This window comes from Oncorhynchus mykiss, chromosome 19 (assembly GCF_013265735.2).
Source record: "Oncorhynchus mykiss isolate Arlee chromosome 19, USDA_OmykA_1.1, whole genome shotgun sequence".
In the NCBI taxonomy this organism is placed as follows: Eukaryota; Metazoa; Chordata; class Actinopteri; order Salmoniformes; family Salmonidae; genus Oncorhynchus; species Oncorhynchus mykiss.
Window position 1 is genome coordinate 24,316,683 of NC_048583.1, and position 72,089 is coordinate 24,388,771.

At 42.4% G+C, this 72,089-nt stretch overlaps 2 protein-coding genes across 3 annotated transcripts; both read right to left on the minus strand.

Moving 5' to 3' along the window:
- Window positions 1–650: 650 nt before the first annotated feature.
- LOC110497541 (prostaglandin E2 receptor EP2 subtype) lies at window positions 651–28,884 on the minus strand. Its single transcript, XM_021573691.2, has 2 exons — window positions 27,541–28,884; window positions 651–3,121 (listed from the first exon to the last, which is right to left on the minus strand). Exons 1-2 carry the CDS (start codon window positions 28,354–28,356, stop codon window positions 2,828–2,830), a joined length of 1,110 nt encoding a protein of 369 aa, XP_021429366.1. The 5' UTR covers window positions 28,357–28,884; the 3' UTR covers window positions 651–2,827.
- Window positions 28,885–57,875: 28,991 nt separating this feature from the next.
- On the minus strand, window positions 57,876–69,178 carry LOC110497542 (RNA transcription, translation and transport factor protein). 2 transcript variants are annotated; one of them, XM_021573692.2, is made up of 8 exons: window positions 68,991–69,178; window positions 68,286–68,410; window positions 67,220–67,319; window positions 66,505–66,591; window positions 60,627–60,715; window positions 60,329–60,397; window positions 59,696–59,744; window positions 57,876–58,555 (listed from the first exon to the last, which is right to left on the minus strand). In XM_021573692.2, exons 1-8 carry the CDS (start codon window positions 69,049–69,051, stop codon window positions 58,401–58,403), a joined length of 735 nt encoding a protein of 244 aa, XP_021429367.1. In that variant the 5' UTR covers window positions 69,052–69,178; the 3' UTR covers window positions 57,876–58,400. The 2 variants fall into 2 exon arrangements, with proteins under 2 accessions (XP_021429367.1, XP_021429369.1); XM_021573694.2 differs by having other exon boundaries at window positions 66,505–66,582; window positions 68,991–69,177.
- Between the last annotated feature and the right edge of the window lie 2,911 nt (window positions 69,179–72,089).

A 72,089-nucleotide genomic window follows, 5' to 3' on the forward strand; every position in this document is an offset into this window, starting at 1 on the left:
TGACCATCGTTATGTCTGGAGGAAAAAGGGGGAGGCTTGCAAGCCGAAGAACACCATCCTAACCGTGAAGCACGGGGGTGGCAGCATCATGTTGTGGGGGTGCTTTGCTGCAGGAGCGACTGGTGCACTTCACAAAATATATAGCATCATGAGGAATTACAATTATGTGGATATATTGAAGCAACATCTGAAGACATCAGTCTTATAGTTTGGTCGCAAATGGGTCTTCCAAATGGACAATGACCCCAAGCACACTTTCAAAGTTGTGGCAAAATGGCTTAAGGACAACAAAGTCAAGGTATTGGAGTTGCCATCAAAAAGCCCTGACCTCAACCCTATCGAACATTTGTGGGTAGAACTGAAAAAGCGTGTGTGAGCAAGGAAGCCTACAAACCTGACTCAGTTACACCATCTCTGTCAGGAGGAATGGGCCAACAATTCCCCCAACTCTTTGTGGGAAGCTTGTGGAAGGCTACCCGAAACATTTGACCCAAGTTAAACAATTTAAAGACAATGCTACCAAATACTAATTGAGTACAGTTTATGTAAACTTCTGACCCACTTAGAATGTGATGAAAGAAATGAAAGCTGAAATAAATCATTCTCTACTATTATTCTGACATTTCACATTCTTAAAATAAAGTGGTGATCCTAACTGACCTAAGACAGGGAATGTTTACTAGGATTAAATGTCAGGTATTGTGAAAAACTGAGTTTATATGTATTTGGCTAAGGTGTATGTAAACTTCCGACTTCAACTTTAGAGGTAGGATTTCTTGCTGTTATCATGTTTTTTTCATTGCCATCTCTTTGACATTAGCTAGGTTTCCATCCATTTGGCGACAGATTTTCATGCAAATATTCTAAAATCCATATGAAAACAACATGCGCATTTTCCCACCAGAGAGTTGTTTCCATCAAATTGACTTGTTACAGATAAATGTGTTTTCCCATGTCCCGAATAAAAGGTCAAATGGGTTTCCGTCACATTTTCAACTCTACTGATGGTCTTGTCACAAAAAAAGTTGCGTTTTATAGCGAATGTGTCCACTCTGGTCTTGGCACGTGCACACTAGCTAATAGCTCGCACTCGCAGATGCAGTGCGGCTATAGCCTAAATTATGACATTATTATGGACAAAATAGCAAGATTATTTTTATTTGTCAAACGACAGCCAAGCATGAATCATCATGTCACCAGAATAAGACCCTCGATATGTATTGGAAATGAAAAAAGCGTTTCCACCGCCATTTCATGCATAATAAATGTTATCGACACAAAAAAATCCCACATTGTCTGGCATATTGTCTTGTTGACATTTCAAATGTTTACCAACAAATTTTCTTTTTCCATCAGGCCTGTCGTGACATTTTTTATACAACATTTACTTTCGTCACATAAAAAGGTTTACTGACACACACACACACGAACGACACATTTACAACTGCGCACTGAACATTCATGAGTACCTTGTCACCAGGTACACTAACACATCAATGAGATCTGAGGGCTGGGACACATAATAAATACTCAAGCTGTCCTTTCAACTGGCCTACCTGGTTAAATAAAGATGAAATAAAATAAAACACTGAGGTATCTCATAAGGGTACAGACGAAACCTCCTCTCATAGCACAATTCTCATAACATAACCACATTAATTAGTTTGATAAAACATGTTACAAAAAGAAATGTCACTCTCGAGCTATTACCCTTTGACCGTTTGAGGTGAGTACACAGTGGGGTGACAGGGGAAAGGTCAACGGGTCATAGCTGCAGGGAGAGGGGATAGTGTATGTGTGTGTCAGGCCTGGGCTCAAATACATGTATTTGATTATTTGTTATTTTCTGTGTACCGTATTTTAGTACTTTTTACTCAAATAAAGTATAAATATCGTACTAATATTTTAATGTGTCCCGAATCAACTACTTCTACTATAAATAGCCTACATTTTGAAAGTATTTCCAACTACATTATTTCAAATACCAAACAGACCTGGTTGAAATGCATGGTAGTATTTAAATATTTATTTACGAAATACATGCAAATACTCTCCAAGGTTATTTCCAAATACATTCCAATATTAAACTACTTGTGTTTTCGGAATAAAATGACCAAATGCTTACACCCAAATGTATTTGAAATACCCTAAATAGTATTTGAACATAGGTTTGGAGTGTGTGAATCTTGCTTGGATTACATGCATGACTCCGACTTTTCTGATAACAATTCCCAAAATCACAAGGATTCCATTTGATGGCTGAAGGAACATCTCAATAGAAAGAATTCATGTAAACTTCCCTGGGAGTCCCAGGGTGTGGTAACAGGGCACGGTGGCAACAATGCATGCATCTGGAGCATGATCAACTCACATAGAATAAACAGTCCTTATCTGATTTAGTTCCTTCAGTGATGTGAATCCTGGTTTGCTGTCCTTGTAGTGGCCTCTGATCTGAGAGTCCAGGCTGTAAAAACAAATAATGGGTAGTACTTTTAAGAACGTGACCCTGTACTGCAACTCCATTCTCCTCAGAGTTGGAGTCTAACTGCCCGTCAAATGTCTGTTGCTGGCCTCCGGAGGCTTCCAAAATGAGCCTCAGAGCTTGTTCCAAAACAAGCAAGCAGCAGCCTACGTTTGCAGGAATGTGTAGGTTGCCGCTCCACTTGTCCAAAAGTTGCCCCTAAGTAGCTACACACACACCCCACATCCCTGCAATATAACCAAACCACTAGGCAGGCAGCACATTTGGGCAGTGGCACTATTCGGAGTGGCTTCTCCCTTCAGAGACAACATACAAGGCCCCAATTAGGTCCAGTACATCAAAGGGTCAAACCATATGCGTGGACATCGGAGGGTGGGTGAACTCTGAGACAGCACTGGGATGGCACAGCTCCAGCTGGGCATGGGTCTGCTTCCCCAGGGAGGACTTGAAGAAAGACTCCCTGGACCGCAGGAGGGGCGTCTTGCACAGGGCTCCCCAGAAGAAGCGCAGCACTGATGGGCTGAGGAAGATGAACACCCAGGGGTCCACGATGGAGTTGGTTGAGAGAAAGAGGAGGGCGATGAGGTCCATCTTGTGGCTCTCCTTCCTCTGCCCCGTGGAGTTGATATAAACACGGATCTAAGAGAGGAAGAGAAGACACTGAATAACGAGTCCTGATCAAATGACTTACTGAGGAATCCCACTGCTGCCATCTACATCCAAAACAAAGGTAATGTGGTTTGGTAAGAAGAATGCCCCTCTCCCCACCTGTGTGATTACTACCTTTGCGGGTTTAGAGCTTGACCTCATATAAGCACTTGGGAGTACGGCTAGACAGTACACTGTCCTTCTCTCAGCACGTATCAAAGTTGCAGGCTAAGGTTACATTTAGACCTGGATTCGCAATCTCTCCTCTTTCACCCCAGCTGCCAAACTAACCCTGATTCAGATGACCATCCTACCCATGCTAGATTACGGAGATGTAATTCATAGATCAGTAGGTAAGGGTGCTCTCGAGCAGCTAGATGTTCTTTACCATTCAGCCATCAGATTTGCCACCAATACTCCTTATAGGACACATCACTGCACTCTATACTCCTCTGTAAAACTGGTAATCTCTGTATACCCACAAGACCCACTGGTTGATGCTTATTTATAAAACCCTCTTAGGCCTCACTACCCCCTATCTGAGATACCTACTGCAGCCCTCATCCTCCACACACAACACCCATTCTGCCAGTCACATTCTGGTAAAGGTCCCCAAAGCACACATCCCTGGGTTGCTCCTCTTTTCAGTTCGCTGCAGCTAGCGACTGGAATGAGCTACAAAAAACACTCAAACTGGACAGTTTTATCTCCATCTCTTCATTCAAAGACTCAATCATGGACACTCTTACTGACAGTTGTCTGCTTCGCGTGATGTATTGTCTTTACCTTCTTGCCTTTGTGCTGTTGTCTGTGCCCAAAAAGTTTTGTACCATGTTTTGTTGCTACCATGTTGTTGTCATGTGGTGTTGCGACCAAGCTGTGTTTTCATGTGTTGCTGCCATGCTGTTGTTGTTGTCTTTGGTCTCTCTTTATGTAGGGTTGTGGTGTCTCTCTTGTTATGATGTGTGTTTTGTCCTAGATTTTTAATCCCAGCCCCCGTCCCCGCAGGAGGCCTTTTACCTTTTGGTAGACCGTCATTGTAAATAAGAATTTGTTCTTATTTTAATTTTAAAAACTGTCTAAGTGCGGGATCCTTGCCTGAAGCTGTTGTAGTGGGTACAGTACATACTGCAGCATATATTCCCCACCCCAGCATGGGTACTAATGACAGTCTATTCTGCATCTCCCCGTCTGTTTCCCCACTCATTTAATCCTCTCTGTCTGAATCAAATGTGATCCCACAGATGCCACCAACCATCTCAACATGCTGTCACCACCAATCACTAGCAAGGCTTAACATCTGATTCTCCAAGCTCTCGCAAACATCTTTGTTCTTCCATTCTCCCAAAAGTCAAATAGACCAGAATGTAATCCTTGCCTGCTCCTAACCAACCAAGCCACATTCCTTGAATCCTTTTTGAAACCCTTGTTTTGGAGATTAGCGTCAATGTCAGATTATTGAAAACAGATCGTCTTTGGTGGAAACAAACGCTTCAGAAGCTAATAATTCATTAAGTCTGGAGTTATGCGAAAAAAGAACAAGTTTGTAATAAATAAATATTGAAATATATTTGATGTAGTGGGTCGGGCCACTTGACCCGAAATACAGTGCCTTCAGAAAGTATTCACACCCCTTGACCTTTTCCACAATTAAAATTGATTAAATTGTTTAACTGGTCTACACACAATAACCCATCATGTCAAAAAAGTGGAATTATGTTTTTACAAATGAATAAAAAAATGAAAGCCGAAATGTCTCGAGTCAAGAAGTATTCAACCCCTTTGTTATGGCAAGCCTAAATAATTTCAGGAGTCAAAATTTGCTTAACAAGTCACATAATACGTTTCATGGACTCACTCTGTGCAATAATAGTGTTTAACATAATTTTTGAATGACTACCTCATCTCTGTAATATATGTAAAGATCCCTCAGTTGAGCAGTGAATTTCAAACACAGATTCAACCAAAAAGACCAAGGAGGTTTTCCAATGCCTTGCAAAGTGCACCTATCAGTAAATGGGTAAAAGAAAAAAAGAAAAAAAGAAGACACTGAAAATCCCTTTGATCCACATGGAAAACTAAAGGCATAGAAACCGTAAATGACTTGGTAACAGGAAATACAAAGATTTCCATGAAAGAAATTAAAAAGTAATTTTGGACTGATGAATGTAGATAGTTTGAAATACATGCAATGTAAAAGTTACATCACAAAACTTCTATTTGAAATATTTTGGACATCACAGCAACCTAGAGCGAATCTTATTTGAATCAGAAAATTCTAATAATATGATAGGGAAGATAAATAAAATCTTGCAGCGAGCATATCCAACAGACAATCTCTTACAAAAAAATATTAACTATTGGAACCAAGGCTTAAAAAGAACTGATGTTGGCACAAGATGGAGGGAAAGTTTGAGCATAACTAACAAAATTACAGTTAACTAAAATGTACGCTTAATCCAGTATAACTAAATGTATAGATTTTTTTTATACAAGAGACAAAATGCACAAATTTTACAGCACAATGGTAAGTGTAAAACGAATAATGACTCAATAATCCATGTTTTTTGGGAACGCTATGAAGTCCGGAAGTTGTGGGCAGAGCTAGAAAGTCGGCTGTCAGAAGTATTACAATGTAAATGTGCTTTTAATCCGTAATCCGAAATATCTGCATTTTTCAAGACATGGCATATGGGGGCGTAGCCAGAAGTCCGATGGGTTGGATGATTCTCTTATCACTCTTGAAAAAACGTATATTAAAAACTTGGAAAATCATTCAATCCATCAGCCATCATTAATACAATGGGAAAAATTGAATAATTTATTTAAATAGTGCTGGTGCTACGGAGAGAAATAAAATGGTGCAGTTTCAGGCCATGTGGTAGAAAGTGATGGGGGTGTGTGCTAGTGGGTCTGGACAGGCAAACGGCAAGAAATGTGGCAAAGAAATTAACTTTATGTCCTGAATACAAAGCGTTATGTTTGGGTAAATCCAACTCAACACATCACTGATTACCATTCTTCATATTTTCTAACATGGTGGTGGCTGGATCATGTTATGGGGTATGCTTGTCATCGGAAAGGACTAGGGAGTTTGGGGAGGGGGACGAAAAATAAGGGAATTAGAGCTAAACAGGCAAAATCCTAGAGGAAAACCTGGTTCAGTCTGCTTTCCAACAGACACTGGAAGACAAATTCACCTTTCAGCATGACAATAACCTAAAACACAAGGTCAGATACAGTGCCTTGCGAAAGTATTCGGCCCCCTTGAACTTTGCGACCTTTTGCCACATTTCAGGCTTCAAACATAAAGATATAAAACTGTATTTTTTTGTGAAAAATCAACAACAAGTGGGACACAATCATGAAGTGGAACGACATTTATTGGATATTTCAAACTTTTTTAACAAATCAAAAACTGAAAAATTGGGCGTGCAAAATTATTCAGCCCCCTTAAGTTAATACTTTGTAGCGCCACCTTATGCTGCGATTACAGCTGTAAGTCGCTTGGGGTATGTCTCTATCAGTTTTGCACATCGAGAGACTGACATTTTTTCCCATTCCTCCTTGCAAAACAGCTCGAGCTCAGTGAGGTTGGATGGAGAGCATTTGTGAACAGCAGTTTTCAGTTCTTTCCACAGATTCTCGATTGGATTCAGGTTTGGACTTTGACTTGGCCATTCTAACACCTGGATATGTTTATTTTTGAACCATTCCATTGTAGATTTTGCTTTATATTTTGGATCATTGTCTTGTTGGAAGACAAATCTCCGTCCCAGTCTCAGGTCTTTTGCAGACTCCATCAGGTTTTCTTCCAGAATGGTCCTGTATTTGGCTCCATCCATCTCCCCATCAATTTTTACCATCTTCCCTGTCCCTGCTGAAGAAAAGCAGGCCCAAACCACGATGCTGCCACCACCATGTTTGATAGTGGGGATGGTGTGTTCAGCTGTGTTGCTTTTACGCCAAACATAACGTTTTGCATTGTTGCCAAAAAGTTCCATTTTGGTTTCATCTGACCAGAGCACCTTCTTCCACATGTTTGGTGTGTCTCCCAGGTGGCTTGTGGCAAACTTTAAAATACACTTTTTATGGATATCTTTAAGAAATGGCTTTCTTCTTGCCACTCTTCCATAAAGGCCAGATTTGTGCAATATACGACTGATTGTTGTCCTATGGACAGAGTCTCCCACCTCAGCTGTAGATCTCTGCAGTTCATCCAGAGTGATCATGGGCCTCTTGGCTGCATCTCTGATCAGTCTTCTCCTTGTATGAGCTGAAAGTTTAGAGGGACGGCCAGGTCTTGGTAGATTTGCAGTGGTCTGATACTCCTTCCATTTCAATATTATTGCTTGCACAGTGCTCCTTGGGATGTTTAAAGCTTGGGAAATCTTTTTGTATCCAAATCCGGCTTTAAACTTCTTCACAACAGTATCTCGGACCTGCCTGGTGTGTTCCTTGTTCTTCATGATGCTCTCTGCGCTTTTAGCGGACCTCTGAGACTATCACAGTGCAGGTGCATTTATACGGAGACTTGATTACACACAGGTGGATTGTATTTATCATCATTAGTCATTTAGGTCAACATTGGATCATTCAGAGATCCTCACTGAACTTCTGGAGAGAGTTTGCTGCACTGAAAGTAAAGGGGCTGAATATTTTTGCACGCCCAATTTTTCAGTTTTTGATTTGTTAAAAAAGTTTGAAATATCCAATAAATGTCGTTCCACTTCATGATTGTGTCCCACTTGTTGTTGATTCTTCACAAAAAAATACAGTTTTATATCTTTATGTTTGAAGCCTGAAATGTGGCAAAAGGTCGCAAAGTTCAAGAGGGCCGAATACTTTCGCAAGGCACTGTATACACTGGAGTTGCTTAGTAAGACAACATTGAATGTTTCTGAGTGGCCTAGTTACAGTTTTGACTTAAACTTCTTAAGGATCGGACCCTTTTTTTCAATTTTCGCCTAAAATGTCATACCCAAATGGAAACACTCTGAAGTTTGCCGGAAAGTGAAATTAATGTGGGAGAATATAACACATTAGATCTGGTAAAAGATATAATTGAAATGCAAGAGAAAGGCCATAATATAATATTGCAGTTCAGGCACAATTTTGATTTTGGCCACTAGATGGCAGCAGTGTGTGTGCAAAGTTTCAGATTGATCCAGAGAAGCATTGCAATACTGGACAATATTTTGTATCAAGTCTGCCCAAAGTCCATAAATATAGAGAACATACAAAAATGATATGGTAATACAAAGGTAAGTTTACACACTCCTAGGGTAGTCTAGTGGTTAGAGCGTTGAACTAGTAACCGGAAGGTTGCAAGTTCAAACCTCTGAGCTGACAAGGTACAAATCTGTCATTCTGCTCCTGAACAGGCAGTTACTGTTCCTAGGCTGTCATTGAAAATAAGAATTTGTTTTTAACTGAAGGTTAAAAACAAAGGTAAAGGTAATAAATAAATATACTAACTTTCACACATCTAGATGGCCAGACGGGGTGGCTGTGGAGCCAGAGACAGCAGGGGTTTAAACTGTAGAACCCAGTTCTTATATTTGATTTTAAAACTATGCTACATTTTATCTCTGGGACCCTCAGGATGACAAATTAGAGCAAAATTACTGAAGTATATTATTTACCTTCAGAGGTCAATGTATCAAACCAGTTGCCGTGAGAAAAGTTTTGTTGTTGTGCACTCTCCTCAAACAATAGCATGGTATTTATTTACTGTAATAACTATTGTAAATTGGACAGTGCAGTTAGATTAACAACAATCAAAGCTTTCTGCCCATATAAGACATGTATAAGTCTATGTCCTGGAAAGTTTTCTGTTCCTTACAACGTCATACTAATCACATTAGTGCGCACGTTAGCTCAACCGTCCCGGTATGGCAACATGTTAAATCGTCTTGAGAATCTATAGCAAGAAAATGGCAGTAGCAAAATCTACAGTAGCAATGATCAACAACCAACTTCAGAGCTTGAAAAATGTAAAAAAGAAAATTACATTTTGAATTCAGGCTGTAACAACAAATTGTAGAATAAGTAAAGTTTCTGAAGGCACTGTAGCTGTTCCACATGCTAAATGGCACAGAGCCGAAAAGGTATTTGCGGGAATGAAACAAGATTTGGTAAGGTACAAATTTCCACCGGACTGTCTGTCGCTAGATACCTTATAACAGTTGCTATTTTCTAAATTGAAGTCAAATAAAGTATATTATTTTTGGAGAAAATGACATTAATTTTCCTCTTATGTAATTCCACAATAAATGATCGGAAAATGTAACCAACCATCTCACAGGTTTTTATTACTCTTGGTATTAGTGAAAGAGTGGAGATGCACATTCCTCGACCGAGCACACACACACAAACTGTATACTGCTAAGCTGTGTGTACTGTTGGGGTTTCCCGGTGTGACTCAAGAGTGCCGTGTCCAGTAAAAGTGAAAGTACTCTAGACTCTTTCGGGCCAATTTCCTGAAACATCTATCATTACGACAATATCCTGTGGGTGGAACTAGCAGTGTGAACAACCCTGACTAGAGTGGAAAAACACCACAGCCATGCCTGTAGATTACACAAATTACAATGGGGCAACATAATGAGCTGAACTCTTGTGTGAATTGTTGACACAGAGTTATTTCGTGTTTTAAATGCATTCTAATATCAGTCTGCATTATGCAAATGCAGTAACAGCTTTATAAGTACCTCCAGATGAACACTTTGTGTTGAACTTGTTGATTCTCCAAGACTCTTTCTCAATAGTCTTCCCTTGTGTCCTTTCTCCATGCCCTCTCAGAACACATTGGAGAAGAACACCCATGGTTCCTCCCTTCTGACCTCCTTCAATGCATTTTGAGTAGGAAGCCATGAGATAGGACTTGAGAAATCGAGCAAAGATCATTGAGAAATAGCTTACATGTAAATTTGGTATTTCCCTCCCTCCCCCAACCGAGCTGCCATTTTGTTTGCCAAAAATCAGGCTGTTAGGGAACACCACCTTAATCCCAGGGTTTAATACAACAACAAAAAATATTTCAGGGAGCTCCTTTAAATTCTCTACTAATTATGTTTGTCAGAACCCTATGTGCCCTCGATCTGGAACAAACTGTCTGGATTGTGTAATTATTGATTAGTTAGAGAACACTTTGGGCAGATATTGAGGAGACATGCAGAAACCTGTATTCTCAGTCAGTGTCTTATTGCAACAGCGAAATGCTGTTTAATTATTAATAATTTCATCGGTGCCTGAGGGCACAGTAACGAGGGGAAGTCGAGCAAGCAGTGCTCACAGGCAGGATCCGGTTTCATCGACAGCAGGCAGACGTAGAGGAAAGGCGCCAATCCCACAGGGGGGGGGTTGGGGGGGGGTGTCTGACTGTTTGCATTACCATAGAGTGCCCTATATTGCCTATAAGACTACCTCTGAGTGATAAGCTCCAAGTGTAAGTGTTGAACTACATACACTTGTGTAATGTGTTTATCATAGCACAACTGGGTCCCTATAGGAATAGCGTAAGTTGGTGAAGAAACTGACATGAAGAGCACATTAACCAAAAAGTGGGAAATACGTTTTTAAAAAGCCTAAGAGTCTCATTTATCCCCTTTTACCACCTTCAACATATTGGTTGTTATCAATAAGTGTCACAATAGGGTGTCCGAACTAAATGGTATGTTTGAAATGGAAGAAATGATGACGTTATTGATGACAACATATACAAGTTGCGTGGTTATGTACGGGGGTTGGAGCGTCATTGAACATCCATGTGTTTGTGTCCAGGGCTGTTTTTGCTTTGTACATTCCCTAGGGGCAGGCACCTTGTCAATTTAGCAGTAGAGCATTTCTTGGTAACAAGACTATTTAATAAATCGATGCATCTCTTCCGTCATATGAAGCGGGGGTGGTTGAAATGGAAACTTGGTCCCACTGTTAGTTCACTGGCCTCTATGTGACCCTGATGAAGCTCTAATTGAAGATGAGCATTCTAGATAGTATCTTCATTGATGTTGTGCATTTATGCATTCATGCATTATGATATGGTAATAATGTATTCAACTTTTTTTACAAGTGTTTATTTTTTGTGAGGGACTGGTGGGTGACATTTGATTTCCTGCCTACATGACGCATAAGGTGACCTACAAGAGGATACGATTCTGCCCACCTCATTGCTGTCTACTTAATTTCTCTCCTATTAAAGTGTATTTCAATACACTAATAACTTCTTCATGTAAGTGTTGAACTACATACACTTGTGTAATGTGTTTATCATAGCACAACTGGGTCCCTATAGGAATAGCGTAAGTTGGTGAAGAAACTGACATGAAGAGCACATGTTCAACTTAATAATAAAAAACATGTTTTCCCCATCTCAAGGAGGTTAAATAAAAAAAAAATACAATAGTAAGTTGAAAATCTAATCAAATTTAGTCACGTGCTGAATACAACCTTACAGTGAAATGCTTACTTACAACCCCTTAACCAACAAATAGACTTTAATAGGAGAGAAATTAAGTAGACAGCAATGAGGTTGGTGGAGTGGTATCCTCTAGTAGGTTAACTTAGGGATAGGTCCCTTTTTTCTCCATTTCATGTCTGAATGGCGTGCCCAAAGTAAACTGCCTGTAGCTCAGGCCCTGAAGCCAGGATATGCATATAATTTGTACCATTGGAAAGAAAACACTTTTTGTAGTGTTTGTAAAAATGTTAAAATAATGTAGGAGAATAACATAATAGATATGGTAGGAGAAAACCCAAAGAAAAACTAACCAGAATTGAGAGAGACCACCCTCTTAGAAATGCAAGAGAAAGGTCATATTGGATGCAATTCCTATGGCTTCCATAGGGTGTCAGCAGTCTATATTCAGAGTTGTAGGCTTGTAACTTCAAACACGAATAAGAAATAACAGTTTTAGTAGAAGGACACAATCTTGGAAATTTGTGTTTGAGCACGTCATAAAGAAATTACGCACCTGCTAAAATCGGCTTCCTATTGAACATACTTCTTTCCGAAATAAATATTATATTTTGATTACATTTTAGGATATCTGAGGAGTAAATAGAAACATATTTTGACTGGTTGAAACAAAGTTTAGGGGTAGATTTTCAGATTCCTTTAACGGCAAGTTGAACGAGTGGATTACTCAAATCAATGGCGCCAACTAAACAGACTTTTTGGGATATAAAGAAGGATTCTTCTAATAAAACGACACTACATGTTATAGCTGGAACCCTTTGGATGACAAATCAGAGGAAGATTTTCAAAAAGTAAGTGAATATTTAATCGTTATGTGAATGTATGAAACCTGTGCCGGTGGAAAAATACTTAGTTAAGTAATTTAAAATAAAAGAAAGAGAAAAAAAAGTAACAAAGAATTAAACAGCAGCAGTAAAATAATAATAGCAAGGCTATATACAGGGGGTACCGGTACAGAGTCCATGTGCGGGGACACCGGTTGGTCGAGGTAATATGTACATGTAGGTAGAGTTAAAGTGACTATGCATAGATAATAAATAGAGTGTAGTAGCAGCGTAAAAGAGGGGTCTGGGTAGACCTTTGATTAGCTGTTCAGGAGTCTTATGGCTTGGGAGTAGAAGCTATCAAGAAGCCTTTTGGACCTAGACTTGGTGCTCCGGTACCGCTCGCTGTGCGGTAGCAGAGAGAACAGTTCATGACTAGGGTGGCTGGAGTCTTTGACAATTTTTAGGGCCTTCCTCTGACACCGCCTGGTATAGAGTTCCTGGATGAAAGGAAGCTTGATCCCCGTGATGAAATGGGCCGTATGCACTTCCCTCTGTAGTCCCTTGCGGTCGGAGGCCGAGCTGCTGCCATACCAGGCAGTGATGCTCTCGATGGTGCAGGTGTAGAACCATTTGAGGATCTGAGGACGATGTCAAATGTTTTTTGTCTCTTGAGGGGGAATAGGCTTTGTAGTGCCCTCTTCACGGCTGTCTTAGTGTATTTGGACCATGTTAGTTGTTAGCTGTCTTATCGTTATTGGGGATCAGGCCAACGACTGTTGTGTCAACGGCAAACTTGATGATGGTGTTGGAGTCGTGCCTGGCCATGCAGTCAGGAGTGAACAGGGAGTACAGGAGAGGACTGAGCATGCATCCCTGAGGGTCCCCCGTGTTGAGGATCAGCATGGCGGATGTGTTGTTACCTACCTTTACCACCTTGGGGCGGCCCGTCAGGAAGTCCAGGATCCAGTTGCAAAGGGAGGTGTTTAGTCCCAGGGTCCTTAGCTTAGTGATGAGCTTTGAGGGCACTATGGTGTTGAACCCTGAGCTGTAGTCAATGAATAGCATTCTCACATAGGTGTTCCTTTTGTCCAGGTGGGAAAGGGCAGTGTGGAGTGCAATAGAGACTGCATCATCTGTGGATCTGTTGGAGCGGTATGCAAATTGGAGTGGGTCTAGGGTTTCTGGGATAATGGTCTCATGACCAGCCTTTCAAAGCACTTCATGGCTACAGACATGAGTGCTATGAGTCGGTAGTCATTTAGGCAGGTTACCTTAGTGTTCTTGGGCACACAGGCTATGGTGGTCGGCTTGAAACATGTTGAAACATGTTGGTAATACAGACAGGTTGAAAATGTCAGTAAATACACTTGCCAGATGGTCAGCGCATGCTCAGAGTACACGTCCTGGTAATATGTCTGGCCTTGCGGCCTTGTGAATATTGACCAGTATAAAGGTCTTACTCATGATTGTGACTACAGAAAAAGGAGGACCTAGCACAACCCCATTCTCAACTAACATGGTCCAAATACACTAAGACAGTCGTGAAGAGGGCACTACAAAGCCTATTCCCCCTCAAGAGACAAAAAAACATTTGACATTGGCTACGGATAACATTAATGCTGAAACTAAGGAATAGATAGATAGAGGAGGCAATCAATAAAGTGATGGAGTCCAGGTGAGTCCAATGAAGCGCTAATGCGCGTAATGATGGTGACAGCTGTGCGTATGATGGGCAGCCTGGCGCCCTCAAGCGCCAGAGAGGGAGGGCGGGAGCAGGCGTGACAGTACCCTCCCCCCTCTAGGGGCACCACCCGGCATCCCACCTCGGCGAGCCTGACAGAGGCCAGCAGAGGCGTGGGAGCCTGATGAGCCAGCTGAGGCATGACGTGGGATGGGAGCCTGCCGAGCCAACCGAGGCAAGAAAAGCTCTCGAACAAGCTAAGGTGTGGAAGCCTGATGAGCCAGCTGAGGCATCCCCGGTTCCTTTGGCAGCGGCACCCGAAACCGACACACCAACCAAAACAAAAAACTCCCTGATTCCAATATTGGTGTCAGCATTCTGTGAGGACAGACGCTGGGAGACGAGAAGCAAGTACAGGGAGTGAATATTTAATAAATAACACATTAAACAAAACACGGACAGTGTCTGGACAAGGGAAACATAACGGCATTAATGCTGAAACGGGATCAAACTGGGGAATTTTTGTAACAAAAAATTGTACCTTTATTTAACTAGGCAAGTCAGTTAAGAACAAATTCTTATTTTCAATGACGGCCTAGGAACAGTGGGCACGTTCAGGGGCAGAACGACAGATTTGTACCTTGTCAGCTCAGGGATTTGAACTTGCAACCTTTCGGTTACTAGTCCAACGCTCTAACCACTATGCTACCCTGCCGCCCCAATAGACAATGGACAGATATAGAGGAGGCAATCAATAAAGTGATGAGTCCAGGCAAGTCCAATGAAGCGCTGATGCCGCGTAATGGTGGTGACAGGTGTGCGTAAAGATGGGCAGCCTGGTGCCCTCTAGCCCCAGAGAGCGGGAGCAGGCGTGACACATTAACTCTTTAGAACCCATTGTGGCAGTCAACAGCTTTTCTTTAAATTACTATAGCGGCCGGGATTGGCCTTGTTTTCCAAACAATAATATCTTTGTCAAAATCGCTAAATTAACTTGCTAACAACCTGTCGTCGTATTCGTGTGGCTGTTGTCATCAACCAGAAACAGGTTTTGCTGCTATTTAAATTTTTGACGTTTTTTTCACTTCATTACTCAAAATGAACGGACACGATTTTTCACTGTGAAAGAGGTTGTATCTCTATGTTGGTTGGCGATACGGATTCAGACCCATCCTTGCACTTTGAAAAGCGATGATGTGGATGGAGGTGAGTGAAATAAGTAAACAGCAGATATACTGTATGTTTGGTGTTGTCGATGTTTGATGGCGTGAAACTTGGGGAATAGCTCTAAGATTAGCAAGTCCTGTCATGTCATGATAACTTTGTTGGTATAGGCGAGCATATCATTGGTGGAGCTCGAATGATTGCACTCTGTCTCAATGAAAATAGTTTCAGTGTTCAGCTGTATATAGTCAGCTAACTCATATGGAAATGGCCTGCTGCTAGCAAGCTAGTTAGTCTGTCAGACAAGAAAAGCTGTATGTAGTGGTAAATTTGAGCTGCGCTCACGAAACGTCACCTCAGCTGTCACACAGACAAACAGCTAACTAGCCACCGAAATGAAGGCTGGAGTAATTTGTGTTTTCTGTTGTGTTTAGGTTATGGTTTGTCATGTTTGCTAGGTGCAAATATTCAAAGGCTATATATTGCCTCGTTTTCATATTATTTGACAGCGTAGCTGTTGTGTTAGGGTAGATGCCCATGAAGTGGAGCTCATATGATGAGTTGGATATATGTTTACATAGCCAGCTGACAAGTTGGGGGAATTGGAAGGTGTGTAACTGTATCACACAATTTATTATGGAAACCCCTAATTAGGAAGAGTGTCTATGGTTGATTAAAAGACAGGAAGGGAGACAGACAGTGTGAGAGAGCAAGATTATGTGTTATTTGTTGATCCTCTCCTCTCCTCTCCCTCTGTTCCTCAGTGAAAGCAAATGAAAGGCTATGGAGAGTCAGGGCTCAGGAGCAAAAGGCAGGGAGGATGATGAGTTAGAGATGATTGGAGGGATAGAGATGTGATAGAGAGGAGCGGAGCGAGAGGAGAGTGGAGGGAGAGGAACATGGAGAGAAAGAGAGGGGGCACACCCAAGAGAGGAGCCTACGTTTCCATGGACTGTGTCTGCCCCAAGTCCCACCATTCACCCTTGTACCATACTGCCTGGGCCTGAAGTGACAGTGGCAGGGGTTTTGAAGTTGTTTTTAAAAATGGTAGGAACTTACACTATATGACTAAAAGTATGTGGACACCTGCTCGTCGAACATTTCATTCTAAAATCATGGGCATTTAAATATATATATATATATTTCACCTTTATTTAACCAGGTAGGCCAGTTGAGAAAAAGTTATAATTTACAACTGCGACCTGGCCAAGATAAAGCAAAGCGACACAAACAACAACACATGGAATTAACAAACGTACAGTTAATAACACAATAGAAAAAAATCTATATTCAGTGTGTGCAAATGAGGTAAGGCAATAAATAGGCCGTAGTGGCGAAGTAATTACAATTTAGCAATTAAACACTGGAGTGATAGATGTGCAGAAGATGAATTAATATGGAGTTGGTCCCCCTTTGCTTTTTTAAGGCTTGGATCAGTTTAATATTGCGGAAAGAATGTTGCTTCCATCAATGTAATTGTCTGCATCATTTCCAATCCACTATATTTTTGGGGTAAATATATATATCCATACATGCATGCATGTACATACACATACCTATATAGACATACATACTTTTTTATAGAATATACCTTTATTATTATTATTCCCGCAAACCCTACCACCGATCCCCCAATTGGAGTAAACTAATAAACACTTCTGCTTTTACCTTCAATTTACACATCCTATATACATTTTACAGACACAGTCTACTTTACAATAGTTCTCTCTTGTTTGTTCTTAGTCCTTCCTCTATTTCTGATGTCCATCCAGTTTGATTTCTATTTGTAACTGTGCTATTTCCCAAAAGTTCCGAACCTATATACATTTTACAGATCCCGTATGTTTTACATTGTTTATCTTGTTATTAGTCCCACCCTTCAGCTCCATTCAACCCCTCCCATCTATCTCTCAACATCATCCATATCGGATTTCTATTTGCCATATATTTTTCAACTGTGCTGTGATGCTTCACAAAATAAATGAACCTTCCTATTCTCATAGCTTCTACAGATTGTAAATTAAAAATAAACACTTTTGGCCTCCCGGGTGGCGCAGTGATTAAGGGCGCTGTACTGCAGCGCCAGCTGTGCCATCAGAGTCCCTGGGTTCGCGCCCAGGCCGCGACCGGGAGGTCTGTGAGGCGACGCACAATTGGCCTAGCGTCGTCCGGGTTAGGGAGGGATTGGTCGGTAGGGATATCCTTGTCTCATCGCGCACCAGCGACTCCTGTGGCGGGCCGGGCGCAGTGTGCGCTAGCCAAGGTTGCCAGGTGCACGGTGTAGCCTCCGACACATTGGTGCGGCTGGCTTCCGGGTTGGATGTGTGCTGTGTTAAGAAGCAGTACGGCTGGTTGGGTTGTGTATCGGAGGACGCATGACATTCAGCCTTCGTCTCTCCCGAGCCCGTACGGGAGTTGTAGCAATGAGACAAGATGTGCTACTACAAATTTCTTGTAAATTCTTGTTATAGTTTCGGCAAGTCGGTTAGGACTACTTGTGCATGACAAGTCGTTTTTCCAAAAACCGTTTACAGACAGATTTTTTCACTTATAATTCACTGGATCACAATTCCAGTGGGTCAGAAGTTTACATACACTGAGTTGACTGTGCCTTTAAACAGCTTGGACAATTCCAGAAAATGGTGGATTGGATATGGATATGGTGAAAATGGTGGATTGGATACCACGAAATTGGGGAGAAAAAAAATTCAACAAAAAAAAAAATGTTTTTGCTAAAATAATAATTATATTATTTATTATTATTATTAATAATAATAATAATATTATTATTGATTGATTGATGTCTTTTCAAATCACCCAGTATTGCTAGTTCTAGACAAATGTTGCAATTCTTCAGCCATTCCTGGACCAATACCAAAATAAATTATCTAATGACTCTGCATCCTCACAGCAGAATCTGCAGAGCTGGGAAGATTGTATCCCCCATACATATAACATTCTATTAGTTGAAAGAATTTTGTATAGTAATTTAAATTGAAAAAAGTTCCCCCCCCCTTTGCTGCTATAACATCCTCCCCTCTTCTTGGAAGGCTTTCCACTAGATGTTGGAACATTGATTCGGGGACTTGTTTCCATTCAGCCACAAGAGCATTAGTGAGGTTGGGCATTGATGTTGGGTGATTAGGGCTGCCAAACCCAGATTGGTCCGTTGGACTACAAGATGGTGAAGCGTGATTCATCACTCCAGAGAACGCGTTTCTACTGCTCCAGAGTCCAATGGCGGCGAGCTTTACACCACTCCAGCCGACACTTGCATTGTGCATGGTGAATCTTAGGCTTGTGTGCGGCTGCTCGGCCATGGAAACCCATTTCATGAAGCTACCGACAAACAGTTCTTGTGCTGACGTTGCTTCCAAAGGCAGTTTGGAACTCTGTAGTGAGGGTTGCAACCAAGGAAAGACGATTTGTATGTGCTACACGCTTCAGCAGTTGACAGTCCCATTCTGTGAGCTTGTGTGGCCTATCAGTTCGTGGCTGAGCTGTTGTTGCTCCTAGAAATTTCCAATTCACAATAACAGCACTTACATTTGACCGGAGCAGCTCTAGTAGAGCAGAAATTTGACGAACTGACTTGTTGGAAAGGTGGCATCCTATGCCGGTGCCACGTTGACAGTCACTGAGCTCTTCAGTATGGCCAATCTACTGCTAACGTTTGTCTATGGAGATTGCATGGCTTAGTGCTCGACTGTATACACCCGTCAGCAACATAATCCACTAATTTGAAGGGGTGTCCACATACTTTTGTGTATATAGTGTGTATCTGTTCCAGAGCTTGTAATGGATTACAACAAGAAAATGGGCTGGGTTTTCCATCTCAACCAACTGAGGATCTCTTACAATGTTGGATGCACAGGCAGAAAATGGTGGAAGTATGTGTTTTGGAAGGAAGCTCAATATTGCCATCATAACATATAGCATGTAGCAAACAGTTACAGTTGAAGTCGGAAGTTTACATACACCTTAGCCAAATACATTTAAACTCAGTTTTTCCACAATTCCTGACATTTAATCCTAGTAAAAATTCTCTGTTTTAGGTCAGTTAGGATCACCACTTTATTTTAAGAATGTGAAATAGAGAGATTTATTTATTTCAGCTTTGATTTCTTTCATCACATTCTCAGTGGGTGAGAAGTTTACATACACAAAATTATTATTTGGTAGCATTGCCTTTAAATTGTTTAACTTGGGTGAAACGTTTCGGGTAGTCTTCCACAAGCTTCCCACAATAAGTTGGGTGAATTTTGGCCCATTCCTACTGACAGAGCTGGTGTAACTGGGTTAGGTTTGTAGGCCTCCTTGCTCTCACACACGCTTTTTCAGTTCTGCCCACACATTTTCTATAGGATTGAGGTCAGGGATTTGTGATGGCCACTCCAATACCTTGACTTTGTTGTCCTTAAGCCATTTTGCCACAACTTTGGAAGTATGCTTGGGGTCATTGTCCATTTGGAAGACCCATTTGCGACCAAGCTTTAACTTCCTGACTGATGTCTTGAGATGTTGCTTCAATATACACTATCCACATAATTGTCATGATGCCATATATTTTGTGAAGTGCACCAGTCCCTCCTGCAGCAAAGCACCCCCACAACATGACGCTGCCACCCCCGTGCTTCACGGTTAGGATGGTGGTGATTATGGCCAAAACAGTTCTATTTTTGTTTCATCAGACCAGAGAACATTTCTCCAAAAAGTACGATCTTTGTCCCCATGTGTAGTTGCAAACCGTAGTCTGGCTTTTTTTTAATGGCGGGTTTGGAGCAGGGGCTTCTTCCTTATTAAGCGGCCTTTCAGGTTATGTTGATATAGGACTCGTTTTACTGTGGATATAGATACTTTTGTACCTGTTTCCTCCAGCATCTTCACAAGGTCCTTTGCTGTTGTTCTGGGATTGATTTGAACTTTTCTCACCAAAGTACGTTCATCTCCAGGAGACAGAATGCGTCTCCTTCCTGAGCGGTATGATGGCTGCGTGGTCCCATGGTGTTTATACTTGCGTACTATTGGTAAATAGCATTGGTAAATAGCTCCCAAGGATGAACCAGACTTGTGGAGGTGTACAATTTTTTTCTGAGGTTTTGGCTGATTTATTTTGATGTCAAGCAAAGAGGCACTGAGTTTGTAGGTAGGCCTTGAAATACATCCACAGGTACACCTCCAATTGACTCAAATGATGTCAATTAGTCAATCAGAAGCTTCAAAGCCATGACACCATTTTCTGGAATTGTCCAAGCTGTTTAAAGGCACAGTCAACTCAGTGTATGTAAACTTCTGACCCACTGGAATTGTGATCCAGTGAATTATAAGTGAAAAAATCTGTCTGTAAACGGTTTTTGGAAAAACGACTTGTCATGCACAAAGTTGATGTCCTAACCGACTTGCCGAAACTATAATTTGTTTACAAGAAATTTGTGGAGTGGTTGAAAAACATGTTTTAAATGACTCCAACCTAAGTGTATATAAACTTAGATATAGACTTCAACATTACATGACCCACAGCATGGTCAAACAAGGTAATGTTTCCAATATTTTCGGACTACTAAACAACTATTGATTTAGAACCACAGCAAGTTACCGCAAGTCGCAAAGAAAACAGGAGCTGCCTTCACTAATCAACATCATCTAATCACCTATGCTTGGTATACAACAGTGACAACTAAAAGATACCAAAAACGATTTAGTCCAATCAGCATAAGCTAAATATGATGTGGCTGTCCATGGTACTGATTTGTGTGATTGTGTAGAAGTAGAAGTAGAAGTAGAAAAAACATGTTGACTCACCCTGCCAATGCCATTCTCCTCTTTCATGTTGCCTAAACAGTCTATGACTCTGTTATACAGTAAACATTTTTAGTTTTTGTTGTCCTAGGGTACTTGGCTAAACTACTTGCTCGCTAGCCTAACTTCCTTTCATGTGCAACGATACGCCACGTTAACATTAGCCTACTACATCTTGTGGTTGTTGATCTTCATCCTCTCAGGCCAGGGGCAGAAAGGCCACATCACAACGACATGCAACAATTAAAACATTCTGTCAATAATGACATTTGGCTTGTGATGTGATTGGTCTGAAGCCAAATCCAAACTGGCTTCCCTTGACAATTTTTTTATTTTTATCAAGGGAAGCCAAATGCTTGCTGGCTTCCCTTGCATTCGATGCTACAGGCGGCAACAATGTCATACTCTTTTTGATCAGACAGCATCAGATGCTAAGACAGAGGGGCACTGTTTCGTTCACTCAGATGGATGCTTTCTCCGCTGAGATACATTTCCTTCAATTTGCAGACTGAATGTATGAAAGGCTGAATGTATGAAACAAAACACATCGTGTTTTTTTCTCGGTATAGTTTCTTGGTAAATTCATCCTTTGCCACCCATGAATATACACCACTGATAGAAACGCATTGGGCGTATTTTTGACAGATATTCTTAAGAATATTACAAGGTTAAAGAAGGAACCTTAAACCTCTTAGATGTAAAGTCCCCTGTTTTGGGGACATGTGTGGTTCTGGTACCGGTTTCGACTGACATTTGTCAGTTTCGACCGACACCTGAGATTGAAATGGCTTGCATTGAGCGGTAGCCATGATTCTCATGGACACAGGAGTATGTCTGACACCAGGATGTGAAATCTGACACCACATGAAGCTGGGATGTCCCTCCAACCATTTAATTCGCTCTTCCGACTGTCCATCAACTCCTGGCTGTACTCTGTCACAGCCACTAACAACAATATGCCTTGTAACCCAGCAGGAGATTGCGGTTTCGTCGCTGTAACACATTCAGAGATTGATTCATAGCCATTCATATAAAATAATTCATAGACTTTAAGTGAACACCACTTTCTGTTTGTCATAGACGGAAATTATTAATATGAAAGACGGGTTCCTAACAAGTTCAGGAAGCCAAGCTAGAGCTCTGTGATATGTTCACAGCGATGGGGGCAGACGGTTTGATCAAGAGAGACCTTTAGAAAATATGCACATTTTCTCTAACACTCAATACACAAATATGTATTTTTTTCCCTCAAAAGTAACTACACTTCGGCAATTTATAACTATTTTTACCAGAAAGGTGAGATTTGATCCTTTCTTGGAGTATTTAGCATTACTAGTTATTTTTTATGGCCCTCATGATAAATAATTACGTTTGGGGAGTATGTAGATTATATTTTTTATTACATTTAAGAGGTTTTAAGGTTAATTTAAGAACCCATACTCTGCCATCAGTTTGTTTTTAAACATTTGTAGACTTAAGGTGTGCTTTTGAGAACCCTTTTCAAAAGAGTGGTTCGCTTTGGAACCAGCAGTGCGCTCGTGATTAAAGGGCGCTTGTATGTATAATTGGTTCAAAGACGCACTGGAGGCGGGAAGTGCACGGATGGTTGGAGGCAAGACAGGTGAGAGACGACTTGCAACGGATTGACGTGAAAGGTGGGTAAATGTTAGCTATTCACTAGCTAACAATAATAATTCAAACTATTATCAAAAAACAGTACAATCAAATGAAATGTTATTTGTCACATGCACATGCACCGAATACAATCGGTATTACCATACAGTGAAATGCTTACTTATACAAGCCCTTAACCGGCAATGCAGTTAAGAAAAATAAGTGTTAAGTAAAGAATAAAATAGAAAAACAACAAATAATTAAAGAGCAACAATAAAATAATAGTAATGAGCCTATATACAGGGGGTACCGGTACCCCCGCACAGGTTAGTCGAGGCAATACGTACATGTAGGTAAAGTGACTCCATAGATAATAAACAGAGTAGCAGCAGAGTAAAAATGGGGGTGAGGGGGGTTAATGCAAATAGTCCAGATAATCAAAATACTAACTGTTCAGGACTCTTATGGCTTGGGGGTAGAAGCTGTTTAGAAGCCTCTTGGAACTAGACTTGGCGCTCCAGGTACCGCTTGCTGTGTGGTAGCAGAGAGAACAGTCTGACTAGCGTGGCTGGAGTCTTTGGCAATTTTTAGGGCCTTCCTCTGACACCACCTGGTATAGAGGTCCTGGATGGCAGGACGATTGGCCCCAGTGATATACTGGGCCATACGTTTTGCCACATAAACTGAAATTAGGAAAACTATTAGAAGTTTAGCAAGCAGGAAATGGAAGAGTGATTTCTGCATAATCTAAGTTGTTGAGAGTTTGGGTGCTGTGAGAAACTCAGGCTCCATAAACAGGTAAGACACACACACACAGATGACCCAATCTAGGTTATGTTAAACTTGCAACACAGGATAACTTGACTAAATATGTTAAACCCATGATAGACTCTCTCACCATCTCTTTCCATCCTCCTCCCTTTAGTCCTTGTCTTATCCTGCCCCTGTTCAGTTAAATTGTAGAGAGTTTGGGAGCTGTGATAGAGAAATGTATCAACCTCCACAAACAGGTAAGAAACACACAGAGAGCGTTGGATGACCCAATGTAGGTAATGTTAAACTTGACAAAAAGGAGAATAAATAAATCACATTAGTGAGATGCATTTGATATTGAAAACTCATGTTGTGTTTGTGTCTAATTTACAGTATGTCTTTCTGGATGGTGCATTGGGGTGGCCTGTTCGGTCCTCAGTATTTCAGACCAAAGCAAGACGATGTTTAAAGCTCACTATGGATTTACAGACATATAAAGTATTTGGATGTATTTGCACTGTGATTGTGTGTTCTGTACATGGAGAATATTTGTCTTTTCCAATACTAACTAAATGTCGCTCATTCAAATGTACTACTCGTTGAAAGACCAGACGGGGAAGGGATATGTATAAATTCTTACATTTTCCTACTCACATGAACTCACACTCTAATAACCTTTTAACACCATTGTTCATACCCAGATCATAATGTGCTGGCTTGGGTATTTTCTTCTCACATTGTAAATTCCATCACATTTCCAGCAGCATAACAAGACCAGTAAATCATCTCCAATTGATTTTAATTTTGGAAATATGTTCCGAAGTATTCCCATGCATTATAGAGAGACACGTGATCTTATAAAAACGCAAGCAAGGTTTGAAATGATTAGGTTAAATATTCTATCTGTTTGGCCTTCTTGTGGTCAATTTGCAATCTACAAATGATTTGTAATTATGTTCCCGCCCCCCAACCATCCACTTAAGAGAAGAAGAAAAATAAAGAAAAAAATATGAATTACATTTAAAAATCGTCCTGCGGTGAATCTTGTTGATTATCCCTGCTTCATAATATTCTAATCCTGCCTTTTTTATTACACACCCTCCAATTTAAGGTATCAAGGTCAATGCAGCCATTTTGCTCCTCCCCTACCTCCTCAAAGAAGATAAAAGTGGGCTGTATATCACAGACAGGGTATGTATTTGCCAGCAGATGAATAAATAAATGCAAGGTTGGTAGTAATACTGTGTAAGGTGTGATCAGTTGTTAACTTACTGTTTGAAATATGACCTGAGTAAGCTTAATTTTTTTCTTTGTATATTTTCTTTGTTTTCTTCTTAGAGTGTGTAAAATTCCCCATTCATAAGAATAGAATCCCTTTGCTGGATGAGAGCCATGTACAGCTCTTCCTGGATGGAGAGCAGGTACTAACTGAAGAGCCTAACCCTAATCCTTGGAATTTATGAGGGGGTTAAATTACCAACAAATGTTGAATGGCAAACTTTTTGCTGTAGAGAGGGATTGGGAAACCAGACTTCAAAGTAATGCAAGGTCAGTTGTAACAGCTAAATGACTGAAAATAGAAACCACTTAGAAAGCTCTTATTCGATGTGCTAATGCTTTGTTAGTGGCTCTACATGCCTATGAGTTTTATTATTGACCTGTGAAATATTCTCCATGTACAGTGAGGGAGAAAAAGTATTTGATCCCCTGCTGATTTTGTACATTTGCCCACTGACAAAGAAATGATCAGTCTATAATTTTAATGGTAGGTTTATTTGAACAGTGAGAGACAGAATAACAACAAAAAAATCCAGAAAAACGCATGTTAAAAATGTTATAAATTGATTTGCATTTTAATGAGGGAAATAAGTATTTGACCCCTCTGCAAAACATGACTTAGTATTTGGTTGTTGGCCACCAGACGTTTCTTGTAGTTGGCCACCAGATTTGCACACATCTCAGGAGGGATTTCATCCCACTCCTCTTTGCAGATCTTCTCCAAGTCATTAAGGTTTCGAGGCTGACGTTTGGCAACTCGAACCTTCAGCTCCCTCCACAGATTTTCTATGGGATTAGGGTCTGGAGACTGGATAGGCCACTCCAGGACCTTAATGTGCTTCTTTTTGAGCCACTCCTTTGTTGCCTTGGCCGTGTGTTTTGGGTCATTGTCATGCTGGAATACCCATCGACGACCCATTTTCAATGCCCTGGATGAGGGAAGGAGGTTCTCACCCAAGATTTGACGGTACATGGCCCCGTCCATCGCCCCTTTGATGCGGTGAAGTTATCCTGTCCCCTTAGCAGAAAAACACCCCCAAAGCATAATGTTTCTACCTCCATGTTTGAAGGTGGGGATGGTGTTCTTGGGGTCATGGGCAGCATTCCTCCTCCTCCAAACACAGCGAGTTGAGTTGATGCCAAAGAGCTCCATTTTGGTCTCATCTGACCACAACACTTTCACCCAGTTGTCCTCTGAATCATTCAGATGTTCATTGGCATTGGCTTTCTTGAGCAGGGGGACCTTGCGGGCGCTGCAGGATTTCAGTCCTTCACGGCGTAGTGTGTTACCAATTGTTTTCTTGGTGACTATGGTCCCAGCTGCCTTGAGATCATTGACAAGATCCTCCCGTGTAGTTCTGGGCTGATTCCTCACCGTTCTCAGGATCATTGCAACTCCACGAGGTGAGATCTTGCATGGGGCCCAAGGCCGAGGGAGATTGACAGTTATTTTGTGTTTCTTCCATTTGCGAATAATCGCACCAACTTTTGTCACCTTCTCACCTAGCTGCTTGGCGTGTAGCCCATTCCAGCCTTGTGTAGGTCTACAATCTTGTCCCTGACATCCTTGGAGAGCTCTTTGGTATTGGCCATGGTGGAGAGTTTGGAATCTGATTGATTAATTGCTTCTGTGGACAGGTGTCTTTTATACAGGTAACAAACTGAGATTAAGAGTGTGCTCCTAATCTCAGCTGTATACCTGGGAGCCAGAAATCTTTCTGATTGAGAGGGGTCAAATACTTATTTCCCGCATTAAACTGCAAATCAATTTGTAACATTTTTGACATGCGGTTTTCTGGATTATTTTGTGGTTATTCTGTCTCTCACTGTTCAAATAAACCTACCATTAAAATTATAGACTGATCATTTCTTTGTCAGTGGGCAAACAAATCAGCAGGGGATTAAATACTTTTTTCCCTCAATGTATCTAAACAAATCATTTTTATCAGTAAGATTAGTATTGTGATTGGTATGGTTGATAACAATAACTATTATTGTATTTTTAGTATAGGTTCCTATCTTGTTGTTGATACATGATCAAATATGAATGTTCATCAATCAATAGGCTGTTTTGGTTATTTGGATCTCCATTCGCCTTTTGTTTACTGCTTTTTTTTTTTACTGTTAATTGATGAGAAAGCCAGAGTTCCCTCCCCTCTGACATTCTCCAATGGGTTTTGAGAAGGGGCGAGAAGAGGACAGGAGGAGCATGCAACTGAGATTCTTCCAGGGAGAATATCTGTCTGCGCCTCTCTTTTATAGCTAAATGGGTGATACACTCTGCGTCTGGATACTTTTCGTCAGACCCCCCCAAAAGTTTTTATTTTTTTATTTTATACAAATCTACACAATTCACATGGATGACCTATTTTGAGATCAAAATGTTGAATATCACTGAACAATGGCAGATCCCTGAGTACTTCATTGACTAACACTGATATTTTTTTGCACAATTGAATCAAGCAACATTTTATTTCTCAATTGATAGGCGATAGTTGCACTCTTTAAAAAAAAATCCTGGAGGCACCTTTAGGGATTCTTCAGATTGAAACACCAGCAGAACACCTAAAGGGCCTCCAGGAACCTTTTCCCTGAGGAACCTTTTAAAAAGGTTACTCAAAGAACCGTCTAGGGTATTAAAGTTTCTGTAGGAACCTTTTATGTTGCATGTATTCTATTATGAATAATAGTAGTAATAATCATAACAAGAATAATAATAATATAACATGGAGTGGCAAACCTGTAAAGTCACAGATTCATTTTATTGACTTTGAGAAGGTAATAGAAATACAAATATGCAATCAATACATTTAGGGTACACCCGGGAGGAAAACAGACGAATAGTATAATTTAGATAAACAATTGTTTAACTTACCACCAGAGGAAGGGAGCAAATCACGAATATCACCGTCATGAACACCAGTACTATAAGATGTTCGACCTCTTCGGCCATGGAGAGGACTCTCCGGTCCTTCTTACTCCGAGTTGTCACGGATCCCCCGTTTAGTTTGCGCCTCCGGTACATCAAAACCAGGTGGTATACGACAAAGGCGTTACAAGCCGCTATAGCGAGGACTAGGATGAGCATAACGGTTGCGTAAAGGACTGGATAAACTCGGTCTTCCGGCATTAACGGATTCATGTCAATGAAGCACCACGTCCCCGGGCAATACTGCACGTAGTCCCCAAAACCCAAAAAGGGCATGAGGCAAAACACCCCGCAAACTAAATAGATGAATGGAATGGTGATGTATCCACAACGTTTGGTGACGTGCCGCCCGTAGAAGTATGGACACCCAATGGAGAGGCATCGCTCAAGCGCCATTGCGAAGAGGACAGATAACGTGGCCAAGCTGAAAAAAGTCATACAGAATCCAAAATACTCACACATTGCGGGAGGGTTACTGTCAATCATAGAAATAATGGTGGTGTTAAAGGAGTAGGCTGCCAGGACGAAAGGACTGACCAGACAGGTGCCCATCAAGTCAGTGACGACCAGCGTGGTGACCAGGACGTGGAAGAGCGACAGTCGCTGCCGGCTCTTGTCCTTCCTGCGACGGATCTCCAGAAGGATCAAAGCGGCCAAGTTCCCTATCACTCCGGCAGAGAACATTATCGCGCTGATGCGCGGGTTCCCATTGTCGATGTGCAGGTTGCTGTGGCATGGGTCCTTCTCGGTGTCGTTTGCCATAGAAAGAGTTTTGCCTCCGTCCAAGACTTCAGTGCTAATTGGGTGAGATTCCAAAACGATTCACTGTTCCTGAGAAGAAAATAGTGCTTTTGTTTCAGCACTTCAAAAATAAAAAGCACAAAGTGAAGTATGCCAACTTCTATTCCTCTTATGAAATAAAGTTTGTGCCTTTGTTTTGCTTTGCTGTGATCCGGAGCTTGTGATGCGAGATCATGCTACAAGTTGATTGAGTATGGAGCCGCGCGCTTTCTCTCTCCACCTTTTCTTCACACACATTTACAACTCTGGCGAAGTCTTGATTCACAAAATATAGGCACCCTTTGCCCTACTTCTATATTGTTTCCTGTCCAGAGAAAAAAATGACCAAAAAAGTCTGAACCAGCCTATGTGTAGTCATTCCGTACATGATTTAAGGGTCTATGTTTTGCCGGCGTTTGTTTTTCTTTGGTAAGGATAACGCGGATGTTCTGCGTCTGTGAGCCATGGGTTCCTCTCTCCGAATGAGCTGTTTGAGCGAAGTAATGCAGGAACGTCACGGATATGTCGACACACCCTCTCCTCCAATACAGAGGTGGAAATATTTTATTCAGAAGAGTGGCACACTCAAGCACAGTTGGAGCTGATTGAGCTGAATGTCATGGTAATGTGGATTACTCTTATTCAATGCATTTTAACATGGTCTGTATGTTTTGGAAGTTCTTATTTCTATTTCATTGATGACTAGCCTAGTTCTATTTTATAGCCAATAGAGGGGATTAAATTAGATTAAGTAAAATGCTTCAAGGGTAATTTAATTAATCAAAGTATGACTATAACCTAATCTATATAGCCTCATAATTAAGCGAAAAGTCCTGAACTGCTTGGCTTCCAAAACTGCAAATCAGAAGTCATGTGCAAAGGAAAACATAATAAATAGTTTTGACTTGAGCCATCATTTGACTTCTGAGAGAACAGAGAATAGTATTTTTTACTTTTAATGATGCCCAAGCGACCATATTCCCTCCATTGTGCCCCTTTCCTGCTCATCTCACCTTTTCCTCTCCCTTTCTTTGTCCTTTCCCCTACCCAGCTCCCTCTTAAACTGATAGACCACACTCACTGCATGTTACCCACTCCATGACTTGAGCCAGAGGATAAGGGGATTCCTCCCTCACTGAACCTCTCCTATTCTTTTAAGTCTACATCCTCTATTTGCCCATTTCAGAGACACACTACATATCCCTGTCTTTAGCCAATGGAATGGCCAGTTTATCCAGGCACAGATAGAATGTATGTCTTAGATTAAAATGTATGTATCTGTGATGTGACGTCTATCCTGGAGGGGACAGACACATGGTCTCCTTGACAAGGTGTCAGGGTTGTGACAGTTATTGGATCCCCCTATGATTAGTAACATGGATAATGTGTTCTTCTCCCTCCCCCCCACCTGCTTCCCCATCCGTCTGTCTGTATCTCTGTCTGTCACTCTGTCTGCCGGTCTCTCGACTCAGCACAAACAAGCTGTCAATGTGTGGGTGTTTTTTGTCATGAGAAGTGTTTCATTGCTAGTGCTGATACAATTCACACAGGGTCATTGCATTGCCCTTGTGGCCATGTGACAATGAAAGACAATGAGAGACGTAGTCCTGACCGCTGACACCAATGTTATGTTCCAACAGGATGTCTGACTAAGAGTTTAAACACATCTGAAGTACCTTGATGGGATCAATCAGCTATGGCCTGATGTACAGTGACTCCCATTCATAATTAATTGTGAGTGAACCGGTCAGATTGGCTTTCAACACGGAGACTAATACCTTAACAGAAAGCATTCCGGACATTTACCCTCATCCCTTTCACTGTAATTCGATTTCAAGGCACTTACCATGGTGAATAATGCAGATTATTGTCAGAACCAAATAAAACTGTCACACTAATGAGAAACAAAATGGATCATATAAATCATAAGTCGTTATTTTATTTGGATTTGCAGAAACTCCATGGAAAGCATTTTAATGGAAATATAAAACCCATATTTATACAAATGGCCTTATTCAATTAAAATGGTCTGGGTAAGACAATAACGTTTTTATTTTTGGATTCTTATCAACAAACAGGATGTTTATTGTAACAGACAAAAAGGCACCTACAGTAACCGCGTGTTCATTCAATATGTTTTGTGGCAACACTGGAAGATCTTAATTTTTGTACATCGGAAACGTCGTTATGCCCCTTAACCAAAGAAAACTGACAGAAACAGGGAGGGACTACCTGGACTTGTCCAATATGAAACACAAATTTTTGTTTTCAGATTCAAAAGGTTTCACTATGGTTTGCCCTACTGAACACGACCCTGGTCATGCTGCTTTTTGTTTTTTGTTTCAAAACGCTTTGCCATTATGAACATAACAGGTTACTGGCTTTAACTGAAAAGGCCTGGTGTTATAGAAAACTGCGCTTGTGAAAAACTTGTGATCTTTTTCAAAAGGTCCCATAGAATGTGATCAGGGGAACTGAGCTCTACACAAGGGCCAAAATAGGAATAGGGGTTGTATAAAACGTGCCTGTGTAAAACGTAATGTTATGACTATAACTACTGTTCCCTGAAGGAGGGAAACAAGGTACAACATTACTATGGGGAGTCACACTCCCGTGACTTCGGTTGAAGGATCTACAATCACTCCTGACAAGGCCAATGAAATCTGTGCCTTGCTGGAAGCCCCATCTCCCACAGGTGATAAGCGCGAGGCTCAGATTCATTCCGGATTCACCGCTCTTCACTGAGCACAGGAACAATTGGTGCGGGGCCAAACAGGTGTTGTACCTCATTTCCCTCCTTCAGGAAACAGTAGTTATAGTCACTTTCCCTTTGAGTCAGTCAACTTCGGTACAACATACTATAGGGAAATATAATCACGCCCCAAGACGACCCCAACAGATACTAAATTAAACGGCCACCCAGACCTGACCGTGCCAGATGTGACAGTCTGGGTATTGCACACTGCCTAGTGACTTTCCCCTACCCAACCATAAGCACGCTGTGGGCTAGACTGGGAGCAGTGACATCCAAACGATAAAACCTCACAAAAGTGTGTGGTGATGCCCAACTCGCCGAAACACCATAAAAAAGTATGTAGACACCCCTTCAAATTTGTGAATTCGGCTATTTCAGCCACACCCATTGCTGACAGGTGTATAAAATAGAGCACACAGCCATGCAATCTCCATAGACAAATACTGGCAGTAGAATGGCCTTACTGAAGAGCTCCAACAAGTCAGTTCATAACATTTCTGCCCTGCTGGAGCTGCTTTGGTCAACTATAGGTGCTGTTATTGTGAAGTGGAAACTTCTAGGAGCAACAACGGCTCAGCCGCAAAGTGGTATGCCGCACAAGCTCACAGAATGGAACAGTCGAGTGCTGATGCGTGTAGTGCTTAAAAATCGTCTTTCCTCGTTTGCAACACTCATTACCGAGTTCCAAACTGCCCCGGTCTGGAAACAACATCAGCACAATAACTGTTCGTCTGGAGCTTCATGAAATGGGGTTCCATGGCCGAGCAGCCGAACACAAGCCTAAGATCACCAAGCGTTGGGTGGAGTGGTGTAAAGCTCACTGCCATTGGACTCTGGAGCAGTGGAAAAAACATTCTCGGCCCGGACAAGAAGGCCCTCGTAGAGAGCCCCGGACTGAAGGGCGCCTCTGGACTGAGGGGCGCCTCTGGACTGAGGGGCGCCTTTGGACTGAAGGGCTGCGACACTGGCAGTCTCTCCGGAAAGAAACCCTTGCCCTGATCTCATCAACCTTGTTATCCAGGGACTGAACATTAGCGAGTAATATACTCAGTTTGGTTTTAAAAACACATTCTACAGCTCTTTTAAACAGAAATACAAGAGGGGGGTGGCAATCTTTATTCCAAACTCAGTTCATTTTGAAAGTATTAAGGAAATTAATGACAAAGAGTGAAGATTTACGGTGGCAAAGTGGAAAATAGAACATAAAGAGCTAACATTTGTTCATGCCCCTCCAGAGAGTGACAATTTTTACACATTCAGTTGAAACCATTGCATCAGAAGCAGAGGGGATTGTGCGGGTGATCTGAACGTTGTGTTAAATCATAATCTGGACACGACAGTACTAAGATAATTAACTTTGTAAGGTGCATTTTATTTAACACCTCATTGATAGAATTGGGACTAATTGATATCTGGAGGGACCTCCATCCATTGGAAAGGGATTATACCCATTACTCTGTCCCTCACTCAGTCTCGCACACCAAGACAGTTGTGAAGAGGGCACAACAAAACCTATTCCCCCTCAGGAGACTGAAAAGATTTGGCATGGGTCCTCAAATCCTCAAAAGGTTTTACAGCTGCACCATCAAGAGCATCCTGATGGGTTGCATCACTGCCTGGTATAGCAACTGCTCGGCCTCCGACCCACTAAAGAGGGTAGTGCGTACGGCCCAGTACATCACCGGGGCCAAGCTTCCTGCCACCCAGGACCTCTATACCAGGAGGTGTCAGAGGAAGGCCCTAAAAATTGTCAAAGACTCCAGCCACCCTAGTCATAGACTGTTGTCTCTGCTACAGCACGGCAAGCGGTACCGGGGCACTAAGTCTAGATCCAAGAGGCTTCTAAACAGCTTCTATCCCCAAGCCATAAGACTCCTGAACAGTTAATCAAATGGCTGCACAGACTATTTGCATTGCCCCCCCTTCTACGCTGCTGCTATTCTCTGTTATTATCTATGCATAATCACTTTAATAACTCTACCTACATGTACATATGGCCTCAATTACCTCGACACCATTGCCCCCACACATTGACTCTGTACCGGTACCCCCTGTATATAGCCCCGCTATTGTTATTTACTGCTGCTCTTTGTTATTTGTTATTTTATCTCTTACTTTTTGGGGGGTATTTTCTTAAAACATTGTTGGTTAAAGGCTTGTAAAGTAAGCATTTCACAGTAAGGTTGTATTCAGAGCAAGTGACAAATAACAATTTGATTTGAGAGAGACAGGCAGATCCTCTATCTTTTGACGCACACCACCACTGACATATTGTCAGTCCCGTGCCTTTTCGTAACCAGGAATACTGTCTGTACCAGCAGTCCCAGAGCTTTGACATAGGAACCACTCGGATTGCCTGTTTCTGGAGACGGAGGATATTTCCTCCCTCCCAGGAATGAAAAGCGTTGTGCTGGAAACAGACAGCTCATTTCGGGGCTCATATGAACCATGGTCGTGTCCTACCCTCGACTCCGCTAGCAACAACTAATCACCGAAAGAGCCCATGACCATGGCCGCAAAAATATGTTTTGGGGTATGGATGCAGCAGAGATTTTTTTCCGCTCTGCTGACGAGTATTTGTCTCCGTTAATAAAGTAGCAAACAGTTTTTTTTATTAGGGGATGCTGCAGCACCCTCAGCACCCCTACTTCCTGTGACTATGCCCATAACCTGTACCACTAGACACCTCATAGGGGACTAGTGAGCTGCAGACAGTAATCAGCAATGAATCCCAGTAATAAGACACCTATGTGGGAGGGGCGCCCCCTTGAAGACAGTGACCAAACTGGTCACTCTCACTCTGGAAGATTGATATTAGAGGTCGACCAATTAATTGGAATGGCTGATTAATTAGGGCCGATTTCAAGTTTTCATAACAATCGGAAATCGGTAATTTTGGATGCCGATTTTGCCGATTTCTTTTTTATTATTATAAAAAAAAAGTTTTTACACCTTTATTTAAACTTTATTTAACTAAGCAGTGTCAGTTAAGAACACATTCTTAGTTGGGTTAACTGCCTTGTTCAGGGGCAGAACAACAAATGTTTACCCTGTCAGCTCAGGGATTCAATCTTGCAACCTTACGGTTAATTAGTCCAACGCTCTAACCACATGCCTCACAAAGAACTCACCTGTTACGCGAATGCCAAGGTAAGTTGCTAGCTAGCATTAAACTTAATCAATCATAATCACTAGTTATAACTACACATGGTTAATGATATTACTAGTTTATCTAAAGTGTCCTGCGTTGCATATAATCGATGCAGTGCACATTCGCGAAAAAGGACTGTCGTTGCTCCAACGTGTACCTAACCATAAACACCAATGCCTTTCTTAAAATCAATACACAGAAGTATATATTTTTAAACCTGCATATTTAGCTAAAAGGAATCCAGGTTAGCAGGCAATATTAACCAGGTGAAATTGTGTCGCTTCTCTTGCGTTCATTGCACGCAGAGTCAGGGTATATGCAACAGTTTGGGCCGCCTGGCTCATTGCGAACTAATTTGCCAGAATTTTACGTAATTATGACATAACATTGAAGGTTGTGCAATGTAACAGGAATATTTAGACTGATGGATGCCACCTGTTCGATAAATATGGAATGGTTCCGTATTTCACTGAAAGAATAAACTTTTTGTTTTCAAGATGATAGTTTCCGGATTCGACCATATTAATGACCTAAGGCTCGCATTTCTGTGTGTTATTATGTTATAATTAAGTCTATGATTTGATAGAGCAGTCTGACTGAGCGATGGTAGGCACCAGCAGGCTCATAAGCATTCATTCAAACAGCACTATTGTGCGTTTTGCCAGCAGCTCTGCTGTTAATGACTTCAAGCCTGTCAACTCCCGAGATTAGGCTGGTGTAACGATGTGATGTGAAATGGCTAGGTAGTTAGCGGGGTGTGCGCTAATAGCGTTTCAATCGCTCTGAGACTTGGAGTAGTTGTTCCCCTTGCTCTGCATGGGTAACGCTGCTTCGAGGGTGGCTGTTGTCGTTGTGTTCCTGGTTCGAGCCCAGGTAGGAGCGAGGAGAGGTACGGAAGCTATACTGTTACACTGGCAATACGAAAGTGCCTATAAGAACATCCAATAGTCAAAGGTATATGAAATACAAATGGTATAGAGAGAAATAGTCCTATAATTCCTATAATAACTACAACCTAAAACTTCTTACCTGGGAATATTGAAGACTCATGTGAAAAGGAACCACCAGCTTTCATATGTTCTCATGTTCTGAGCAAGGAACTGAAACGTTAGCTTTTTTACATGGCACATATTGCACTTTTACTTTCTTCTCCAACACTGTTTTTGCATTATTTAAACCAAATTGAACATGTTTCATACATTATTTGAGGCTAAATTGATTTTATGTATGTATTATATTAAGTTAAAATAAGTGTTCATTCAGTATTGTAATTGTCATTATTACAAATAAAATAAATAAAAATCGCCCGATTAATCGGTATCAGCTTTTTTGGTCCTCCAAGAATCGGTATCGGCATTGAAAAATCATAATCGGTCGACCTCTAATTGATATACCCCTTCAACACTGTGGAACGTGGGTTAACAGAGGGGGCAGCATTAAGCATGGACAAGCTTCCAATGTACGCTGTGCTTCCGTGAGACCGTATAGCCTGCATGAAGGGGTCTCTGGCAATGGCTGATGGAGTACCCCGTTTGCCAAACGTGGGAGCACTGTTGTTTGTCACAGTAATGTTTTTGCGGAGGGGCGTACTGGTCAATCCGACCCGTGCCAAGGACCCCCGCTCTGGGGGTTACCCCAATCAAGTGCTTGGGGGGCTGCTTCTTCGTGCCAGGCCTCCTGTGCACCTCCCTAGCCTTGCACGTCCTGTGCCAGCTCAGCGCTACAGTGCTCCTAGCAGTGCTAACCGTGGCGGGCGTGGTACTGGTCAGGCACCGTGTTATGCGGTGGAACGCACGGTGTCCCCAGTACGTGTGCTTAGCCCGGTACGCTACATTTCAGCTCCCCACATCTGCCGGGCTAGGGTGAAGATGCAGCCAGGGCGGTTGGTGCCAGCCCTGCTCTCAAGATCTCCAGTACGCCTTCACGGTCCGGTCCATCCAGTGCCACCTCCACACACCAGCCCTCCGGTGGCAGCTCCCCGCACCAGGCTTCCTGTGCGTGTCCTCGGCCCAGTACCACCAGTGCCAGCACCACGCACCAGGCCTACAGTGTGCCTCGCCTGTCCAGAGCCGCTAGAGTTTCCCGCCTGTCCAGAGCCGCCAGAGTCTCCCGCCTGTCCAGAGCCGCCAGAGTCTCCCGCCTGTCCAGAGCCGCCAGAGTCTCCCGTCAGTCAGCACGGAGCAGCCAGAGCCGCCAGTCAGCACGGAGCAGCCAGAGCCGCCAGTCAGCACGGAGCAGCCAGAGCCGCCAGTCAGCCAGGATCTGCCAGAGACGCCATTCAGCCAGGATCTGCCAGAGCCGTCAACCTGCCTGAGCTTCCTCTCAGTCCTGAGCTACCCCTCAGTCTTGAGCTACCCCTCAGTCCTGAGCTGCCCCTCTGTTAGGGTTCTTAGGCCAAGGTCGGTGGCGAGGGTCGCTACTCTAAGGACGCTAAGAAAGCCGACTAAGAATATGTTGTAGTGGGGTCCACGTCCCGCGCCAGAGCCGCCACCGTGGATGGACGCCCACCCAGACCCTCCCCTATGGGTTTAGGTGTGCGGCCGGGAGTCCGCACCTTTAGGGGGGGGGGGGGGGGGGGGTACTGTCACGCCCTGGCCTTAGGGGTTTTGTAGATTGATGGTTGTATTCAGTGTAGTATTCTAGGTAAGTCTATGGTTGCCTAGAGTGGTTCTCAATCAGAGGCAGGTGTTTATCGTTATCTCTGATTGGGAACCATATTTAGGCAGCCATATTCTTTGGGTATTTCGTGGGTGATTGTTTCCTGTCTCTGTGTTTTGCACCAGTTAGGACTGTTTCGGTTTTTCCACGTTTTCTTGTTTTGTATATGTATATTGTTCACGTTATCATCTTTATTAAAGATGTTCAACCATAACCACGCTGCATTTTGGTCCTCCTCTCCTTCCCAGGAAGAAAACCGTAACACCTGCGCTTCATGAGACTCACCTGGACTCCATCACCGTCCTGATTACCTCCCCTATATCTATCACTCCCTTTGGTTCTTTCCACAGGCATTATTGCTTCTGTTCCTGTGTATGTTTCATTCATTCATGTATTGATTAAATTCACTCCCTGTACTTGCTTCCCGAGTCTTAACATACACATTACACAAAAAAAGCTTGCGCTCTGTTCCTAGTCTGAGGCTGCACAGCTTTCATCAAGTGATCATATTTTCACCCATCAGACTATTCTCAATTGAATCTTGTCTTTACTATGTGAAATTAGTTTAGATTTCGACTGGCTCATTATCAAATGGGCAGGAACCGTAGCAGGGGGAAAATGCATGTTATCTGTATGCACTTGAATGGAGGCTGCCTGCTTTCCCACCGGTCCCATTTTTTAGTGATGCCTGGTAGGCTCCTTCGGTTTTATAGCGGAGCTGTGCTTAATATGAGTGGCTGAGAAATAAATAAGAACACTTAATTCACTCCACACATCAAACTGTTTGAGGAGCTTGCTTTCGCTGCGCGACAGCTGATGCCCTATTTCGCCCAAACTGTATGCCAAACTGTAGGGCTCTCCAACCCTTTTCCTGCAGCTACCCAGTGCTAAAATTAGTAAACCATGTTAAATCTGTTTGGTAACATCAATAGTATTATGTTCTAGCAAATAAACATTTAACTAAACTGTTGACAGCCCCTCTGCATGCTCGATCAAGCAATAAAGAAGGAGCGAGAGGAGGAGATGAAACACATGGTTGTGAGATATTCTGTGTAGCTAAAGGTAATGTGCCACCCAATTATTATGAAAATATAAAAAATTGAAAATCAAATACAAATTCACTGTAATTGTAGGCTAACTGTAAGCCGCCCTGCACAACCAATGAACCAACAGCCTAGGGCTATACGTTCTCTCCCAGACTCATGGATAGAAATGTGGGAGCATAGCATAAGGTAACCAGTCCATCCAGTATTCCTATTAAGGCTAGGGCTGATTTAAAGGTTTTACTAACCTACAAAGCATTACATGGGCTTGCTCCTACCTATCTTTCCGATTTGGTCCTGCCGTACATACCTACACGTACACTACCGACACAAGACGCAGGACTCCTTACTGTCCCTAGAATTTCTAAGCAAACACCTGGAGGCAGGGCTTTCTCCTATAGAGTTCCATTTTTATGGAATATTCTGCCTATCCATGTGAGAGACGCAGACACGGTCTCAACATTTAAGTCTTTAATGAAGACTCATCTCTTCAGTAGGTCCTATGATTGAGTGTAGTCTGGCCCAGGAGTGTGAAGGTGAACGGAAAGGCACTGGAGCAACAAACCGCCCTTGCTGTCTCTGCCTTTCCGTTTCCCCTCTCTCCACTGGGATTCTCTGCCTCAAACCCTATTACAGGGGCTGAGTCACTGACTTACTGGTGCTCTTCCATGCCGTCCCTAGGAGGGGTGCGTCACTTGAGTGGGTTGAGTCAACGACGTGATCTTCCTGTCCGGGTTGGCGCCCCCCCCCTTGGGTTCGTGCCGTGGGGGAGATCTTTGTGGGCTATACTCAGCCTTGTCTCAGGATAGTGAGTTGGTTGTTGAAGATATCCCTCTAGTGGTATGGGGCCTGTGCTTTGGCAAAGTGGGTGGGGTTATATCCTGCCTGTTTGGCCCTGTCCGGGGGTATCATCTGACGGGGCCACAGTGTCTCCCAATCCCTCCTGTCTCAGCCTCCAGTATTTATGCTGCAATAGTTTATGTGTCGGGGGGCTAGGGTCAGTCTGTTATATCGGGAGTATTTCTCCTGTCTTATCCGGTGTCCTGTGTGAATTTAAGTGTGCTCTCTCTAATTCGCTCTCTCTCATTCGCTCTCTCTCTTTCTCTTTCTTTCACCTCGGAGGAGCTGACCCTTAGGACCATGCCTCAGGACAACCTGGCCTGATGACTCCTTGCTGTCCCGAGTCCACCTAGTAGTGCTGCTGCTCCAGTTTCAACTATTCTGCCTGCGGCTATGGAGGTGCACAGCAGGTGCGGTAGAGATACCCTGAATGATCGGCTATGAAAAGCCAACTGACATTTACTCCTGAGGTGCTGACCTGTTGCACCCTCTACAACCACTGTGATTATTATTATCTGGCCCTGCTGGTCATCTATGAACATTTGAACATCTTGGCCATGTTCTGTTATAATCTCCACCCAGCACAGCCAGAAGAGGACTGGCCATCCCTCATAGCTTGGTTCCTCTATAGGTTTCTTCCTAGGATTTGGCCTTTCTAGGGAGTTTTTCCTAGCCACCGTGCTTCTACACCTGCATTGCTTGCTGTTTGGGGTTTTAGGCTGGGTTTCTGTACAGCACTTTGTGACATCAGCTGATGTAAGAAGGTCTTTATAAAATAATTTTGATCGTGTTAGGCTTTGAAACAACATCCACAATGACCATGTTTTACACTCAGTTTCAACCTGGTGTTGAACTTTTGTCAAATTGATCATCATAGTGAGGTGAGTTTTAAAAGCAGGATACTGTGTTTGATGTGATTTTTGATTGCATTTGAATTGGTGTCAGAGGGTGTCAGAGGTGTCAGAGTGGTTAGAATGACAATAGAGCAATAGTACCAGGCCATTAGGATCTGATGGTCATTAGCAAGTTGGGGCGGCAGGTAGCCTAGTGGTTAGAGCGTTGGGCCAGTAGCTGAAAAGTTGCTTGATCGAACCCCTGAGCTGAGAAGGTAAAAATCTTTTGATCTGCCCCTGAACAAGACTGTTCCCCGGTTGGCTGTCATTCTAAATAATATTTTTTTCTTAACTGACTTGCCTAGTTAAATAAAGGTGAAAAAAAAATCATAATAATAATGCTACCAAAGCATGTCCAGAGTGCATAACAGGAGATTACCATGACTCAAAGGTCATGTGGAATTTTACTGCAGTCATGTCTCATGACAGCTGGTGTGGTGGTAACACCCCAACAGCCCTAGCTGTGGATCCCTTACAAAAAAAGATTGCAGTATAACTGCAGTACACTGTTGTATAACTGAAAATACTGTGACCAAAATACCTTTTTTACTGCAGTAATTTTGCAATTTTGCAGTTACAGTGCAGTACAAATGCAGTTCAACTACAGTACACTGCAGTTACTCTGAAATCACTGCATCCAAAATGCCACTGTCGACTGCAGTTACTGCACTTTCAAAACTGCAATCTTTTTTGTAAGGAATGCAAGGACTGACCATCCATGAGCTCAAAATGATAATTTTAACTATGTTTTGAAGCTATACAGTGTTTGTTTACAATTACATTGTTTACAAACAATGGTGTGCAATAAGCTTATAGTTTGGGTCTGCTGGGGCACAACAATTACACTAAGGCATAGAGTCATTAATTTCAAGCGTTAACTGGTGATAACAGGCAACCACATTGGCGGTTTTTACTGCCTTGGAGTCTTCAAATAGGTAAGCAGCTGCTCTTATGATTGCCTGGAAACCATCCCACCCCACTCATGTTAGAAGTTCAGAACGAGAAAGTGTAGGCTAGATAGAAATAATTACCCAAATTGAATAATCATTAAACAAAATAATGAGGATTAATAGAGGTGTAGATTACATCTCACATTCCAGTGTTCGAATTTGTAAACAAGGCTGCATGGGATTTCTCTTAATGCGACTCCATGCAGCCAATGGCAATGTCTGCTCATATAATGCCGGGAGCCACTTCAATCCGATTGGCCATTTTCGGCTATGCATCTTTTAAAAGCAATGTTCCTGCGTTCGCGGAGACCGCATTCACAGTATTTAAATTATCTTTAAATGTCAAGTGCGTTATTAAGCAGATCTAGCGTAGATCGAAAACAATCCCAGCCTAAACTGAAGTCAAGTTATATTCTTCAAGAATCAATGTCTAAAATATATAATTAATTCCAAAAATGTATGCACCAATCACAGACCGACCCTTTAATCATGGCTTGGGTCCCACTGGGATGAGGTCTTCCCGAAAAGTTTACAGAGAGCATACGGAGAGCAGTCAATCTGTACTTCCCAGCTGTCCATATCTCCTTAGCTTTGCATACATGCACACACCCATACACATAATAGACTAGACAGAGAACATGATGAGAAAAAACATCCAGATATTTCCAAATACCATGAGGTGTGATGTTACATATGAATTCGATATCTTTCTCTTCCGCCCCCCTGTGGACATTTAGGGTAACTACACCTAACACTGGTGTTCAGCTTTGTTGGACAGTTAACAATACAGCACCATCCACCTCAACTGCTGTAGTATCCAAGTCGTTTCCCAGATTCATTACTTCCAGTGGTTAGCTGATTCAGAATAAAAATAGAAAAACTATAATTCATTAATGAGGTGGATGGATCTTATGTAAACATACCTGTTCATCACACTGGTTATTCCAGCAGGGACACGTGATATTGTCACCATCCATGCAACATTACTGTCATTCAGTTTGACAGAATGTAGTCTGAGTGTCAAAGTCATGATATCTGACCTGGACATATTTGGATTCTCACTGACAGAATGTGTGTCAAAATGTGTCTTTCTCTCACTACATTGCTTGTTTTTTCCATTTTCACAGGCTTTTATTCAATGAGTGAGGGGGCTCCCCATTAACGAGAAGCTGTGAAAAGGGGCCACATAAAAAAATTCTGATGTCGAAACAGACCCAGAAGCCCCACAGGGCCTTGTGATATATTTACCAGTGTGGCGCTCTGAAGAATTAAACAAATTAAGGAACTTGGGGAGAAAAGGTGCCCTCCACCACGTCAACCCTACCCTGACCACCTACCACATACAAACACACTGGATCAGTTCATGTAAATGTTCAATTTGTTGCAATACAATGCACGGCGCAAAACACCAGAATAATTATCACTGTGAATCATAGCAATGTTTGTTTGTTTGTCAATTAATCATGTAAGGTATGGGTTGCCAACTGGCTATTAGACACAGCAATTACACTTCATTCATACAGTGTTTTTTTTATGTTAAAGTCTCAGAAATAAAAATGAAGATGTATTCTAAAAGGGGTACAAACGCTTGTGTGTTATATGGCCAGTATACCACGCCTAAGGGCTAAGGGCTGCATGATCTAATGCGGAGTGCAAACCCAAGGTGCCTTATTGCTATTACAAACTGGCTCAATATAAACAAATCAAAAAGCAAAATGCCGGTACAGGGACAAGGTGAAGTCGCAATTCAACAGCTCAGACACGAGACGCTTCCAGACAAACTAAACACCTTCTTTGCCCGCTTTGAGGATAATACAGTGCCACCGACACGGCTCGCTAACAAAGTCTGCCCCCCCCCGCCTCCTTCTCAGTGGCACAGACGGCATCCCTAGTCGCGTCCTCAGAGCATGCGCAGACCAGCAGGCTGGTGTGTTTATGGACATATTTAATCGTTCCCTATCCCAGTCTGTTGTCCCAAGATGATTCAAGATGGCTACCATTGTTCCTGTACCCAAGAAGGCAAAGATAACTGATCTAAATGACTACTGTCCCGTAGCACTCACTTCTTTAATCATGAAGTGCTTTGAGAGGCTAGTCAAGGATCATATCACCAGCACCTTAACGGCCACCCTAGATCCACTTCAGTTTGCTTATTGCCCCAACAGGTCCACAGATGATGCAATCGTCATCGCACTGCACACTGCCCCATCCCATCTGGACAAAAGTAATACCTACAGTTGAAGTCGGAGGTTTACATACACTTAGGTTGGAGTCATTAAAAATCGTTTTTCAAACACTAAACACATTTCTTGTTAACAAACTATAGTTTGGCAAGTCGGTTAGGACATGACTTTGTGCATTTATAATTCACTATATCACAATTCCAGTGGGTCAGAAGTTTACATAAACTAAGTTGAGAGTGCCTTTAAACAACTTGGAAAATTCCAGAAAATGATGTCATGGCTCTAGAAGCTTCTGATAGGCTAATTGACATCATTTGAGTCAATTGGAGGTATACCTGTGGATATATTTCAAGGCCTACCTTCAAACTCAGTGCCTCTTTGCTTGACATCATGGGAAAATCAAAAGAAATCAGCCAAGACCTCAGAAAAAGAATAGTAGACCTCCACAAGTCTGGTTTACCTTGGGAGATATGTCCAAATGCCTGAAGGTACCACGTTCATCTGTACAAAAATAGTACGCAAGCATAAACACCATGGGACCACAAAGATATCACACCGCTTCAGGAAGGAGAGGCGTTCTGTCTCCTAGAGATGATCAAACTTTGGTGCGAAAGTGCAAATCAATCCCAGAACAACCGCAAAGGACCTTATGAAGATGCAAAAGTATCAAAAGTATCTATAGTAAAACGACTCCTGTATTGACATAACCTGAAAGGCCGCTCAGCAAGGAAGAAGCCACTGCTCCAAATCCGCCATATAAAAGCCAGACGACAGTTTGCAACTGCACATGGGGACAAAGATCGTACTTTTTGGAGAAATATCCTCTGGTCTGATGAAACAAAAATAGAACTGTTTGGCCATAATGACCATCGTTATGGCCAAAAAAGGGGGAGTCTTGCAAGCCGAAAAACACCATCCCAACCGTGAAGCACGGGGGTGGCAGCATCATGTTGTGGGGGTGCTTTGCTACAAGAAGGACTGGTGTACTTCACAAAATAGATGGCATCATGAAGTAAGAAAATGATGTAGAGATGTATATTGAAGAAACATCTCAAGACATCTCAAGACATCAGTCAGGAAGTTGAAGCTTGGTCGCAAATGGGTCTTCCAAATGGACAATGACCCCCAAGCATACCTCCAAAGTTGTGGCAAAATGGCTTAAGGACAACAAAGTCAAGGTATTGGAGTGGCCATCACAAAGCCCTGAGCACGCACCCTTGTGGGGCCCCTGTGTTGAGGATCAGTGAAGTGGAGGTGTTGTTGCCTACCTTCACCACCTGGGGGCGGCCCGTCAGGAAGACCAGGACCCAGTTGCACAGGCCGGGGTTCAGACCCAGCGCCCCGAGCTTAATGATGAGCTTGGAGGGTACTATGGTAGTCAATACTATACTGTAGTCAATAAACAGCATTCTTACATAGGTTTTCCTCTTGTCCAGTTGGGATAGGGCAGTGTGCAGAGTGATGGCGATTGCATCGTCTGTGGATCTATTGGGGCGGTAAGCAAAGTGGGTCTAGGGTGTCAGGTAAGGTAGAGGTGATATGATCCTTGACTTCTACAGTTCCTTCAATTTCAACTTTTTTTCAGCAGTAGTCATTTGCATTCAAACTGTACATTTTCCAGCGATTTTATTTAGAAATTTGCAAAAAAGACAAAACAGACAGCCATAGAAATATAATCCATAAATGGCAGTTCCCATTAAAGTACACTAGCCATTGCTAGTTGAGTTGAATAGTCAAATTGCCAGGGCAAATGGTTCCAAAACCCTTCTATGGATTATACAGTGCCTTCGGAAAGTATTCAGACCCCTTGTCTTTTTCCACATTTTGTTATCTTACAGCCTTATTCTAAAATTTATAAAATAACAATTTTCCTCAGCAATCAAACACAATACCCCATAATGACAAAGCGAAAACAGGTTTTTAGACATTTTTTAAAATGTATATAAAAAACAGGAATACCTTATTTACATAGGTATTCAGACTCTTTGCTATGAGACTCGAAATTGAGCTCAGCTGCGTCTTGTTTCCATTGATCATCCCTGAGATGTTTCTACAACTTGATTGCAGTCCACCTGTGGTAAATTCAATTGATTGGACATGATTTGAAAAGGCACACACCTGTCTATATAAGGTCCCACAATTGACAGTGCATGTCAGAGCAAAAACCATGCCATGAGGTCGAAGGAATTGTCTGTGAGCTCCGAGACAAGATTGTGTCGAGGTACAAATCTGGGGAAGGGTATAAAAAATTTCTACAGCAATGAAGGTCCCCAAGAACACAGTGGTCTCCATCATTCTTAAATGGAGGAAGTTTAGAACCACAAAGACTCTTCCTAGAGCTGGCCGCCTGGCCAACCTGAGCAATTGGGGGAGAAGACCAAGACCAAGAACCTGTGGGTCACTCTGACAGAGCTCTAGAATTCCTCTGTGGAGATGGGAGAACTGTCATTGTAAATAAGAATTTGTCCTTAAAATTTGCCTAGTAAAATAAAAAAACATGTTGTTTAAAAAAAAAGGTTTTATTTAACTCAACATTCCATGACGTACACAAAGGCATTGTTGGCAGAAAAGATGCAGTTATATGCATGATTAATATAATTCACCAGTACATTTCTTGGTAATCCAAAAAATATTGCTATCAGGTTGTAAATCACAGCTGGTCTGGTACATTGTTTAGTGCCTCTATTTGGGATGCACTGTTTCAGTTTCAATTAATCAATATTCTGGACAAAAATGTACTAATGTAGCTAAGGCTGGGAATTCAATCAAACTAGCTAGGGAAATTATCACAAGTCAGTCATAATGTGGTTAATAGGCTAGCGTATCTATTTATGTAGCAAGCAAAAAACATGAAGCCTAACGTTAGCTAGCTAGCTGCTAGGAGTATGTCACGCCATTGGAGGAGTGGGTGTGTGACTGACTTTTTCCCCTCATTGTTTTTTGGTGGCTATACACAGCTAGAGATACAGGTGTCATTTGGTTAGCAAGAACTTGAACGACTGTTATCCAGTTAGCATCTCGTGTTCGCAAATTCATAATACATAAACCTCCCCCAACAAGGCAACATCATGACAGAGGATTGTAGGATATTTCTGTTATTCAGTGATATTTATTCCCATAGTAATTCGTTATGGATCCCTAGCTAAATAAACATTGGCATTTTGAAAGAGTATTTGTATCATTATTTTATTAATGAAAGCATAAAGAGGCCATTATTAGTTACATTGTTTTAGTTTGAAAGTGCAGACTGGCACTAAGAACAGAACAGCTGGAACGTTTCCCTAGTCTGCGCCATTATTAGTGCAATGCCCCTTAAATATTTTGGAGATTATTTCGTTTTCAAATAACGTAAAATTAGTGAACATGGGGTGAGACATTGTTACTAATTTGTAAATAAACCCAGTTTGATATCTAGAATGATTTATTCTAGTTTATTTTATGAAGTACTACTGAAGTCGTGCACAATTATCAGTTTCTATTTAGGTTTATTTCACCCATTCACTGTCAGTTAGAGACACAGTAGGACCCAAAAGCATAATTGGTGCTCTAACTCCCCCTTGCGCTGGTCTGGAGCAATGAAGTGGTGACTGCAGGGTACCATACTAAATCACAAATGAACTCTAAGTCCCACAGTGGTAAACAATTCAAGCTTCTACAAAGGAGCACAGAAAACCTATTTTAACAGGGACAGAATTATTAAATAATAAGACACACCTGAGTCCAGCAAAAGTCTCTAGGGTGGTCTCTGCCGGCCTCTGGTGCCAGGAGGAACCATGACAGGGAGGATGGAACCCCTTCTCTCAAATGTCCTGTAGATCTTCACTAAAATCTCTCACACACAAATATTTCTCTGCTGCTACAACTACCACATCTATCTTCTGGGATTTTTTCTCCAGTGCAGTGCAGTTGATCACCATGGCTATAAATGCAAGAAATTCAACCTTACTAAAACTCATCCTCTCTGGCTCGCTCTCTTCAGGCCTACTCACTGGGGGCCTCCCAATCGACTCACTCAACCTTGAGCTAACCTTTACTCTCTTCACTGCCTCAGAATAGGAAACTTTCTGCCCCACTTGAACACTGGCTATCTTAACATGTCTCTATCTCACAGGGCACTTTGGATCCCAAGCTGCATTTAAAAAAAAATATTTGTTCACCTTTATTTAACCAGGTAGGCTAGTTGGTAGGCGACCCGGCCAAGATAAAGCAAAGCAGTGCAACACAAACAACAACACAGAGTTACACATGGAATAAACAAACACACAGTCAATAATACAATAGAAAAAGTCTACAAACAGTGTGTGCAATTGAGGTAAGGCAATAAATAGGCCATAATAGTGAAATAATTACAATATAGCAATTAAACATTGGAGTGATAGATGTGCAGAAGATGACTGTATAAGTAGAGATACTGGGGTGCAAAGGAGCAAAATAAAAAAAATGATAACTGAATGGGTACGAGGTAGTTGAATGGGCTAATTATAGGTGGGCTATGTACAGGTGCAGTGATCTATGAGCTGCTCTGACAGCTGGTGCTTACAGCTAGTGAGGGAGATATGAGTCTCCAGCTTCAGAGATTTTTTCAGTTTGTTCCAGTCTTTGGCAGCAGAGAACTGGAAGGAGAGGCAGCCAAAGGAAGAATTGGCTTTGAGGGTGACCAGTGAGATATAAAGTGCCTTGCGAAAGTATTCGGCCCCCTTGAACTTTGCGACCTTTTGCCACATTTCAGGCTTCAAACATAAAGATATAAAACTGTATTTTTTTGTGAAGAATCAACAACAAGTGGGACACAATCATGAAGTGGAACGACATTTATTGGATATTTCAAACTTTTTTAACAAATCAAAAACTGAAAAATTGGGCGTGCAAAATTATTCAGCCCCCTTAAGTTAATACTTTGTAGCGCCACCTTTTGCTGCGATTACAGCTGTAAGACGCTTGAGGTATGTCTCTATCAGTTTTGCACATCGAGAGACTGACATTTTTTCCCATTCCTCCTTGCAAAACAGCTCGAGCTCAGTGAGGTTGGATGGAGAACATTTGGGAACAGCAGTTTTCAGTTCTTTCCACATATTCTCGATTGGATTCAGGTCTGGACTTTGACTTGGCCATTCTAACACCTGGATATGTTTATTTTTGAACCATTCCATTGTAGATTTTGCTTTATGTTTTGGATCATTGTCTTGTTGGAAGACAAATCTCCGTCCCAGTCTCAGGTCTTTTGCAGACTCCATCAGGTTTTCTTCCAGAATGGTCCTGTATTTGGCTCCATCCAACTTCCCATCAATTTTAACCATCTTCCCTGTCCCTGCTGAAGAAAAGCAGGCCAAAACCATGATGCTGCCACCACCATGTTTGACAGTGGAGATGGTGATGAGCTGTGTTGCTTTTACGCCATCTGACCAGAGCACCTTCTTCCACCTGTTTGGTGTGTCTCCCAGGTGGCTTGTGGCAAACTTTAAACAACACTTTTTATGGATATCTTTAAGAAATGGCTTTCTTCTTGCCACTCTTCCATAAAGGCCAGATTTGTGCAATATACGACTGATTGTTGTCCTATGGACAGAGTCTCCCACCTCAGCTGTAGATCTCTGCAGTTCATCCAGAGTGATCATGGGCCTCTTGGCTGCATCTCTGATCAGTCTTCTCCTTGTATGAGCGGAAAGTTTAGAGGGACGGCCAGGTCTTGGTAGATTTGCAGTGGTCTGATACTCCTTCCATTTCAATATTATTGCTTGCACAGTGCTCCTTGGGATGTTTAAAGCTTGGGAAATATTTTTGTATCCAAATCCGGCTTTAAACTTCTTCACAACAGTACCTCGGACCTGCCTGGTGTGTTCCTTGTTCTTCATGATGCTCTCTGCGCTTTTGACGGACCTCTGAGACTATCACAGTGCAGGTGCATTCATACGGAGACTTGATTACACACAGGTGGATTGTATTTATCATCATTAGTCATTTAGGTCAACATTGGATCATTCAGAGATCCTCACTGAACTTCTGGAGAGAGTTTTCTGCACTGAAAGTAAAGGGGCTGAATAATTTTGCACGCCCAATTTTTCAGTTTTTGATTTGTTAAAAACGTTTGAAATATCCAATAAATGTTATTCCACTTCATGATTGTGTCCCACTTGTTGTTGATTCTTCACAAAAAAATACAGTTTTATATCTTTATGTTTGAAGCCTGAAATGTGGCAAAAGGTTGCAAAGTTCAAGGGGGCCGAATACTTTCGCAAGGCACTGTATTTATTTCACCTTCACAGAAGGCAGGAATCATGATCACAGGCAGGCAATGTTCATACACAGGTAGGCAAACAGGCAGGTGAATCAAAACTAGGACTGAAGGCTATCACTGGTTCTCACAACCGAGCTAGGAAAAGGCTTAGTAAAGTTAGAAAGAACCTCACAAATAGAATGTACCTCACAAAGGCACAAACAGATTGAACTGAACTAAATACGGAGCTGATGAGACCAGGTGAGTAACTAACACAGGTGAAATCAATGAACAAAAATTAAAGACAGGGCTACATTCATGAACACAAAGAAACAGGGCTAAGTTCAAGAACACAAGGTTGACTAAGAAAATAAATACAGGACCTTACAGCTCCAGCTTCAAAACATCAGTATGAGCTGGTTCATGTCAGCTATGGGGCATTTGCTTGGCCTTGCTGGTGTTTTTGCTGCTGGTGCCAACTCCGGTGCAAGATCCAGGCACTGCTGTTTCTCCACCACACAGGGTGTCAGCTCAACTAAAGGAAAGGAAAGATAACTCATTATTAGTAGGCTACTTACCTGCCCATTTTGTACAGCAATTTAATTGGGATTTATGATATGCCCAGCCTTAGTACAAATTATGACATTCTGCAACATTCTGTAGCGAGACTGATAAAACTAACATTAATGCTACTTCATTAACGTCATGTTTATCAGTTATTTATGCTTACTATTGGTGGTTCGAGTTATCCATCATAATCATAGGGGATAAGGAGAGGGGCAAACTGCTGAGGAATAATCTTGAATATCTTCTGTGAGAGAGGATCAATTCCCTTAAATGGAGGCATTCTTTTAGGCTTTCAATTTTACTGTTAATTTTTACAGCACGTCTTCATCTGATTTGTGTCCCTCTTCTCTGTAATCCTTGTTGATCCATTAAATGTGTCGCACAAAACAGCCCAGGTGTCTTCCTTCTTTTTGACAGTTGTGTTGTCTGTCTTTCTATCCTCCAGTACATTACTTAATTTCTCAATCAGCTCTTTTTTTCATAAGCGAAGAAATGTGAACTTTGACGTGCCATGATCAGGTGGCAAGCGAACAAATAATAAATGGTTAAATAACGTTAAGTAATGACAATAATAAATGATCTTATGCCAACTAGCTTGGTTTATAAACTAACTAGCATGCCCAGCTACAGCAGCTAACGTTAGCTAACCAACAAGGTGTCTGTCTAGTACTGGCAAGTAACGGATTTTATTTCAAATTAGCCAACCCATGTGAACCTTTCACAACCTTTGCAACAGTGCTACATCGTTATTGTCTTTATCAAGGAACAGCAGCTTTCTTGTCTAATTTGTTAAGTAGGCTAGCTACTTTGTTTCAACTCATGAAATACCTCATATATTGGTGTAACATGTCACTAATCATAATTTAAAACCGTTAATCATAGATTTACTGATCCAGATTTAATATTAAGTGATGCAAAACATCTCTAATTAATTATAAACCTAGATTACAAATCCTCAAACAGGCAAAGCATCAATACAGGACAAAGATCGAGTCGTACTACACCGGCTCTGACGCTCGTCGGATGTGGCAGGGCCTGCAAACCTTTACAGACTACAAAGGGAAGCACAGTGACACGAGCCTACCAGAAGAGCTAAACTACTTCAATGCTCGCCTCGAGGCAAATAATACTGAAACATGCATGAGAGCACCAGCTGTACCGGAAGACTGTTTAATCATGCAGCCGATGTGAGTAAGACATTTAGACAGGTCAACATTCAAGGCCGGAGGGCAAGACGGATTACCAGGATGTGTACTGCGAGCATGCGCTGACCAACTAGCAATCGTCTTCACTGACATATTCAACCTCTCCCTGAGTCTGTAATACCAACATGTTTTAAGCAGACCACCATTGTGCCTGTGCCCAAGAACACTAAGGTAACCTGCCTAAATGACTACAGACCCGTAACACTCACGTATGTAGCCATAAAGTGCTTTGAAAGGCTGGTCATGGCTCACATCAACACCATTGTCCCAGAAACCCTAGACCCACTCCAATTTGCATACCGCCCCAACAGAGCCACATATGAAACAATCTCTATTGCACTCCACATTGCCCTTTCCCACCTGGACAAAAGGAACACCTACGTCAGAATGCTATTCATTGACTACAGGTCAGCGTTCTGCCACGCTGATCCTCAACACGGGGCCCCTCGGGTGCATGCTTAGTCCTTTCCTGTACTCCCTGTTCACCCATGACTGCATGGCCAAGCACGACTCCAACGCCATCATTACGTTTGCAGATGACAAACAGCTGTAGGTCTGATCACCTACAACGATGAGACTACCTATAAGGTAGATTTGGCATGGGTACTCAGATCCTCAAAAAGTTCTACACCTGCACCATCGAGATCATCCTGACTGGTTGTATCACCGCCTGGTATGGCAACTGCACGGCCTACCGACCGCAAGGCACTACAGAGGGTAGTGCATACGGCCCAGTACATCACTGGGGCCATTCTTCCATCCATCCAGGACCTCTATACCAGGGGGTGTCAGAGGAAAGCCCTAAAAATTGCAGACTCCAGCCACCCTAATCATGAACTGTTCTCTCTGCTACCGCATGGCAAGCGGTACCGGAGCACCAAGTCTAGGTCCAAAAGTCTTCTTAACAGCCTCTACCCCCCCCCCCCCACAATTTTTACGCTGCTGCATTTTTTACTTCAGTTTATTTTAGTAAATACTTTTAACACAATACTTTAAATACTTTAACACATTTTGTTAACATGCATTGTTGGTTCATTAAGGGCTTGTAAGTAAGCATTTCACTGTAAGGTTGATTTCGGCGCATGTGACAATTTGATTTGTTTGAAAAGGCATGGATTTCTTTGGGGTGCATTACGGCCACACAAAGGGGAACAGCACGCCGGAGAATTTAAGTCATTATCAAGTGATTGTCAAATTGTGAATGAGGGACTTATAAAGTGTGTACAGCCTGCTCAAAAAAACAAAGCAGAGCTCATGCCTTTCAAGCAACTTTTTTCAAATCATCATTAGTCGCATCATGCAGCCTTACAATGTATAAAAAATCTGTGCTACCTGTCCCAGACCTATTATTTGACCATGCATGCTGGTCATTTATGAACATTTGAACATCTTGGCCATGTTCTGTTATAATCTCCACCCGGCACAGCCAGAAGAGGACTGGCCACCCCTCATAGCCTGGTTCCTCTCTAGGTTTCTTCCTAGGTTTTGGCCTTTCTAAGGAGATTTTCCTAGCCAACGTGCTTGCTTGCTGTTTGGGGTTTTAGGCTGGGTTTCTGTACAGCACTTTGAGATATCAGCTGAAGGGCTATATAAATAAATTTTATTTGATCTGATAATGTGGCAAGGAGCATCGCAAGAGACCCAGGGGGTACTTTGTGTTTGTAAATTTGTGCAGGATTTCTTCGCACCCCTCGGGCTTACACAAAAATACAATGCTGTTGCGTTTACCGTGAATGCGTTTACCGTGAATGCATTCTTACCGTGAACATTGTCTTTACATTTCAATTACGCTGTAGGCTGAGCTTCCGCAACGCAGATTGAATTACAGCCCTCTGTAGGTATTGACAATGACAATACATTTAAGCGTTGGACAGGTTTTTCTCATGGCTCAAATTTTTATATGGTCATTTAGGTAGAAGTATAAACTTTTAACACGCATATGAACTGTATGAGGGAATTGAACCTACAACCTTGGTGTGTAGAGGAGGGGATTTGGAATCACGCTCGTGATTCGGTTGCATTCCCTGCCGGAGAGTTGTTAGGAAGGGCCCATAAGTAAGCATTTCACTTGTTGTTTACAAAGCATATAACAAATACAAATTGATTAGAGTTAAAAACGCAAAATGTCTCCATTTGAGACTTGGTCTTCTTGGACTTGGTTAAAACATTGGGTTGGAAAGTGGGAGACCCGGGTTCGATTCCCACTAGTTACAGCATTTACGAACTAAGCCACCATCAACACCACCATGATTGCCCTGTCTGCTTTGACACAGCCACGAGACAAGTGTGCTGGGCGGACGCAGGTATGAATCCCCTGCCTCCTCTAGGAGCTTGGTGTGTAAAGAACCACACTTAAGGTGTCTGAAGGCCTATAACTACAACCAGCTTACTCTCCCCAAATCCTCACTTTCATCATAAGGAAAAATGCTAAACAGTTGCTATGTCTCTGTGATACAAGTCTCTCTATGTATCCTACTGTTTTTAGGTTTTTCTATTCTCATTATAAAGTTGAGCTATACATATACTGTAATAATGACTATTTTATGATACTAAAATGGTATGCTATTAAATGTATGGTAAGCTATACAAAAAATGTGCCACTGTCACTTTTCAGTACCGTAAGAAGTGGGGATGAGGCCAACACTCTCTCTTTCTCACTCTGAGGGACCAAGCGTTTGGAGTGCATTGCGTCAGATGGGACGGGAAGAAGGGTGATCCACAGCAACTTGAACTACCCCTTCAGTATGGTGTTTTATGCCAACCACTTCTATTTCATAGACTGGAGGAGGTAAGACAGGGACAGATCTGGTTTCAAATAGAATTTGTTTTCTGTCAAATACTTAAGCTGCATTTGAGGTTGCTGGGTGCAACTGAACTGACATAATAGTCCCAAAAGTGCAAACCCTGTGAATTATGTTTATAGTGGGTTTTTTTATGTTCAGTGTGATGGTAGTTGAGTTGATTTGTTTTTTTCTCTGTGGTGTTCATAGGGACGGAGTCATTGCTCTGAGTCGGGACAGCAGCCAGTTCACAGAAGAGTACCTACCTGACCCAAGGTCTCACCTGTACGGCATCACCATAGCAACCACCCACTGTCTATAAGGTAATACTGTAATCTTTCTAGCGTCCTGTCCAAGGGGTGAACTTGTACATCAAGCTGCCTCACTCTACAGAAACATAATTTTGCATGCGCACAAAACAAACAACTCTTGACTTGTGTTTGGTGACGTTCCAGGTTGTCTTTTTTTGCAGCCGTGCGGCGCATCTCAAATCAAATTTTATTTGTAACATACACATGGTTAGCAGATGTTAATGCGAGTGTAGCGAAATGCTTGTGCTTCTAGTTCCGACAATGCTGTAATAACCAACGAGTAATCTAACCTAACAATTCAACAACTACCTTATACACACAAATCAAATCAAATGTATTTGTCACATACACATACAAGTGTAAAGGGATAAGGAATATGTACATAAAGATATGACTGAGTGATGGTACAGAACGGCAAAGGCAAAAGATGCAGTAGATGGTATCGAGTACAGCATGCATATACATATGAGAAGAGTAATGTAGGGTATGTAAACATTAAGTGGCATTGTTTAAAGTGGCTATAATCGCCATCATCCAGAAGGTGAGGTCAGTACAGGTACATCAAAGCAGGGACCGAGAGACCGAAGCCGTTTTTCAATCTCAAGGCCATCAGGCTGTTAAACAGCCACCACTAACATTGAGTGGCTGCTGCCAACATACTGACTCAACTCCAGCCACTTTAATAATGGAAAATTGATGTGGTCAGCTTTTCCGAAAGGAGGGCGGGGGAGGGCCTTATGTGTCGCAGAAGTTAGAATAACAATGATCTAGGGTTTTAACAGTCCTGGTTGCACAATCGATATGCTGATAGAATTTAGGGAGTCTTGTTTTCAGATTAGCCTTGTTAAAATCCCAAGCTACAATGAATGCAGCCTCAGGATATGTGGTTTTCAGTTTACATTGTCAAATAAAGTTCGTTCAGGGCCATCGATGTGTCTGCTTGGCGGGGAATATAATCGAAGAGAATTCTCTTGGTAGATAATGTGGTCGACATTTGATTGTGAGGAATTCTAAGTCAGGTGAACAGAAGGACTTGAGTTCCTGTATGTTGTTATGATCACACCACGTCTTGTTAATCATAAGGCATACCCCCCACCGCCCCTCTTCTTACCAGAAAGATGCTTGTTTCTGTAGGCGCGATGCGTGAAGAAACCAGCTGGCTGTACCGACTCCGATAGTGTGTCTCGAGTGAGCCATGTTTCCGTAAAGCAAAGAACATTACAGTCTCTGAAGTTTGCTATATGAAGTGGTAACAAGACACCTCCTTAGACGTCTGTTCAGCGTGCCTGCTGAAAAAACCAATCTGGAATGCCGTCAATATCACCCTTAACCTTCACGTGGGAGTAACAGCAATAGCATCCACTGTCGCCAGTGGTTTTGGTGGAAATAAATCAGATGAACTCTCCAACTTGAATTGGACTGTATGGCTTATGTGAGAGAGAAATTATGTATTCACCTTATTTGTTGGCTATGTGACAATTATTTACTTAACGAACAGTAAGATATTTCTGTCCTGCTAATGCTGTGGTTTATGGTCTCCACTCTAGCACCTGCTGTTGAGGACATGGGTTCTACTAGAGATAGCTTGAAGCTGACAATTGATGTGTTGGTGATAAAAACCTAAAAGCTAGCATTTTATAGATGTGGTGTGTGTGTGTGTGTGTGTGTGACTCGAGATAGAGAGCCTGGAAGAGTTAAGAACAATGCGGCATCGTCTCATCTTCCTGCCATCTGGGAAACTAAGTAACAGACCATCCTGTGTAGAAAACCAAGGTGGCTTATGGGAAGGTTAGAAGTGACTGACTACGCAATCTTGGTATCAGCTATATAAAAACTGCATCTTCTATAAAAGGCTAGACTCTCAGCCTAACGGTCTCATTATTGTAATAATTAATTGATATTAAATAAAGATTGTTTGAAGAAATTTCCACAACACTTATGCCTTTTGCGGGTCATGTAGGATAAAAGCAGTTTGTGTAGCCTGAAACGCTATTTTCTTTTGCAGATTTAGCAGGGAGCCTCAATACAGTGCATTCGGAAAGTATTCAGACCCCTTCCCCTTATTCTAAAATTGATTTAAACAATTCTCAATCTACAGACTATTGTCTGAATGACAAAGCGAAAACAGGTTTAGAAACATTTTGAAAAAAAACAAACATTAATACCTTATTTACATAAGTATTCAGATCCTTTGCTATGAGACTAGAAATTGAGCTCAGGTGCATCGTGTTTCCATTGATCACCCTTGTGATGTTTCTACAACATTACCTGTGGTAAATTCAATTGATTGGACATGATTTGGAAAGGCACACACCTGTCTATAAAAAGGTCCCACAGTTGACAGTGCAATGTCAGAGCAAAAACCAAGCCATGAGGTCAAAGGAATTCTCTGTAGAAATCTGAGACAGGATTGTGTGGGCGAAGGTTCACATTCCAACAGGACAACGCAGGAGTGGCTTCGGGATAAGTCTCTCTGAATGTCCTTGAGTGGCACAGCCAGAGCACGGACTTGAACCCGATGGAACATCTCTGGAGAGACCTGAACATAGCTGTGCAGCAACGCTCCCCATCCAACCTGACAGAGCTTGAGAGAATCTGCAGAGAATGGGAGACTCCCCAAATACAGGTGTGCCAAGCTTGTAGCATCATACCCAAGGCTGTAATCACTGCCAAAGGTGCTTCAAAAAAGTACTGAGTAAAAGGTCTGAATACTTATGTAAATGTAATATTCCAGTTTTGTGCAAACATTTCTAAAAACCTGTTTTTGCTTTGTCATTATGATGGGGTGTTGTGTAGATTTGAGGGGGAAAACATTAATCTATTTTAGAATAAGGTTGTAACATAATACAATGTGGAAAAAGTCAAAAAAGTATGGGGGCCATACTTCATTTTGATGTTATTTATCAGAGCGGACACCTTCAAACAAAAAGACGCCAAATGACCGAGGCTGTACAAAGAGCCTTAGCATAGAACCTGTCAACTAGCAAGTTCCTCAAGTAGAAGGCAACTGCTGCCAAATCACTGTACTAAAGGCCCAGGTGACGAAATGTGACCGGTCTTCGCCGCGACATCAAAGCCATAGAAACCTAGTGGCCAACTGAGCTCAGTCTTGCATTATATGATTGGACAAAGCCATTGATCACGTGGTACCATTCATTCCTATATGAAGACACAATAGAGCATTGAAACAAAATGCAGTCAGTTAAGATGGTGTCTCATGGAGCCATGCGCAGTTTGAGCAACTCCAGGAAATTAGGTTGCAGGCTAGCTGTGTTGCCATCTCATTGAGTAACTCAAGTTGAAAGCTGACCGGGGTACTGCAGGCTGCCATTAGCAACTAAATTATCCTCTGTGTGCTCATTATTTTGGATAATCGATTCAAGGACATACAGCTAGCTGGTGTACTAGCTTAAATTATTCGTACCATAATTGTCCTTGATTTTTTACACTGACCACAAAGATTTTCATTCACAATAATAGGGATCCTGCTTTCTGCTAACAATGCCTGCAGTCCCGCAGTTGTCCTTGAACTTCAGTGGCTTCAATGAGAGGGGCAGTCATTCTCCCCTGTCAAAAATAACAAGTTTGGAAAGTAATGTTTGTTCTGTGACTGATGATAGCCGAGTGTGGTGTAGTTGTCAAGGATGTTCACTGTCCTGTGACTTAATGTAGTTATCTGATGCAGGGAGACTAATGATAGGGGATCGTTTTATGGTGCTATTTCGGGCGAGTCTTGAAGTGCTTTCCGCTGTGAGAACCCTTCTGTCATAGACTTCTACAGAGGCGTCGAATGAAGGACACTTGCGACAAAGCAAGGATTTCACCAACCACCACCAAAGTAAATTTCCAGACGTCAACTGTGACTTCCCTCCCCCGCAAATAAAGTTTTGTAAATTTGTTTACCTCATTTCATACTTTGGCTTTCTATAAAAAATAAAATAAAACTAGATCTTTGAGCCACAAGTCGTTATATCTATCCATGTGTATTGAATGAACACACAGCAATGCAGTATTTGGGTATTCCGTGCACTAATCATTTTGTATTTCACCACATTGTCACCAAATATTTGTTTTTCCAGTTTTTTAATCCTTTATCTTTCCTAAGATGTAATTCCTGACTTTTATCGCTGATTCCATCTCCAACTCCAAGGGTAATTTCAGCACAGAATCTGATAGCACTTCCAATTTCTTATGAACATGTTTCTTCCCCCCCAATGTATTTCATACATTCTCATTCCAACACTCATGCGACAAATGCATTTCTTTCTCAAACAAAAAAAAACTAGTCCATTTCATTCCAACCGTCCCAAATCCTTAAAAAAAAAATGAAACTCAAAGGCTTAGTCCTAGTTGTTGGACTAAAATAAAATAAGGACAAGGTCTTGGACCAATATCCATGTATAGTTTGTGTGGTACTTTTTCACAGACTGTATGTTGGGGGTTAAAGGCAGAGGTCAAAGGGTCAGGCAAGCCAGGTCATCTGCCGACCTTGCCCAGGCGGTGGTCTGTCTTCGGGTCTGCAATTACGGCCTGGACGGCTACGATGGCCTCATTGATCCGGGTCTGCAGGTCACGTAGCTCCTCGATGTGGAGCAGACGTAGGATCTGAGCCGCTTCGTTCAGGGTGGCGTCTGCAGAGAAAGGAGGCACACACCGTTAGAGGCAATATTACAGAGGAAGAGATTATGCTCAGTCGGTGATCAGCGGAGGACTTGAAAATGAGCCGGAGCTGAGAGGATCACCAAAACTAAGTTAAATATTTAAAATACTGTAGCTTGATGTTGGCCAGGTGGGACACCCATAAGAAGTTAATAAGCAGTGCAGATCACCTATTATCCTTCTCAGAGTTAAGAATTGTGTGTTCAATTATTTGTGACATTCTAGCATTTAAAGCATATTGAAGATAGAAGCAATAGGATTTGAAGCAAAAGCCTACCCGCGTGGTCAACTATTTCAGCAACGTTACGTGCTGCTCGACAACAAGCATGGTCTTGATAAATCAATTAGATTTTTAATTTTCACTGAATCTCTGTTTGGTTATTGGTTAGACTACAATGAGGGTGTGGAAATGTTAGGATAATTTTAGTCTTAGTACTGTAACCTACTCCCAACCAATCACGTTGTACAGCACCATTTTCCCTGAATGTTTAATTTTTCGTTTTTCTTGGAATGGAGACACCATAATATTAAGCAACATTTCTTAAAATCAATCCCATATACTATGTTCTTACAAAAAAGGTTTCAAATTCTCTAGTACAGCCAATATTAGACTGTCAAATGCTTCTCAAAGAAGCCCTCTGGTGGTCAAACTAGCACTAACTAGCATTAATGCAACAATGGCTGACACTTAAATAACGTGCCACAGAATTCTGTGGCAGCCCGCAAGGTGTACTGCAACTTTTACAGGAAGAACCACTGTAGTCTCCACAATGACACGTTCCATGCCTCGTTTCCTTTGCGCAGATGTGTCTCCAACTGATCTGGAACAGATCTTGACACAATGTGATGGCCATACCCACCCAAGCAATCCTACAGAGTATTACATCAACAGTACAGTCAAGATAAATGCCATGTCTATCATATCAATAGGACAGAATGTTTAGAGACAATTTAGATTATTATAATTGCCTTGGGCACAAGAAGATGGGAGAATTAAGTGTTTAAAATGTAATTTAGTCAAGTCCATTTATGAGGAAATTAAGGATGACAAGGCACATGGTTAAAAATGAGTGTGTGTGTATTACTTCAAAAACTTGACTGTGAGCACTCACCTCCGGTATCAAAGCCGAGGATGTGCTTGTCCAAGGCCACAGGGAGACCCTTGAGAAGACCAGGCAAAAACAGGAAGAAATACATCACGGCAATTAAAAGCAAATCCACTTAAAATACCATAGCCACCTAGACAACTCCAACACCACTCAACACAGGCCTTACCTATCATACTATGGGGCCGTATGTATCAAGCATCTCAGACTAGGAGTGCTGATCTAGGATCAGGTCCATGTTCAATCCTATTCATTGCGATTCAAAAAGCAAAATTGATCCTGAATTAGTACTCAGATGCTTGATACATACGGCCCTGAGCAGTAACGTGTGCTGAGAGTTCCCATGTATTATCATGTCAGATTGAGAGAATAGAAGTGTCAGACTTGGGATCAAATTACATTTGTTTTCTTTCAAATACACTCTGCGCTTAATTGAGCTTTCCCAGTGCAAAACCTGTCCATCTGGCACACCAGGCAGGCTCAATTCAACGTAAATGAAAACAAATCCTGTTTGGACCCAGGAATGAAATATTGTGGGTACTCTTTTGAATCACATTTCAAAACAACGCATTTTGATGAAGCCTAAATGTGTAGGTGGATCTCAGTCAGTCAAAGACTCAATCTTCAAAAGTAAATCACCTCTTTAGACTGGCTGGCCTTGGCTATGGCTTCTGGAGTCAGCCTCTCTTGGATAAGGATCCTTATAGCCTGTTAGACAAGGGAAATGACCACACCATTGTTATCAAATCTGAAATCAGCACAGGTTCGTCATTTATACCCTGTTCATAAGAAATTAGTAAAGTGCCGATCTGAACTGTACTGGCTCAGATATTTTGGGTGAGTAACCAGGCCCTCGCACTACAGCTAGGCTTGGCTCATTAGTGTGAAAAGGATATTAGTACGTCTGATATGGGTCTCGGTTGCCGCGGGTTCTCACCTTCAGCATGACCAGGTAGTCGTCGTGACGCTGGATCTTCAGCAGGCTAGCCAGGCCTAAGACACCAGCCTTAAAGTCTGGGTTGCTGCCTTGAGGAGCACACACACTTATTGTCAACACAACATGGAAGCTGTTGACTCAGTTACATTCATGAAGTCAGCTGGGGTCACAACTGTCCCCGTTGGTGCGATTCTGTGTATGTGCATAATATACAGTATATCACAAAAGTGAGTACACCCCTCACAGTTTTGTAAATATTTGAGTATATATTTTCATGTGACAACACTGAAGAAATGACACTTTGCTACAATGTAAAGTAGTGCGTGTAAATTTGCTGTCCCCTCAAAATAACACACAGCCATTAATGTCTACACCGCTGGCAACAAAAGTGAGTACACCGCTAAGTGAAAATGTCCAAATTGGGCCCAAAGTGTCAATATTTTGTGTGGCCACCATTTTCCAGCACTGCCTTAACCCTCTTGGGCATGGAGTTCACCAGAGCTTCACAGGTTGCCACTGGAGTCCTCTTCCACTCCTCCATGACGACATCACGGAGCTGGTGGATGTTAGAGACCTTGCACTCCTTCACCTATCCTTTTGAGGATGCCCCACAGATGCTCAATAGGGTTTAGGTCTGGAGACATGCTTGGCCAGTCCATCACCTTTACCCTCAGCTTCTTTAGCAAGGCAGTGGTCCTCTTAGAGGTGTGTTTGGGGTCGTTATCATGTTGGAATACTGCCCTGCGGCCCAGTCTCCGAAGGGAGGGGATCAGGCTCTGCTTCAGTATGTCACAGTACATGTTGGCATTCATGGTTCCCTCAATGAACTGTAGCTCCCCAGTGCCGGCAGCACTCATGCAGCCCCAGACCATGACACTCCCACCACCATGCTTGACTTTAGGCAAGACACTTGTCTTTGTACTCCTCACCTGGTTGCCGCCACACATGCTTGACACCATCTGAACCAAATAGGTTTATCTTGGTCTCATCAAACCACAGGACATGGTTCCAGTAATCCATGTCCTTAGTCTGCTTGTCTTCAGCAAACTGTTTGGGGGCTTTCTTGTGCATCATCTTTAGAAGAGGCTTCCTTCTGGGACAACAGCCATGCAGACCAATTTGATGCAGTGTACGGCGTATGGTCTGAGCACTGACAGGCTGACCCCCCACCCCTTCAACCTCTGCAGCAATGCTGGCAGCACTCATACGTCTATTTCCCAAAGAAAACCTCTGGATATGACGCTGAGCACGTGCACTCAACTTCTTTGGTCGACCATGGCGAGGCCTGTTCTGAGTGGAACCTGTCCAGTTAAACCTCTGTATGGTCTTGGCCACTGTGCTGCAGCTCAGTTTCAGGGTCTTGGCAATCTTCTTATAGCTCAGGCCATCTTTATGTAGAGCAACAATTCTTTTTTTCAGATCCTCAGAGAGTTCTTTGCCATGAGGTTCCATGTTGAGCTTCCAGTGACCAGTCAGTATGAGGGAGTGTGAGAGCGATGACACCAAATTTAACACACCTGCTCCCCATTCACACCTGAGACACTAACGAGTCACATGACACCGGGGATGGAAAATGGCTTATTAGGCCCAATTTGGACATTTTCACTTAGGGGTGTACTCACTTTTGTTGCCAGCGGTTTAGACATTAATGGCTGTGTGTTGAGTTATTGAGGGGACAGCAAATTTACACAAGTGTAATTTCTTCAGTGTTGTCACATGAAAATATATACTCAAAGATATACAAAAATGTGAGGGGTGTACTCACTTTTGTGATATACTGCATAAGTTAAACACACACGTCAAACGTTTGTATACACATACTCATTCAAGGGTTTTATTTATTTGAACTATTTTCTACATTGTAGACATCAAACCTACGAAATAAGGTATGTCGGGTCATTGTCTGTTGAAAAACAAAATGATAGTCCCGCTAAGTGCAAACCAGATGGCATATCTCTGCAAAGCCGCCATAAAAAAGCCAGACTACGGCTTGCAACTGCACATGGGGACATAGATATTACTTTTTGGAGAAATGTCCTCTGGTCTGATGAAACAAAAATAGAACTGTTTGGCCATAATGACCATCGTCATGTTTTGGAGGAAAATGGGGGAGGCTTGCAAGCCGAAGAACACCATCCCAACCATGAAGCACAGGGGTGGCAGCATCATGTTGTGGGGGTGCTTTGCTGCAGGAGAGACTGGTGCACTTCACAAAATAAATGGCATCATTAGCAAGGAAAAATGTGTGGATATATTGAAGCAACATTTAAAGAAATAAGTTGGGTCTTCCAAATGGAAAATGACCCAAGCATATCTCCAAAGTTGTGGCAAAACGGCTTAAGGACAACATAGTCAAGCTATTGGAGTGGCTATCACAAACCCTTGACCTCAATCCTATAGAAAATGTGTGGGCAGAACTGAAAAAGCGTTAATCTAACTGCTTAACTATTTATCTGTACATGGAATTTAATTTGTTTTTTTCAGGAAAATGCCACAGGCACTATCCGTAGAAAAAAAAGCTGTGTACATTTGCAAATACTGTGTCCAATCATCATGTGTCAAGAATGCAACAAAGATGCAGAATCATCTGGCCAAGTGCATACAGTTCCCTCAGCGCTCACAACAAGCAACCTCTGACAAAAGTCCCTCTACTTCTATTCGAGGTGAAAATGATGAATCAGACACCTTATCGATAGCAACAGCTCATGGTCCTCCTGGATCAGATTTTTTTTTTTTACTCAATGGAGGGACGAAGTCAGAAATGCTGATGAATGCATACTCAGCTTGAGCAAGACAACTGGTTCACCTCTGATGCTCACAGGCAATGTGTATTGGAAGAGATTTCTGAATGTTTTTCGCCCAGCTTACACCTCTCCAACCAGACATGCTTTATCTACTTATTTGCTGGATGCAGAGTTCAAGTGAAGGTCAAGCAAATCATAGAGAAAGCAGACTGTTTTGCAATCATTCTGATGGGTGGTAGAGGAATAATTAACTACATCATCTCCACCCTTCAACCAGTATTCTACAAGAGCACACAAGGGACAACAAACATTCCGGTCTCTACATTGAAGATGAGCTGAAGGCAGTCATCAATGACTGCCGTCAGTGACCACTCATCAATGACCAAATACAGAAGGTATTTGCACTGGTGACAGACAATGCTGCGAACATGAAAGCTGCTTGGTCTAAGGTGAAGGAGTTCTACCCTCACATTACACCCATTGGCTGTGCTGCTCATGCATTGAATCTGCTCCTCAAGGACATCATGGCACTGAAAACAATGGATACACTCTACAAGTAAGCCAAGGAAACGGTTTGGTATGTGAAGGGTCATCAAGTTATAGCAGCAATATACTTCACCAAGCTAAGTGAGAAGAAGCTTGAAGCTGCCCAGCAACACCCGTTGGGGTGGTGTTGTCATCATGTTTGACAGTCTCCTGGAGGGGAAGGAGTCTCCATATCACAGTCTGCCGATGTGGACAGCCCCATCAAGAGGATCCTCCTGGATTATGTATTTTGGGAGAGAGTGGTAAGCAGCTTGAAACCTATAGCAGTAGCCATTGAACGGATTGAGGGAGACAATAGCATCCTGTCTGATGTTCAGACTCTGCTTGAGGATGTAAGAGAAGAAATCCGTACTGCCCTGCCCACTTCACTGTTGCTCCAAGCAGAGGAAACTGCAGTTCTGAAATGCACCAAAAAAAGTTTAGACTTCTGCCTGAAGCCCATAGACACAGCAGCATACATGTTGGACCTCAAGTATGCTGGCAAGAGCATCCTGTCTGATGCAGAGATCAACAAGGCCTATGGTGTTATCACTACTGTGTCTTGCCACCTTGGCCTGGATGAGGGCAAGGTTCTTGGCAGTCTGGAAAAGTACACTTCCAAGCAAGGGCTTTGGGATGGAGATGCAATACGGCAGTCATACCAACATATCTCATCAGCCACCTGGTGGAAGAGACATTGTGGATCAGAGGCTCTTTCCCCTATTGCCTCCATCATCCTCCAAATCCCACCAACATCAGCCACCTCAGAGAGCAACTGGTACATGTTTGGGAACACCCACACCAAAGTATGCAACATGCTGACAAGGGTTGAAAAATTGGTGGCCATCCGGGCAAATTTGAGGCCTTTTGAGCCTGACAACATGCCATCCTCAACAAGGTTAGAAAGGGACAGTGAAGATGAGGCCTCAGTCTGATATTCAGGAGGTGGACATTGAGAAGGTCTAGGGAGAAGACATGGAAGCCTGAGAGGAAGACAACCAAAGCTTTAGTTTATAGACTATCATTTTACAGATGTATGTTGAAAACATTTTAGGGAGATGTGATGGTTCATTGGGGATCATTCAATATTCCCTTTATTTTGTTGTTCTGTGAAATCATCCCATGTGAAGTCAACTCATTTAATTAAAGTTCAATTCATAACTAAATTGTTTTTTAAATTTTCTATTGGAAGGATTTAAATCATTTGCAATTATGTCTACTTATTACAAGGTAAAAAAGGTTTCCGTTTCTGTCTCCATATGATATGGTAAATATATCCAATGCAAAAAAATATATATATACATATTAATTTGCATATATTTCCATTCATTCCCACGGAAAGTTTCCACCGCTGAATATTCTCCAAAATGTGCAACCCTCTTAAACTTAAAGTAATGATGGACTGTCGTTTCCATTTGCTTATTTGAGATGATCAAGCCATAATATGGACTTGGTATTTTACAAAATATGGCTATCTTCTGTATACCACCCCTACAACTGATTGGCTCAAACGCATTAAGGAAAGAAATTCCACAAATATACTTTTAACAAGGCACACCTGTTAATTGAAATGGATTCCAGGTGACAACCCCATGAAGCTGGTTGAGAGAATGCCAAGAGTATGCAAAGCTGTCATCAAGGCAAAGGGTGGCTACTTTCAACACTCAAATATAACATTTTGATTTTTTTGGTTACTACATGATTCCATGTGTTATTTCATAGTTTTGATGTCTTCACTATTATTCTACAATGTAGAAAATATAAAAAATTAACTTTTGAAAGAGTAGGTGTGTCCAAACTTTTGACTGATACCACACACACACAACTGTTCAAAGGTTTGAGGTCACTTAGAAATGTCCTTGTTTCTGAAAGAAAAGCACATTTTTTGTCCATTAAAATAACACAACATTGATCAGAAACACAGTGTAGTGTAGACATTGTTAATGTTGTAAATTACTATTGTACAACATTAAAAATTGAATATCTACATAGGCCAATTATCAGCAACCATCACTCCTGTGTTAGCTAATCCAAGTTTGTCATTTTAAAGGGCTAATTGATCATTAGAAAACCCTTTTGCAATTATGTTAGCACAATTGAAAACTGTTCTGATTAAAGAAGCAACACAACTGCATTCTACAGACTAGTTGAGTATCTGGAGCATCAGCATTTGTGAGTTCGATTACAGGCTCAAAATGGCCAGAAACAAGTCATTTTCTTCTGAAACTCAGTCTATTCTCGTTCTGAGAAATGAAGGCTATTCCATGCAAGAAATTGCCAAGAAACTGAAGATCTCATACAATGCTGTATACTACTGCCTTCACAGAACAGCACAAACTGTCTCTAACCAGAATAGAAAGAGTGGGAAGCCCTGATGCACAACTGAGCAAGAGGACAAGTACATTAGTGTCTCTAATAAGTCTGGTGGACTGGCCCAGACACGGTTGAGCTAACCCACTTTAGTACTACGTTTTTCACTGGTTTCTATAATCAAACGATTCTATCACAGAACATCAGGGACAGAGAAAGGAGTAAAGAGGATGAGAGAGGAGTAGAGAAGTAATGGGAGAGGGGGATAGACATTTAGAGGAAGGAGTGGTTATGCTCACTGTCCAGATGGATGAGGGGATCCGAGGGTTTCGCCGCCTCGTTGGCTGTGGCTGGCGGGCAATTCTTGTACTTCTCAACTGGGGAGCCAGTAGGACACACAACATCCAGACAGTGACCACTTAGTCCATGCCCCCCAATAACTACATACTACTACCATCAAACTGTTTTTACAACAAAGACTTGCTTTAGTAGTGTATAAGCACATATTTTTAACATCCCTGAACGATGACAATACAGTGTATGGCAAGAGAGGGTGGAACCACAACTAGATTATCCCTTATGGTAGAGCAACCCAAGATGCCACTGTTAAGACAATGTAGCCATCTAGTGGCTAAAGGACGCATGACCACCACCCCCACAACAATACTATACAGTACAGCCCTCAAACTCAACTCCGGACCTCGAAGCCAGTTCCACTGCTTAAAAAAAGAAGAAGTTGGGACTGATTTAGACCTGACACACCAGGTGGGTGCAATTAATTATCAGGTAGAACAGAAAACTAGCAGGCTCCGGATCTCATTGGGAGTTGAGTTCCCCTGCTACACGGTATCTCCAAGTAAAGGTTGGTTGAAAATATACTGTATTGTCATCTTCAATGGACTACAATAGTTAAACTAGTAATATGCCGCAACAAGTAGCCCAAGTACAAACAATGGGCACCGAATCATATGGCCACATTTTTTTGAATAAAGCAAAAGAGAGAAAATACTGTACCATTGTCGCCATATTCCAACCGAACGGCTAGACCCAGCAACCAGTCCACTGACTCCTGTCTCTCTTCGACAGTGAATGGGCAATTCACATCTTGAAGATACTGCATAGGAAACAGAGTCAGGCTCATGTTCTGTAGGGAGAAAACTTGCCCCAGTGTGCCCTCCTGAATAGGTGTACCGTGTATACCAGGTGCCTGAGATCATAGCTGTGATACACGCTTTTTCAGCGGTTCACATCCATCGGAATGTTGCTGTTACTAGCGGTTCCCTGGTAGCTCTTTTTTTCAGAGCACTTGGGGCCAGGGGTTTATTCATCAGCGCACACCGTAGAAAACATTTTGCACTGGAAAAACTAAAACAAACGCTGACGGGCTGTGTCACAGTAGTCTTTCCTCGTCCCATCCTCCCCTTACCGCTCTCTCAAAAATGGCAGTTGGAACGAGGATTCGAGGACAGAGGGCGCTTTCTGGTCAGGGAACAGGGAACAGGGACCCCAATGGAGGTTCTTCAATGAAGAATAGTGTATCACAGCTATGGAGACCAGTGATGAGGGTGGTAAATTAGCTTACTATGAGCATTTAAGCATTTTTAGGCCTACTGACTGATCTTGGGGCACGTTGAACAGGACACAACGTTTTGGAATGTTCAGATAGATGTAGGCTAACGTAGGACAAACATGCCTCTCCAACATTTAGAAGAACTAATTAAGTCAGTTCTATTCATGGAATTTCGATCTGCAGCATTCGACAACTGAACTGGCTTGATTGTTTTGCATGATGTAAACAGTTAGGGAAGGGGTTGAGAGAACACATTGATAATTGATATGGTGATAAAGTGGGAAAAAAGCCCCACCCATGGTTCAGTAAGGAGAAAATGTTATAACACATGGAGATACTACATAAACTTCTCCAATAAGAAAGGACACAGATACATTGCAAAATGTATTGCTACAGTGCACCCTACTGAACACAATCCATGTCGTGTTACTTGGATGTAATATGAACAACACTTTTTCTGACCCAAGGGTTGATTCCAGTATAGTAACTGTAACTAGCCTTGCTGCTCACCTGCTCAAAGGACTTGGGCCATCCTGAGCTGGGGATATTCCTCAGGTTGCCCCGGTCTTCAATTTTGTAGTGTCTGATTTTCTGGTCCTCCAGCCACACAATGAAATTCCTGAACTCTGTCTCATCTGTGCAAAACAGAATATTAGCTAAATCAGTGACACATAGCTAGATTCACTCCGCAAAGCTAACTGACCTGCATAAATGTGCCAGTGGTAGTAGATTTTCCTTTAATATGAAATTATAGTTTGTATATACAACCAGCTGAAATTCACATACGACTACAATACAATAAAAAAAATACAATACAAAGAAACAAGGCATAGATACTGTATCAATTTCCGATGCCACCCCTAACATAGTTAGGTTCTCGGCCTCCACTGCCTGTTTGGCACTGTTAGTAAGCTCCCAAAAAGCTAGTTAATTAGCTAACGTTACCTGAGCTAATGCACACAAGTACAAAACCTGACCACCTAACACGAATCACATGTTAATAATTTTTAATGACATAAACGCAGCCAATATAAACAAAGCCTAAATACATATTACAGGCGTGGCTGTATTGAAATGTTTTAGACAGAGTAAGAGCTTGTTACTTAAAAGGTAACGTTAGATGCTAACTAACATATTTGAGCATGTCCATGGCTAGCTCTGAAAATGTACGTCATTCATTAGCAGATAACTCGTTTGTCGTAGTTTTATAGCTACCTTTACAGTCAAACCCAGAGGGGTTATGGTAATCCAAAGCTGTCAGTTTTCTTCGAAACATGTTGACAAGTTGTTCTAGCTAGCTTTATAACTAACGTTAGAGAAACTTTTAGCCCGAAAGCGAGACACCTCTTCTAATGTGGCTAAACCTGCAGACTTCTTCTGTGGGGTTTAACGGCGGTTGGCATCAAGTGTTTATGGTGCATTACCGCCACCAACTGTACAGGGGTCGAACAATAAAGAAAAGGCGGAGGGGTTGCTTAATCCACACAAACTAAAACATATTCCATAGCGCCATGGGCTCCCGGGCATGAGATGGTGGTACTGCTTGTGCCAGTAGCTCAAGTAAATCCTTTGCCGTAAAATGGAAACGCTCTGGTGCATCCTGGCCCGGGTACCTGGCCCAGGTATCCTGGAAGGATATTGACCTCATTCTGTCAGTAGAGGATGCCTGGTTGTTCTTTAAAAGTGCTTTCCTCACCATTTTAAATAAGCATGCCCCGTTCAAAAAATGTAGAATCAGGAACAGATATAGCCCTTGGTTCACTCCAGACCAGCACAAAAACATCATGTGGCGCACTGCATTAGCATTGAATAGACCCCGCGATATACAACTTTTCAGAGAAGTTAGGAGCCAATATACACAGGCAGTTAGGAAAGCAAATGCTAGCAGAAATGTGCATCCTGTAGCACAAACTCCAAAAGGTTTTGGGACACTGTAAAGTCCATGGAGAATAAGAGCACCTCCTCCCAGCTGCCCACTGCACCGAGGCTAGGAAACACTGTCACCACCGATAAATCCACGATAGAGAATTTCAATAAGCATTTTTCTACGGCTGGCCATGCTTTCCACCTGGCTACCCCTACCACAGTCACCAGCCCTGCACCCCCCACAGCAACTTGCCCAAGCCTCCCTCATTTCTCCTTCACCCAAATCCAGATAGCCGATGTTCTGAAAGAGCTGCAAAATCTGGAAAATCAGCCGGGCTAGACAATCTGGTCTCTCTCTTTCTAAAATTATCTGCCGGAATTGTTGAAACCACTATTTACTAGCCTATTCAACCTCTCCTTCGTATCGTCTGAGATCCCCAAAGATTGGAAAGCTGCCGCGGTCATCTCCCTCTTCAAAGTGATAGACACTCTAGACTCAAACTGCTACAGACCTATATCTACCCTGCCTTTCTAAGGTCTTCGAAAGCCATGTTAACAGATCACCGACCATTCCGAAATCCACGGTACCTTTTCCGCTATGCAATCTGGTTTCAGAGCTGGTCATGGGTGCACCTCAGCCACGCTCAAGGTCCTAAACGATATCATAACCGCCATCGATAAGAGACAATACTGTGCAGCTGTATTCATCGACCTGGCCAAGGCTTCCGACATTCATACATTATATTATCCAATAATAGAATCAATGGTCCAATAGTTGAAATGACCATTATTCCCAGATCCCAGACTGTAGCTTTAAACTTAAGCTGCTGTCCTGTTCAAAATGGAACTTGGTGTCATTCACTGATATTGTTAATGTAGGCCTACTGCAAAATTCACCTGAGCTCCGTAGACTGGTCTTCCCTGGCTGTCTGACACTGCTGGGAGCCCTGTCACCATTTGATCCTGCTAAGACATGATGAGCATAGTGTTGTGTACTGACTGCACTAGAAGGCTGCATTCTTGCGGGATCATTGCTGCGTGGTCAGATTTTTTAATGTGGCTGGGAGTGGGCGGTCAGACAGACGACTTTGGGATGACATTTTTGGGGGGGTTCGACAGATTATTTGGAAAGGTCCTCTTTCCGCTTTGTGTGCGTTAGTCAACCGATTGTATTAAAAACACATTTTTTGCATCATTCAAAGAGTCACTTCACTGCTTCTACTTCAGTAGCCTACCTCTCCTAGTTGGGCGTGAGAGTTCAAGTGTGACTAGTATGTGTGGTCTCATTGAAATAGAGTTGAAAGAACCGACGCTGGTGTAGAGAAGCAGGTACGGAGAGTGAACATTTAAAATTGCACAGACACGGAACAGGTCAGGAACAGCGTAATAACACAGGTGATTGAGTCCAGGTGAGTCCAATGAATCGCTGATGCACGTGACGAGGGAAGCAGGTGTGCATAATAATGGTGGCAGGAGTGTGTAGTGCAGGGCAGCCTGGCGCCCTCGAGCGCCCAGGAGGGAGAGCGGGTGCCACTCTAGGGGCGCCACTTGGCTACCAACCTGGGTGAGCCTGACAAGCCGGCTGAGGCACGGGCTCTGGACAAGCCGGCTGGGCGTAACATGCCGACGAACCAACAGAGGCGTGGGAGCCTGGCAATCCGGCAGAGGCGTGAAATCCTGTCGGTCCCGCTGAGGCGTGGGAGCCTGATGAGCTGTAAAAACCTGATGATCCAGCTGAGGCCTGACGTGGGATGGGCGCCTGCCGAGCCAGCTAGGGTGTGGAAGCCCGACGAGCCAACTGAGGCGCCCTCGGTTCAATCGGCGGCGGACTCCGGACCCGGCGTTACCACCAACCGAAAAGCCAGCACTCCCCGATGCTTCATTTGGTGGCTTCCGCATTCTGTAAGAACTGACACTGGAGTAGAGAAGCAGGTATGGAGAGTGAACATTTAATATAGCACAGACATGGAACAGGACAGGACCAGTATCAGAACCGGGTAACAAAACAACAAACGACAATTAATGCTGAAGCTGGGAACAGAGCTGGGGAACAGACAGATATAGGGGAGGTAATAGCACAGGTCATTGAGTCCAGGTGAGTCCAATGAATTGCTGATGCGCGATGATTGATGCAGGTGTGCGTAATGATGGTGGCAGGTGTGCTTAGCGCAGGGCAGCCTGGAGAGCGGGGACGAGAGTAGGATGCCTACATGGGCAGAGAATCAAGTGGCAGTTAACTTGAATATGATATTAACTTAAATATTATTACACTGTTGTTTACTATAGTGTCTGTAAATAAATATTGATAATGGAAAAAAGTGGAGTGCGCTCAACCAATGTGAGTCGAAGTGCAATCAACAAATGTAATCATTAAAAGCAAAAAGGCACAACGCGCACATAGGTTAGGCTACTATGGTGAGAGAGTTTTGCGCCTTTTAATTTTCATTA

Bases quoted from the DNA above. Each gene is read 5' to 3' on its own strand.
- LOC110497542 (XM_021573692.2), bottom strand. From the start codon at position 69,051: ATGTTTCGAAGAAAACTGACAGCTTTGGATTACCATAACCCCTCTGGG. The intron at 67,320-68,285 runs GTGAGCAGCAAG...TTTCCTATGCAG, and splicing joins GGCCCAAGTCCTTTGAGCAG to TATCTTCAAGATGTGAATTG. The intron at 60,716-66,504 runs GTGAGCATAACC...GTGCTCCTCAAG, and splicing joins TCCCCTCATCCATCTGGACA to GCAGCAACCCAGACTTTAAG.
- LOC110497541 (XM_021573691.2), bottom strand. From the start codon at position 28,356: ATGGCAAACGACACCGAGAAGGACCCATGCCACAGCAACCTGCACATC. The intron at 3,122-27,540 runs GTAAGTTAAACA...TTCCTCTCTTAG, and splicing joins TTTGCTCCCTTCCTCTGGTG to ATCCGTGTTTATATCAACTC.